The 63,502-nt window shown below is 38.2% G+C and overlaps 1 long non-coding RNA gene and 15 other non-coding genes across 16 annotated transcripts; all 16 read left to right on the top strand.

Moving 5' to 3' along the window:
* Nucleotides 1-2,903: 2,903 nt before the first annotated feature.
* LOC145657471 (uncharacterized) lies at nucleotides 2,904-5,145 on the top strand. The gene is made up of 3 exons (XR_014123148.1): nucleotides 2,904-2,961; nucleotides 3,706-3,783; nucleotides 4,882-5,145. It is a non-coding gene; the product is annotated as an uncharacterized LOC145657471 (long non-coding RNA).
* Nucleotides 5,146-7,453: 2,308 nt separating this feature from the next.
* LOC145659769 (5S ribosomal RNA) lies at nucleotides 7,454-7,572 on the top strand. Its single transcript, XR_014125906.1, has one exon. It is a non-coding gene; the product is annotated as a 5S ribosomal RNA (ribosomal RNA).
* A 3,019-nt stretch (nucleotides 7,573-10,591) lies between these two features.
* On the top strand, nucleotides 10,592-10,710 carry LOC145659697 (5S ribosomal RNA). Its single transcript, XR_014125801.1, has one exon. It is a non-coding gene; the product is annotated as a 5S ribosomal RNA (ribosomal RNA).
* A 3,015-nt stretch (nucleotides 10,711-13,725) lies between these two features.
* LOC145659696 (5S ribosomal RNA) lies at nucleotides 13,726-13,844 on the top strand. The gene has a single exon (XR_014125800.1). It is a non-coding gene; the product is annotated as a 5S ribosomal RNA (ribosomal RNA).
* Nucleotides 13,845-16,868: 3,024 nt separating this feature from the next.
* LOC145659695 (5S ribosomal RNA) lies at nucleotides 16,869-16,987 on the top strand. The gene has a single exon (XR_014125799.1). It is a non-coding gene; the product is annotated as a 5S ribosomal RNA (ribosomal RNA).
* A 3,015-nt stretch (nucleotides 16,988-20,002) lies between these two features.
* Nucleotides 20,003-20,121, top strand: LOC145659694 (5S ribosomal RNA). The gene has a single exon (XR_014125797.1). It is a non-coding gene; the product is annotated as a 5S ribosomal RNA (ribosomal RNA).
* Nucleotides 20,122-23,124: 3,003 nt separating this feature from the next.
* Nucleotides 23,125-23,243, top strand: LOC145659693 (5S ribosomal RNA). Its single transcript, XR_014125796.1, has one exon. It is a non-coding gene; the product is annotated as a 5S ribosomal RNA (ribosomal RNA).
* Nucleotides 23,244-26,229: 2,986 nt separating this feature from the next.
* LOC145659859 (5S ribosomal RNA) lies at nucleotides 26,230-26,348 on the top strand. The gene has a single exon (XR_014125995.1). It is a non-coding gene; the product is annotated as a 5S ribosomal RNA (ribosomal RNA).
* A 2,994-nt stretch (nucleotides 26,349-29,342) lies between these two features.
* LOC145659858 (5S ribosomal RNA) lies at nucleotides 29,343-29,461 on the top strand. Its single transcript, XR_014125992.1, has one exon. It is a non-coding gene; the product is annotated as a 5S ribosomal RNA (ribosomal RNA).
* Nucleotides 29,462-32,530: 3,069 nt separating this feature from the next.
* On the top strand, nucleotides 32,531-32,649 carry LOC145659857 (5S ribosomal RNA). The gene has a single exon (XR_014125991.1). It is a non-coding gene; the product is annotated as a 5S ribosomal RNA (ribosomal RNA).
* A 3,019-nt stretch (nucleotides 32,650-35,668) lies between these two features.
* On the top strand, nucleotides 35,669-35,787 carry LOC145659856 (5S ribosomal RNA). The gene has a single exon (XR_014125990.1). It is a non-coding gene; the product is annotated as a 5S ribosomal RNA (ribosomal RNA).
* A 3,019-nt stretch (nucleotides 35,788-38,806) lies between these two features.
* Nucleotides 38,807-38,925, top strand: LOC145659855 (5S ribosomal RNA). The gene has a single exon (XR_014125988.1). It is a non-coding gene; the product is annotated as a 5S ribosomal RNA (ribosomal RNA).
* Nucleotides 38,926-41,994: 3,069 nt separating this feature from the next.
* LOC145659852 (5S ribosomal RNA) lies at nucleotides 41,995-42,113 on the top strand. The gene has a single exon (XR_014125986.1). It is a non-coding gene; the product is annotated as a 5S ribosomal RNA (ribosomal RNA).
* Nucleotides 42,114-45,107: 2,994 nt separating this feature from the next.
* On the top strand, nucleotides 45,108-45,226 carry LOC145659851 (5S ribosomal RNA). Its single transcript, XR_014125985.1, has one exon. It is a non-coding gene; the product is annotated as a 5S ribosomal RNA (ribosomal RNA).
* A 2,993-nt stretch (nucleotides 45,227-48,219) lies between these two features.
* Nucleotides 48,220-48,338, top strand: LOC145659850 (5S ribosomal RNA). Its single transcript, XR_014125984.1, has one exon. It is a non-coding gene; the product is annotated as a 5S ribosomal RNA (ribosomal RNA).
* A 3,061-nt stretch (nucleotides 48,339-51,399) lies between these two features.
* LOC145659849 (5S ribosomal RNA) lies at nucleotides 51,400-51,518 on the top strand. The gene has a single exon (XR_014125983.1). It is a non-coding gene; the product is annotated as a 5S ribosomal RNA (ribosomal RNA).
* The last annotated feature ends 11,984 nt before the right edge of the window (nucleotides 51,519-63,502 follow it).

The raw sequence follows: 63,502 nt of genomic DNA, 5'->3' as shown, positions 1-63,502 counted from the left end.
GAGAGAGAGAGAGAGAGAGCCCTACAGGGTCCCAGATGGAGAAGGACAGAGAGAAATTTTCAGATTTCTCTATTATAACTTTATTAAACAATAAACAATATTAAACAATAAAGATCCACCTTTTGCTCACCTCTTGGCAATACAGTGGATTACATGATAACAGTACATTATCTCTCAGTACATTCACTGTAAAGCTACTAACCCCTCTGTCTGATCACAGCCAAATCACTGTTCATTAATAGGACAGAGACTAACAGTGCTGCACCCACACAGACCAGTCAGCTGTTTAATACCAGGAGACGATACAGATGGGCCCAAAACAGTAGAGAGGAGTTCCAGAAAGCTCTCAAGAAATTCAAACACTTTTAGACACATTTCTTGAACACTCTTAATAAATCTAAATAAGAAGAATTGGCTTTTCAAAACACATATTGGATAACACATATTAAGTCTCTTTACAATCAATTACTCAAAAATGCAAGACCTGAACAAAAGCATATAACTGAAAAAATTTAATATATTAGAACTACCAATAAAGGACTTCTAGAATCCCTTGGACTCACCCATCACTGAGCAGGAACTTAGAAATCAAATTTCTACTCTTAAAACCAAAAAAAACAAGTGGGTCTGATGGCATTTGAAATGAAATGATTAAACACCCAAGGAAAAAAATCCTGAAAAATACCAAAACCATCATTTTCCAAAAAGAGCCAGATCTCAGGCAAACACACCACACAAGTTTCACATTATGAACACAAACACTAGAAACCTGTACAAATTACAATTACTCAGGATTAAAGATTAGTTCAACTGGAAACTTCAATCCAGCAGTCAGTCAACTGAGAGAGAAAACACGCAGGGCATTCTGTGCAATCAAATGTCAAATTCACATTCAAATACCAATTCAAATTTGGCTCAAAATCTTCCAGTCTATCATACAACCAATTCTGCTGTATGGTTGTGAAGTGTGAGGGCTACTCATAATGGAACAAACACCCAGCTGAAATTATGCACTCTGAATTCTGTAAAAATATCTTGAAAGTGCACAGGAAAACAACAAATAATGCCTGTAGAGCTGAATTAGGCCAATTTACACTATTATTCCAAATTCAAAAAAGGATTATTAAATACTGGCTATACTTAAAAAACGGTGACTACCACTGGTACCACTATAAAACCCTGCAGTGCCAAGAGCTGAGCAGAGAAAAGAGTCCCTTCACACAGCTGGTTCCCTCACACAGCAGGTCCCCTCACACAGCTGGTCCCCTCACACAGCTGGTTCCCTCACACAGCAGGTCTTCCACACAGCTGGTACCCTCACACAGCTGGTCCCCTCACACAGCTGGTCCCCTCACACAGCAGGTCCCCTCACACAGCTGGTCCCCTCACACAGCAGGTCCCCTCACACAGCTGGCCCTGACACTGAGTTCATTAACAAACACTAACACTATAACACACGAGGACCAGTCTGAAATACAAACAATCAGACCAAACCAAATGATAACACTACAAAAGCTAAACTACATTAACTGTTGGAACACACAAACACAAGCTCAAAGCATAATCTGACCCTAAAATGTCACTACACTCTAGCAGACTTCCTGTACAAAGCAAAGTGAGTGACATTAAACACAGAAACATGTTGACAAAGTACAGACTCAGGGAACACAGCCTGCCCATCCAGACCAGCCAATATAAGTCATGCAGTCTGCAGAAGAGCAGAGACTCTGTCAGCAGTGTAAAAATGACACTGTAGAGACAGAGCTGCACTTTCTCACTGAATGTGAAACATTCAGTCAAACACAACAAATTTACTTTACAAAATTTGAGACGACCGACCCCAACTCTAAGTATCTATCGAACACTGACAAATTGTCCATCCTATTGGGTGAAAAGAAAGCAGCGCTTTAACTGGACAATATACAGCTCCAGAAAAAAATAAGAGACCGCTCCAATTTTTTCTTAAATCAGCATCTCCACATGTACAGCAGCCCTTCCATTCAAGTGTTTGTTGAAATCCTTCACAGACACACCTCATTCTACTTAATGAGATGCTGAATAGGTGATCACCTTAACAAAATCCTGTTCTAACGAGCAACAGAATAAAAACCACTGCTGCTGTCATCACTGTTCTCTTGTTATAGAACCAGCTGGATGGGAAAAGCAGTGCTAGGACTACCCAAAAATTAGTATAGTCAAAATACAGCTACAGACCATGCCAAAAGAGTTGAAAAGAAAGTTTCGTAATCAGGAAAGCTTTACTGGCAGAGGGATACAGTGAGCATCAGGTTGCTTCTATCTTGAAAATTTCAAAAACTGCGGTTTACAAGTACACGGTCCAGCAGCTCCAGACTGGCAGAGGTCAAAACGACTCTCTACCGACCATGATGATCGCCGCCTCATTCGAATGTCACTTAACACCCGTAAGATGACGTCAAGTGACTTACAAAATGAATGGCATGCAGCAGCTGCGTTGAATTGCACAGCGAGGACGGTTCGAAACAGGCTTCTGGAGGCAGAGCTGAATTCATGCAAAGCTAGAAAAAAGCTCTTTGTCAATGAGAAGCAAAGAAGAACCAGACTGAAGTTTGCAAAAGACCATAAGGATTGGACTGTAGAGGACTGGAGTAAGGAGTTTATGAACACACATAAAGTGCAATGGATCCATGCAAAATTTGCATGTTTGTGTTCTGTCAATTTGTCTGTGACATTGATGAGCTTGTTTTCATGGAACCTGCTAAAAGGAAAAGGGTTTCCCTTGTATGGAAACACTTTGAGCAGATCTCTCCAAATAAGGTATTGCACATAATATGCCTGTAAATAATGAAATGTGTTACTACTATAATATTCACAAGTCGTTTTTTTTCCCATTCCAAGCCACTGGGATACAACAACAACAACTCATCTATGTTATTGTACTTGTCATGTATAGTGAGGGGGATAGAGTTGGATCCAGCCAAGGTGGGTATGCATTTCCAATTTTCATATTTGTTAATCAACCATGATAATAATGACATTGACCACGATGCAACATTCATCACACACATCACAAAATAAAAACAAAACATGTGCACATGTTCATGTAATTACTTCTGACATGCAAATACTGTAATTAAACCATAACCTGATTTTATTTTATTCACTGTTAACATTAATATGCACATATATATATATATATATATATATATATATATATATATATATATATATATATATATATATATATATATATATATATATATATATATATATATATATATATACATATACATATATATATATATATATATAAATATATATATATATATATATATATATATATATATATATATATATACATATATATATACATATATATATATATATATATATACATATATATATATATATATATACATATACATATGCATATATATATATATATACATACTGTATTATTCTCTGCACCTTACATGTTATTTGCAGTTTGGATTGGATTACAAAGTGTAAAAATGACAAAGTGTAATCTAATCTTTACAAAGCAGTGACCAGAAAGGAAGAGCTGGATGAGGCTTTGGTCTTCATGATTGTTAGAGACACACAGCCATTTAGCACAGTTGAGGATAAAGGCTTCAGGGATTTTCCTAACTAGGAAAGTATGTGTGGTGACATGGATAAATTATGAGAGTAGTATTAAAAAAATAATATTTTCTTCCTTCCCTTTAGACCGCAAAGGCCATGGTTGAGGACAAATATCAACAAGAGAAAGAGAAGACCAAAGTTGAGGTCCAGAAAGTTCCTGCAGTGAGTGTGACAGCAGACACTCCTACTTGGCTGTGACCTGCCATTTTATAGATGACAACACATGTCTGAAGTCCACATTACTCGGTGTAGTGAAATTCCCACAGGCGCACATTTGGCCTGTGTGAAATCCTCTCTTATGGAAGAATGGGAAATAAAATCCAAAGTAACATGTCTAGTTACTGATGGCGCATCTGATGATTGCCTGTGGCAAAAAGCTGAAGCTGCATCATGCCTTCTGCATTGCTCACACCCTGAATATAGTTGTTAAAAAAGCTCTTGAACTAACCCCAGTGCTGTCTGCCATTCCTACAAAGGCAAGGAAGCTGGTGGGCTATTTTAGAAGCAGCACAACTGTCAAAGTTAGTAACATTATTTTCACATTTTTTTACACATTGTGTTATATTGCTACATATGTAACGTTTAGGTTTTTATTGTTAAAGGGGAAGCTGGACCTTGTTCAAGAGCATATGGGAAAACCAAAAAAGAAACTTATTCAGGAGGTTGAAACAAGGTGGTACAGCAGCTTTCAAATGCTGGAGCGATTGGTAGAACTCAGGGAGCCTGTATGCACTGGCAGGCTTACAAACTGGTATTCTTGCTCTGACCTCTGATGAGTACAATAATGTTTGTGAGCTCCTGTCTGTACTTTCTCCTTTTCACAAGGCCATTGTGGTGCTGTCAGAGGAGAAAAAGGTATCTGGCTCCAAAGTGGTGCTTTTATTGAAAATGGTGGAAAAGATGCTCCAGGAAGAGGCAGCAAAGGCAACGGTCCCAGTAGCTAGTGAACTGGGAGAGACCTCATCAGGCTCCTTAGGGAAAAGCTCCACACAGCATGAGCATTATATCGCTGGGAACGCTGCTAGACCCAAGATACAAATCACTTGGATCCTTTAGCCCAAAAAAGGCAGATAAAGGAATAAAACAACTCACCTTTGAATGTACCAATGTAATAGGGTCTAGACAGTCACATTCAATACCAGCTGCAGCTTCAACATCACAGGATGCTGTAGCTGAAAGACCTGGTTAGTATTTTTGCATTGGATTAAAGTCAATTTCAGAGTTATAACCTCATTCATATTATCTGGTTTTGCTTCTCAGGAAACAAACTGTGGTGTGATTTTGATGCCACATTCATGGAGGCCAGAAGAACTCACAATGTTACTGCTGATGCCACAGTTGAAGTGCAGACCTGGCAGAACTGAAGAAAAGCAGAACACAGGATCCCCTCCAGTACTGGCAAAGGCAGAGGTGCATATATCCAAATCTCTACAGGCTTGCTGTGGGATACTTGTGTACCCCTGCCTTCTCAGTACCATGGGAAAGTGTTTTCTTCAAAGCCGGGGAAGTTATTTTCAAAAAGAGAAACCAACTGAGTCCAAGCACAGTGGAAAAAAAATATTATTTCTTAATAAAAGTGAATAAAGTCACCACAGTATTCATAAGCATAACCATTTTTCCCATCTTTGAAAAACACTGCAACAGTCTTAAAAACATCTCAACATGAACATCTCATGTCCTATTTGGTTTATTTAAACATTGACTGAAATCAACCTGTTTTTTGACACTAGTAGACCTCCAAAACCATTACCTACACATCAAAAACAGATTAGATGAATGAATGAACCACACAAAATCATATTAAGGTGTTTTTATTTCTATTGTTGGCAGTGACTATTCCCATGCTGTCACTGGTGCAAAACAGCCAAGAGATCCATCACAAATAGTTGAAATGACAATAAAGGTTTAGCCAGCAGGGGGGTTTGTGTGAACATGAAGCCTCCAGATATGAACCTTTTTTTGAACCAATTGGATGGAAAGCTTCAAGGATTCATCTGGCAATCACTACAAAAACAAACAAAAATGTTTTAAAAAATAGAATTTAGCATTTACAAGTTACAAGTTCAATAAAAGAAAATCAGCAATCATAAATTCTCCAAAATAAGTCAACATCAAAACTCCACTCTTGAAATTTCCTTTGGAAACTAATACAAGGAAAAACAGGAAATTGGGTGATGTCACTTCCTGTCTTTAAGCAGGACAATTCCCCATAAAGCTCCCCTTCAAAGATAACATGGAAGACTCTCCACAAAAAAATCACAGGTAAGTTCATTTTTTCTTAATATACTTTTGTTTTACCTACTTTGTTAAAATATACAAACTTTTCTGTGTTAATCCTGTGTTTTAATTTACATACATATATAAATATATATACACACAGCATATGTGCATTTCAAACCCACAGTCCATGAACACACTGTGGTGGAGGGTAACTATCACAAGACGTTACACTCATACTGTGTGCATCTGCGCCTGTATCACTCCACCACACAGAAAACAGCATGAAAAACCTTTCCCAGTTTCCAAAGATTTCCAACTTTAATGTGTTGATTTGTACAGAGACTTCTACATGTGTAACTTGTAGAACAGCGTGTATCATATGTACAGAAATAAACTGCAGCTGAAGAGTCCTTTAGCATCATTTATTGTGCATGTGTTTTTTTGGGGGACTTCTCACTGGTGCTGACAATTTATTATTACATGGGTAGTACACACACACACACACACACACACACACGCACACACATACTAACAAGCAATTTTTACATGTTTATATGTCATCAAAGGTACAGAGATATTATTGTTTATTTAATGTTTCTTTTGAAAATGTTAGTTTGCTAATCGCAATGTCATGAAATCTTGTATCCTGTGTAAAAACCCCAGCTGCTGTGGTTGCTATGGTGACAGCGATGCTTGTTAATGTTAGCGCAGATCTTTTCGACATGTTATTATGTTGTTTTTTGTTGTTGTGATTTTCTATCTTTCATTGGTTAAATGGTAGAATATGGGTTTTCTGGTTAAGTTTCACTTTCTAAATGTTTACTCGATTTGTAATCAACTCGTTATTTTTAGTATTTTAACATTCTGTTTGTAGTGGTTGATCATTCCTGTTCATATTTGTTATTATGACATTAGGCTACTTACGTTATTTATGTGACCTACAGGACATTGTTGTGCTGCGCTTAACATTACACAGCACAATATAGCAACTTAGATTTCCAGATGAAATTTTTTTTTTACTAACGGACCTTGAGGGGAGGAGAGTCTGCCAGTCTCTCTCTCTCTCACATGCACACACACGCACGCAATTTCATTTTTCCATGTTTTTACAGTAAAGGTTCACAGACCCAGTACTGCCGCTTGCCTCGTGATGTTAACAGTGCCAGAACAAAACGCAGCATCACAGCGAGTAGACAGAATTGTCGGGGTACACAAGCTGGCTTGGTATTGTGAAACAGTGCGGTTGTGCACAGCTGGATCTCTTGAGTTGTCGCGTATTTGTTCACTGAACGTATGGATGGACAGGTAGCTAGCTCACGTTAGTTGTAGGAACTAAGCACAGCTTAGCTTGCTCTAGCTAGAAGTGTCCAATACAGCGATACGCTGTATAATGATCCCATAAACTAAACTTCATATCATTTTAAGCAACGGATCATCCAGCATATTGCAGAGAGGAAGAGCATGTTAAAGCAATGAAAAAAAGAAAGCAAAAACATGAAGGCATTGTGTAAGGCATTGTTTTATCGCTTCGACAAGAGCTTAATCGGGTGATTGTGTCTGTAGCCACGCTGTCGATGTATTGCATAAAGGCGCATTTTTCGCCGCTTTCATCGCTTACGGCCATACCACTCTGAACACGCCCGATCTCGTCCGATCTCGGAAGCTAAGCAGGGTCGGGCCTGGTTAGTACTTGGATGGCAGACCGCCTGGGAATACCAGGTGCTGTAAGCTTTTCTTCTTAGCTATGTTTCTTTTCATTTTTGCCTCTTTTCACGTACAACGTGGCTTCATTTCTTTAGGGTTTTATTTTATGCTTTCTTTCTTGCTTTTAGGTTTAGAACTGTAGCATTTTGGAGCTTAGTAAGTGCACCGGGTTCTCATAAACGTATGTATGTTTGTCTTATCAATTTCACCAAAACAACTCCATGTTTCTTTACTTTTACATCTTTCTCTTACCTTCATGTATTATGCCGTTTGTGTGTGCGAACACTTTCGGAGCAATTATCTAGGTGCGTTGGACCGCACGCCACTCAAAGCTTTTATTAACGGAACTGGAGGTTGGTTGCGTCGAGTTCAACTCCGTCCAATCATTTTGGGATTAGAACATGGTTTTACTCTTGAATCCCTTTCGACATTATATGTGCTATGTACATTTTAATGGGTGTTGTTTTGGGAAGGGATAGACTAATTTTAGTTACTGCAGCCTTTCTTTCGTTTGCTAACTATATTCATTCTGTTCCTTCTACCAGGGGAGCCAAGTCTGTCTCTCACTCATACATACACACACACACACACACACACACACACACACACACACACACACACACATTAACAAGCAATTGATTTTTTACATGTTTATATATCATCACAGGTACAGAGATATTATTTTTTATTTTATGTTTCTTTTGAAAATGTTAGTTTGCTAATCGCAATGTAATGAAATCTTGTATCCTGTGGAAAAGCACAGTGGAAAAAATATTATTTCTTAATAAAAGTGAATAAAGTCACCACAGTATTCATAAGCATAACCATTTTTCCCATCTTTGAAAAACACTGCAACAGTCTTAAAAACATCTCAACATAACCATCTCATGTCCTATTTGGTTTATTTAAACATTGACTGAAATCAACCTGTTTTTTGACACTAGTAGACCTCCAAAACCATTACCTACACATCAAAAACAGATTAGATGAATGAATGAACCACACAAAATCATATTAAGGTGTTTTTATTTCTATTGTTGGCAGTGACTATTCCCATGCTGTCACTGGTGCAAAACAGCCAAGAGATCCATCACAAATAGTTGAAATGACAATAAAGGTTTAGCCAGCAGGGGGGTTTGTGTGCACATGAAGCCTCCAGATATGAACCTTTTTTTGAACCAATTGGATGGAAAGCTTCAAGGATTCATCTGGCAATCACTACAAAAACAAACAAAAATGTTTTAAAAAATAGAATTTAGCATTTACAAGTTACAAGTTCAATAAAAGAAAATCAGCAATCATAAATTCTCCAAAATAAGTCAACATCAAAACTCCACTCTTGAAATTTCCTTTGGAAACTAATACAAGGAAAAACAGGAAATTGGGTGATGTCACTTCCTGTCTTTAAGCAGGACAATTCCCCATAAAGCTCCCCTTCAAAGACAACATGGAAGACTCTCCACAAAAAAATCACAGGTAAGTTCATTTTTTCTTAATATACTTTTGTTTTACCTACTTTGTTAAAATATACAAACTTTTCTGTGTTAATCCTGTGTTTTAATTTACATACATATATAAATATATATACACACAGCATATGTGCATTTCAAACCCACAGTCCATGAACACACTGTGGTGGAGGGTAACTATCACAAGACATTGCACTCATACTGTGTGCATCTGCGCCTGTATCACTCCACCACACAGAAAACAGCATGAAAAACCTTTCCCAGTTTCCAAAGATTTCCAACTTTAATGTGTTGATTTGTACAGAGACTTCTACATGTGTAACTTGTAGAACAGCGTGTATCATATGTACAGAAATAAACTGCAGCTGAAGAGTCCTTTAGCATCATTTATTGTGCATGTGTTTTTTTGGGGGACTTCTCACTGGTGCTGACAATTTATTATTACATGGGTAGTACACACACACACACACACACACACACACGCACACACATACTAACAAGCAATTTTTACATGTTTATATGTCATCAAAGGTACAGAGATATTATTGTTTATTTAATGTTTCTTTTGAAAATGTTAGTTTGCTAATCGCAATGTCATGAAATCTTGTATCCTGTGTAAAAACCCCAGCTGCTGTGGTTGCTATGGTGACAGCGATGCTTGTTAATGTTAGCGCAGATCTTTTCGACATGTTATTATGTTGTTTTTTGTTGTTGTGATTTTCTATCTTTCATTGGTTAAATGGTAGAATATGGGTTTTCTGGTTAAGTTTCACTTTCTAAATGTTTACTCGATTTGTAATCAACTCGTTATTTTTAGTATTTTAACATTCTGTTTGTAGTGGTTGATCATTCCTGTTCATATTTGTTATTATGACATTAGGCTACTTACGTTATTTATGTGACCTACAGGACATTGTTGTGCTGCGCTTAACATTACACAGCACAATATAGCAACTTAGATTTCCAGATGAAATTTTTTTTTTACTAACGGACCTTGAGGGGAGGAGAGTCTGCCAGTCTCTCTCTCTCTCACATGCACACACACGCACGCAATTTCATTTTTCCATGTTTTTACAGTAAAGGTTCACAGACCCAGTACTGCCGCTTGCCTCGTGATGTTAACAGTGCCAGAACAAAACGCAGCATCACAGCGAGTAGACAGAATTGTCGGGGTACACAAGCTGGCTTGGTATTGTGAAACAGTGCGGTTGTGCACAGCTGGATCTCTTGAGTTGTCGCGTATTTGTTCACTGAACGTATGGATGGACAGGTAGCTAGCTCACGTTAGTTGTAGGAACTAAGCACAGCTTAGCTTGCTCTAGCTAGAAGTGTCCAATACAGCGATACGCTGTATAATGATCCCATAAACTAAACTTCATATCATTTTAAGCAACGGATCATCCAGCATATTGCAGAGAGGAAGAGCATGTTAAAGCAATGAAAAAAAGAAAGCAAAAACATGAAGGCATTGTGTAAGGCATTGTTTTATCGCTTCGACAAGAGCTTAATCGGGTGATTGTGTCTGTAGCCACGCTGTCGATGTATTGCATAAAGGCGCATTTTTCGCCGCTTTCATCGCTTACGGCCATACCACTCTGAACACGCCCGATCTCGTCCGATCTCGGAAGCTAAGCAGGGTCGGGCCTGGTTAGTACTTGGATGGGAGACCGCCTGGGAATACCAGGTGCTGTAAGCTTTTCTTCTTAGCTATGTTTCTTTTCATTTTTGCCTCTTTTCACGTACAACGTGGCTTCATTTCTTTAGGGTTTTATTTTATGCTTTCTTTCTTGCTTTTAGGTTTAGAACTGTAGCATTTTGGAGCTTAGTAAGTGCACCGGGTTCTCATAAACGTATGTATGTTTGTCTTATCAATTTCACCAAAACAACTCCATGTTTCTTTACTTTTACATCTTTCTCTTACCTTCATGTATTATGCCGTTTGTGTGTGCGAACACTTTCGGAGCAATTATCTAGGTGCGTTGGACCGCACGCCACTCAAAGCTTTTATTAACGGAACTGGAGGTTGGTTGCGTCGAGTTCAACTCCGTCCAATCATTTTGGGATTAGAACATGGTTTTACTCTTGAATCCCTTTCGACATTATATGTGCTATGTACATTTTAATGGGTGTTGTTTTGGGAAGGGATAGACTAATTTTAGTTACTGCAGCCTTTCTTTCGTTTGCTAACTATATTCATTCTGTTCCTTCTACCAGGGGAGCCAAGTCTGTCTCTCACTCATACATACACACACACACACACACACACACACACACACACACACACACACATTAACAAGCAATTGATTTTTTACATGTTTATATATCATCACAGGTACAGAGATATTATTTTTTATTTTATGTTTCTTTTGAAAATGTTAGTTTGCTAATCGCAATGTAATGAAATCTTGTATCCTGTGGAAAAGCACAGTGGAAAAAATATTATTTCTTAATAAAAGTGAATAAAGTCACCACAGTATTCATAAGCATAACCATTTTTCCCATCTTTGAAAAACACTGCAACAGTCTTAAAAACATCTCAACATAACCATCTCATGTCCTATTTGGTTTATTTAAACATTGACTGAAATCAACCTGTTTTTTGACACTAGTAGACCTCCAAAACCATTACCTACACATCAAAAACAGATTAGATGAATGAATGAACCACACAAAATCATATTAAGGTGTTTTTATTTCTATTGTTGGCAGTGACTATTCCCATGCTGTCACTGGTGCAAAACAGCCAAGAGATCCATCACAAATAGTTGAAATGACAATAAAGGTTTAGCCAGCAGGGGGGTTTGTGTGCACATGAAGCCTCCAGATATGAACCTTTTTTTGAACCAATTGGATGGAAAGCTTCAAGGATTCATCTGGCAATCACTACAAAAACAAACAAAAATGTTTTAAAAAATAGAATTTAGCATTTACAAGTTACAAGTTCAATAAAAGAAAATCAGCAATCATAAATTCTCCAAAATAAGTCAACATCAAAACTCCACTCTTGAAATTTCCTTTGGAAACTAATACAAGGAAAAACAGGAAATTGGGTGATGTCACTTCCTGTCTTTAAGCAGGACAATTCCCCATAAAGCTCCCCTTCAAAGACAACATGGAAGACTCTCCACAAAAAAATCACAGGTAAGTTCATTTTTTCTTAATATACTTTTGTTTTACCTACTTTGTTAAAATATACAAACTTTTCTGTGTTAATCCTGTGTTTTAATTTACATACATATATAAATATATATACACACAGCATATGTGCATTTCAAACCCACAGTCCATGAACACACTGTGGTGGAGGGTAACTATCACAAGACATTGCACTCATACTGTGTGCATCTGCGCCTGTATCACTCCACCACACAGAAAACAGCATGAAAAACCTTTCCCAGTTTCCAAAGATTTCCAACTTTAATGTGTTGATTTGTACAGAGACTTCTACATGTGTAACTTGTAGAACAGCGTGTATCATATGTACAGAAATAAACTGCAGCTGAAGAGTCCTTTAGCATCATTTATTGTGCATGTGTTTTTTTGGGGGACTTCTCACTGGTGCTGACAATTTATTATTACATGGGTAGTACACACACACACACACACACACACACACGCACACACATACTAACAAGCAATTTTTACATGTTTATATGTCATCAAAGGTACAGAGATATTATTGTTTATTTAATGTTTCTTTTGAAAATGTTAGTTTGCTAATCGCAATGTCATGAAATCTTGTATCCTGTGTAAAAACCCCAGCTGCTGTGGTTGCTATGGTGACAGCGATGCTTGTTAATGTTAGCGCAGATCTTTTCGACATGTTATTATGTTGTTTTTTGTTGTTGTGATTTTCTATCTTTCATTGGTTAAATGGTAGAATATGGGTTTTCTGGTTAAGTTTCACTTTCTAAATGTTTACTCGATTTGTAATCAACTCGTTATTTTTAGTATTTTAACATTCTGTTTGTAGTGGTTGATCATTCCTGTTCATATTTGTTATTATGACATTAGGCTACTTACGTTATTTATGTGACCTACAGGACATTGTTGTGCTGCGCTTAACATTACACAGCACAATATAGCAACTTAGATTTCCAGATGAAATTTTTTTTTTACTAACGGACCTTGAGGGGAGGAGAGTCTGCCAGTCTCTCTCTCTCTCACATGCACACACACGCACGCAATTTCATTTTTCCATGTTTTTACAGTAAAGGTTCACAGACCCAGTACTGCCGCTTGCCTCGTGATGTTAACAGTGCCAGAACAAAACGCAGCATCACAGCGAGTAGACAGAATTGTCGGGGTACACAAGCTGGCTTGGTATTGTGAAACAGTGCGGTTGTGCACAGCTGGATCTCTTGAGTTGTCGCGTATTTGTTCACTGAACGTATGGATGGACAGGTAGCTAGCTCACGTTAGTTGTAGGAACTAAGCACAGCTTAGCTTGCTCTAGCTAGAAGTGTCCAATACAGCGATACGCTGTATAATGATCCCATAAACTAAACTTCATATCATTTTAAGCAACGGATCATCCAGCATATTGCAGAGAGGAAGAGCATGTTAAAGCAATGAAAAAAAGAAAGCAAAAACATGAAGGCATTGTGTAAGGCATTGTTTTATCGCTTCGACAAGAGCTTAATCGGGTGATTGTGTCTGTAGCCACGCTGTCGATGTATTGCATAAAGGCGCATTTTTCGCCGCTTTCATCGCTTACGGCCATACCACTCTGAACACGCCCGATCTCGTCCGATCTCGGAAGCTAAGCAGGGTCGGGCCTGGTTAGTACTTGGATGGGAGACCGCCTGGGAATACCAGGTGCTGTAAGCTTTTCTTCTTAGCTATGTTTCTTTTCATTTTTGCCTCTTTTCACGTACAACGTGGCTTCATTTCTTTAGGGTTTTATTTTATGCTTTCTTTCTTGCTTTTAGGTTTAGAACTGTAGCATTTTGGAGCTTAGTAAGTGCACCGGGTTCTCATAAACGTATGTATGTTTGTCTTATCAATTTCACCAAAACAACTCCATGTTTCTTTACTTTTACATCTTTCTCTTACCTTCATGTATTATGCCGTTTGTGTGTGCGAACACTTTCGGAGCAATTATCTAGGTGCGTTGGACCGCACGCCACTCAAAGCTTTTATTAACGGAACTGGAGGTTGGTTGCGTCGAGTTCAACTCCGTCCAATCATTTTGGGATTAGAACATGGTTTTACTCTTGAATCCCTTTCGACATTATATGTGCTATGTACATTTTAATGGGTGTTGTTTTGGGAAGGGATAGACTAATTTTAGTTACTGCAGCCTTTCTTTCGTTTGCTAACTATATTCATTCTGTTCCTTCTACCAGGGGAGCCAAGTCTGTCTCTCACTCATACATACACACACACACACACACACACACACACACACACACACACACATTAACAAGCAATTGATTTTTTACATGTTTATATATCATCACAGGTACAGAGATATTATTTTTTATTTTATGTTTCTTTTGAAAATGTTAGTTTGCTAATCGCAATGTAATGAAATCTTGTATCCTGTGGAAAAGCACAGTGGAAAAAATATTATTTCTTAATAAAAGTGAATAAAGTCACCACAGTATTCATAAGCATAACCATTTTTCCCATCTTTGAAAAACACTGCAACAGTCTTAAAAACATCTCAACATAACCATCTCATGTCCTATTTGGTTTATTTAAACATTGACTGAAATCAACCTGTTTTTTGACACTAGTAGACCTCCAAAACCATTACCTACACATCAAAAACAGATTAGATGAATGAATGAACCACACAAAATCATATTAAGGTGTTTTTATTTCTATTGTTGGCAGTGACTATTCCCATGCTGTCACTGGTGCAAAACAGCCAAGAGATCCATCACAAATAGTTGAAATGACAATAAAGGTTTAGCCAGCAGGGGGGTTTGTGTGCACATGAAGCCTCCAGATATGAACCTTTTTTTGAACCAATTGGATGGAAAGCTTCAAGGATTCATCTGGCAATCACTACAAAAACAAACAAAAATGTTTTAAAAAAATAGAATTTAGCATTTACAAGTTACAAGTTCAATAAAAGAAAATCAGCAATCATAAATTCTCCAAAATAAGTCAACATCAAAACTCCACTCTTGAAATTTCCTTTGGAAACTAATACAAGGAAAAACAGGAAATTGGGTGATGTCACTTCCTGTCTTTAAGCAGGACAATTCCCCATAAAGCTCCCCTTCAAAGACAACATGGAAGACTCTCCACAAAAAAGTCACAGGTAAGTTCATTTTTTCTTAATATACTTTTGTTTTACCTACTTTGTTAAAATAGACAAACTTTTCTGTGTTAATCCTGTGTTTTAATTTACATACATATATAAATATATATACACACAGCATATGTGCATTTCAAACACACAGTCCATGAACACACTGTGGTGGAGGGTAACTATGATAAGATATTACACTCATACTGTGTACATCTGCACCTGTATCACTCCACCACACAGAAAACAGTATGAAAAACCTTTCCCAGTTTCCAAAGATTTCCAATTTTAATGTGTAGATTTGTAGAGAGACTTCAACACTGTGAGTTATGATTCCAAAGCATGTGTAACTTGTAGAACAGCGTGTATCATACGTACAGAAATAAACTGCAGCTGAAGAGTCCTTTAGCATGATTTATTGTGCATGTGTTTTTTTTGGGGGACTTCTCACTGGTACTCACAATTTATTATTACATGGGTAGTACACACACACACACGCACACACATACTAACAAGCAATTTTTACATGTTTATATGTCATCAAAGGTACAGAGATATTATTGTTTATTTAATGTTTCTTTTGAAAATGTTAGTTTGCTAATCGCAATGTCATGAAATCTTGTATCCTGTGTAAAAACCCCAGCTGCTGTGGTTGCTATGGTGACAGCGATGCTTGTTAATGTTAGCGCAGATCTTTTCGACATGTTATTATGTTGTTTTTTGTTGTTGTGATTTTCTATCTTTCATTGGTTAAATGGTAGAATATGGGTTTTCTGGTTAAGTTTCACTTTCTAAATGTTTACTCGATTTGTAATCAACTCGTTATTTTTAGTATTTTAACATTCTGTTTGTAGTGGTTGATCATTCCTGTTCATATTTGTTATTATGACATTAGGCTACTTACGTTATTTATGTGACCTACAGGACATTGTTGTGCTGCGCTTAACATTACACAGCACAATATAGCAACTTAGATTTCCAGATGAAATTTTTTTTTTACTAACGGACCTTGAGGGGAGGAGAGTCTGCCAGTCTCTCTCTCTCTCACATGCACACACACGCACGCAATTTCATTTTTCCATGTTTTTACAGTAAAGGTTCACAGACCCAGTACTGCCGCTTGCCTCGTGATGTTAACAGTGCCAGAACAAAACGCAGCATCACAGCGAGTAGACAGAATTGTCGGGGTACACAAGCTGGCTTGGTATTGTGAAACAGTGCGGTTGTGCACAGCTGGATCTCTTGAGTTGTCGCGTATTTGTTCACTGAACGTATGGATGGACAGGTAGCTAGCTCACGTTAGTTGTAGGAACTAAGCACAGCTTAGCTTGCTCTAGCTAGAAGTGTCCAATACAGCGATACGCTGTATAATGATCCCATAAACTAAACTTCATATCATTTTAAGCAACGGATCATCCAGCATATTGCAGAGAGGAAGAGCATGTTAAAGCAATGAAAAAAAGAAAGCAAAAACATGAAGGCATTGTGTAAGGCATTGTTTTATCGCTTCGACAAGAGCTTAATCGGGTGATTGTGTCTGTAGCCACGCTGTCGATGTATTGCATAAAGGCGCATTTTTCGCCGCTTTCATCGCTTACGGCCATACCACTCTGAACACGCCCGATCTCGTCCGATCTCGGAAGCTAAGCAGGGTCGGGCCTGGTTAGTACTTGGATGGGAGACCGCCTGGGAATACCAGGTGCTGTAAGCTTTTCTTCTTAGCTATGTTTCTTTTCATTTTTGCCTCTTTTCACGTACAACGTGGCTTCATTTCTTTAGGGTTTTATTTTATGCTTTCTTTCTTGCTTTTAGGTTTAGAACTGTAGCATTTTGGAGCTTAGTAAGTGCACCGGGTTCTCATAAACGTATGTATGTTTGTCTTATCAATTTCACCAAAACAACTCCATGTTTCTTTACTTTTACATCTTTCTCTTACCTTCATGTATTATGCCGTTTGTGTGTGCGAACACTTTCGGAGCAATTATCTAGGTGCGTTGGACCGCACGCCACTCAAAGCTTTTATTAACGGAACTGGAGGTTGGTTGCGTCGAGTTCAACTCCGTCCAATCATTTTGGGATTAGAACATGGTTTTACTCTTGAATCCCTTTCGACATTATATGTGCTATGTACATTTTAATGGGTGTTGTTTTGGGAAGGGATAGACTAATTTTAGTTACTGCAGCCTTTCTTTCGTTTGCTAACTATATTCATTCTGTTCCTTCTACCAGGGGAGCCAAGTCTGTCTCTCACTCATACATACACACACACACACACACACACACACACACACACACACACACACATTAACAAGCAATTGATTTTTTACATGTTTATATATCATCACAGGTACAGAGATATTATTTTTTATTTTATGTTTCTTTTGAAAATGTTAGTTTGCTAATCGCAATGTAATGAAATCTTGTATCCTGTGGAAAAGCACAGTGGAAAAAATATTATTTCTTAATAAAAGTGAATAAAGTCACCACAGTATTCATAAGCATAACCATTTTTCCCATCTTTGAAAAACACTGCAACAGTCTTAAAAACATCTCAACATAAACATCTCATGTCCTATTTGGTTTATTTAAACATTGACTGAAATCAACCTGTTTTTTGACACTAGTAGACCTCCAAAACCATTACCTACACATCAAAAACAGATTAGATGAATGAATGAACCACACAAAATCATATTAAGGTGTTTTTATTTCTATTGTTGGCAGTGACTATTCCCATGCTGTCACTGGTGCAAAACAGCCAAGAGATCCATCACAAATAGTTGAAATGACAATAAAGGTTTAGCCAGCAGGGGGGTTTGTGTGCACATGAAGCCTCCAGATATGAACCTTTTTTTGAACCAATTGGATGGAAAGCTTCAAGGATTCATCTGGCAATCACTACAAAAACAAACAAAAATGTTTTAAAAAATAGAATTTAGCATTTACAAGTTACAAGTTCAATAAAAGAAAATCAGCAATCATAAATTCTCCAAAATAAGTCAACATCAAAACTCCACTCTTGAAATTTCCTTTGGAAACTAATAAAAGGAAAAACAGGAAATTGGGTGATGTCACTTCCTGTCTTTAAGCAGGACAATTCCCCATAAAGCTCCCCTTCAAAGACAACATGGAAGACTCTCCACAAAAAAATCACAGGTAAGTTCATTTTTTCTTAATATACTTTTGTTTTACCTACTTTGTTAAAATATACAAACTTTTCTGTGTTAATCCTGTGTTTTAATTTACATACATATATAAATATATATACACACAGCATATGTGCATTTCAAACCCACAGTCCATGAACACACTGTGGTGGAGGGTAACTATCCCAAGACATTACACTCATACTGTGTGCATCTGCGCCTGTGTCACTCCACCACACAGAAAACAGCATGAAAAACCTTTTCCAGTTTCCAAAGATTTCCAACTTTAATGTGTTGATTTGTACAGAGACTTCTACATGTGTAACTTGTAGAACAGCGTGTATCATATGTACAGAAATAAACTGCAGCTGAAGAGTCCTTTAGCATGATTTATTGTGCATGTGTTTTTTTTGGGGACTTCTCACTGGTGCTCAGAATTTATTATTACATGGGTAGTACACACACACACACACACACACACACACACACACACACATACTAACAAGCAATTTTTACATGTTTATATGTCATCAAAGGTACAGAGATATTATTGTTTATTTTATGTTTCTTTTGAAAATGTTACTTTGCTAATCGCAATGTCATGAAATCTTGTATCCTGTGTAAAAACCCCAGCTGCTGTGGTTGCTATGGTGACAGCGATGCTTGTTAATGTTAGCGCAGATCTTTTCGACATGTTATTATGTTGTTTTTTGTTGTTGTGATTTTCTATCTTTCATTGGTTAAATGATAGAATATGGGTTTTCTGGTTAAGTTTCACTTTCTAAATGTTTACTCGATTTGTAATCAACTCGTTATTTTTAGTATTTTAACATGCTGTTTGTAGTGGTTGATCATTCCTGTTCATATTTGTTATTATGACATTAGGCTACTTACGTTATTTATGTGACCTACAGGACATTGTTGTGCTGCGCTTAACATTACACAGCACAATATAGCAACTTAGATTTCCAGATGAAATTTTTTTTTTACTAACGGACCTTGAGGGGAGGAGAGTCTGCCAGTCTCTCTCTCTCACATGCACACACACGCACGCAATTTCATTTTTCCATGTTTTTACAGTAAAGGTTCACAGACCCAGTACTGCCGCTTGCCTCGTGATGTTAACAGTGCCAGAACAAAACGCAGCATCACAGCGAGTAGACAGAATTGTCGGGGTACACAAGCTGGCTTGGTATTGTGAAACAGTGCGGTTGTGCACAGCTGGAGCTCTTGAGTTGTCGCGTATTTGTTCACTGAACGTATGGATGGACAGGTAGCTAGCTCACGTTAGTTGTAGGAACTAACCACAGCTTAGCTTGCTCTAGCTAGAAGTGTCCAATACAGCGATACGCTGTATAATGATCCCATAAACTAAACTTCATATCATTTTAAGCAACGGATCATCCAGCATATTGCAGAGAGGAAGAGCATGTTAAAGCAATGAAAAAAAGAAAGCAAAAACATGAAGGCATTGTGTAAGGCATTGTTTTATCGCTTCGACAAGAGCTTAATCGGGTGATTGTGTCTGTAGCCACGCTGTCGATGTATTGCATAAAGGCGCATTTTTCGCCGCTTTTATCGCTTACGGCCATACCACTCTGAACACGCCCGATCTCGTCCGATCTCGGAAGCTAAGCAGGGTCGGGCCTGGTTAGTACTTGGATGGGAGACCGCCTGGGAATACCAGGTGCTGTAAGCTTTTCTTCTTAGCTATGTTTCTTTTCATTTTTGCCTCTTTTCACGTACAACGTGGCTTCATTTCTTTAGGGTTTTATTTTATGCTTTCTTTCTTGCTTTTAGGTTTAGAACTGTAGCATTTTGGAACTTAGTAAGTGCACCGGGTTCTCATAAACGTATGTATGTTTGTCTTATCAATTTCACCAAAACAACTCCATGTTTCTTTACTTTTACATCTTTCTCTTACCTTCATGTATTATGCCGTTTGTGTGTGCGAACACTTTCGGAGCAATTATCTAGGTGCGTTGGACCGCACGCCACTCAAAGCTTTTATTAACGGAACTGGAGGTTGGTTGCGTCGAGTTCAACTCCGTCCAATCATTTTGGGATTAGAACATGGTTTTACTCTTGAATCCCTTTCGACATTATATGTGCTATGTACATTTTAATGGGTGTTGTTTTGGGAAGGGATAGACTAATTTTAGTTACTGCAGCCTTTCTTTCGTTTGCTAACTATATTCATTCTGTTCCTTCTACCAGGGGAGCCAAGTCTGTCTCTCACTCATACATACACACACATACACACACACACACACACACATTAACAAGCAATTGAATTTTTACATGTTTATATATCATCACAGGTACAGAGATATTATTTTTTATTTTATGTTTCTTTTGAAAATGTTAGTTTGCTAATCGCAATGTAATGAAATCTTGTATCCTGTGGAAAAGCACAGTGGAAAAAATATTATTTCTTAATAAAAGTGAATAAAGTCACCACAATATTCATAAGCATAACCATTTTTCCCATCTTTGAAAAACACTGCAACAGTCTTAAAAACATCTCAACATAAACATCTCATGTCCTATTTGGTTTATTTAAACATTGACTGAAATCAACCTGTTTTTTGACACTAGTAGACCTCCAAAACCATTACCTACACATCAAAAACAGATTAGATGAATGAATGAACCACACAAAATCATATTAAGGTGTTTTTATTTCTATTGTTGGCAGTGACTATTCCCATGCTGTCACTGGTGCAAAACAGCCAAGAGATCCATCACAAATAGTTGAAATGACAATAAAGGTTTAGCCAGCAGGGGGGTTTGTGTGCACATGAAGCCTCCAGATATGAACCTTTTTTTGAACCAATTGGATGGAAAGCTTCAAGGATTCATCTGGCAATCACTACAAAAACAAACAAAAATGTTTTAGAAAATAGAATTTAGCATTTACAAGTTACAAGTTCAATAAAAGAAAATCAGCAATCATAAATTCTCCAAAATAAGTCAACATCAAAACTCCACTCTTGAAATTTCCTTTGGAAACTAATACAAGGAAAAACAGGAAATTGGGTGATGTCACTTCCTGTCTTTAAGCAGGACAATTCCCCATAAAGCTCCCCTTCAAAGACAACATGGAAGACTCTCCACAAAAAAATCACAGGTAAGTTCATTTTTTCTTAATATACTTTTGTTTTACCTACTTTGTTAAAATATACAAACTTTTCTGTGTTAATCCTGTGTTTTAATTTACATACATATATAAATATATATACACACAGCATATGTGCATTTCAAACCCACAGTCCATGAACACACTGTGGTGGAGGGTCACTATCACAAGACATTACACTCATACTGTGTGCATCTGCGCCTGTGTCACTCCACCACACAGAAAACAGCATGAAAAACCTTTCCCAGTTTCCAAAGATTTCCAACTTTAATGTGTTGATTTGTACAGAGACTTCTACATGTGTAACTTGTAGAACAGCGTGTATCATATGTACAGAAATAAACTGCAGCTGAAGAGTCCTTTAGCATCATTTATTGTGCATGTGTTTTTTTGGGGGACTTCTCACTGGTGCTCACAATTTATTATTACATGGGTAGTACACACACACACACACACACACACACACACACGCACACACATACTAACAAGCAATTTTTACATGTTTATATGTCATCAAAGGTACAGAGATATTATTGTTTATTTTATGTTTCTTTTGAAAATGTTACTTTGCTAATCGCAATGTCATGAAATCTTGTATCCTGTGTAAAAACCCCAGCTGCTGTGGTTGCTATGGTGACAGCGATGCTTGTTAATGTTAGCGCAGATCTTTTCGACATGTTATTATGTTGTTTTTTGTTGTTGTGATTTTCTATCTTTCATTGGTTAAATGATAGAATATGGGTTTTCTGGTTAAGTTTCACTTTCTAAATGTTTACTCGATTTGTAATCAACTCGTTATTTTTAGTATTTTAACATGCTGTTTGTAGTGGTTGATCATTCCTGTTCATATTTGTTATTATGACATTAGGCTACTTACGTTATTTATGTGACCTACAGGACATTGTTGTGCTGCGCTTAACATTACACAGCACAATATAGCAACTTAGATTTCCAGATGAATTTTTTTTTTTACTAACGGACCTTGAGGGGAGGAGAGTCTGCCAGTCTCTCTCTCTCACATGCACACACACGCACGCAATTTCATTTTTCCATGTTTTTACAGTAAAGGTTCACAGACCCAGTACTGCCGCTTGCCTCGTGATGTTAACAGTGCCAGAACAAAACGCAGCATCACAGCGAGTAGACAGAATTGTCGGGGTACACAAGCTGGCTTGGTATTGTGAAACAGTGCGGTTGTGCACAGCTGGAGCTCTTGAGTTGTCGCGTATTTGTTCACTGAACGTATGGATGGACAGGTAGCTAGCTCACGTTAGTTGTAGGAACTAAGCACAGCTTAGCTTGCTCTAGCTAGAAGTGTCCAATACAGCGATACGCTGTATAATGATCCCATAAACTAAACTTCATATCATTTTAAGCAACGGATCATCCAGCATATTGCAGAGAGGAAGAGCATGTTAAAGCAATGAAAAAAAGAAAGCAAAAACATGAAGGCATTGTGTAAGGCATTGTTTTATCGCTTCGACAAGAGCTTAATCGGGTGATTGTGTCTGTAGCCACGCTGTCGATGTATTGCATAAAGTCGCATTTTTCGCCGCTTTTATCGCTTACGGCCATACCACTCTGAACACGCCCGATCTCGTCCGATCTCGGAAGCTAAGCAGGGTCGGGCCTGGTTAGTACTTGGATGGGAGACCGCCTGGGAATACCAGGTGCTGTAAGCTTTTCTTCTTAGCTATGTTTCTTTTCATTTTTGCCTCTTTTCACGTACAACGTGGCTTCATTTCTTTAGGGTTTTATTTTATGCTTTCTTTCTTGCTTTTAGGTTTAGAACTGTAGCATTTTGGAACTTAGTAAGTGCACCGGGTTCTCATAAACGTATGTATGTTTGTCTTATCAATTTCACCAAAACAACTCCATGTTTCTTTACTTTTACATCTTTCTCTTACCTTCATGTATTATGCCGTTTGTGTGTGCGAACACTTTCGGAGCAATTATCTAGGTGCGTTGGACCGCACGCCACTCAAAGCTTTTATTAACGGAACTGGAGGTTGGTTGCGTCGAGTTCAACTCCGTCCAATCATTTTGGGATTAGAACATGGTTTTACTCTTGAATCCCTTTCGACATTATATGTGCTATGTACATTTTAATGGGTGTTGTTTTGGGAAGGGATAGACTAATTTTAGTTACTGCAGCCTTTCTTTCGTTTGCTAACTATATTCATTCTGTTCCTTCTACCAGGGGAGCCAAGTCTGTCTCTCACTCATACATACACACACATACACACACACACACACACACATTAACAAGCAATTGAATTTTTACATGTTTATATATCATCACAGGTACAGAGATATTATTTTTTATTTTATGTTTCTTTTGAAAATGTTAGTTTGCTAATCGCAATGTAATGAAATCTTGTATCCTGTGGAAAAGCACAGTGGAAAAAATATTATTTCTTAATAAAAGTGAATAAAGTCACCACAATATTCATAAGCATAACCATTTTTCCCATCTTTGAAAAACACTGCAACAGTCTTAAAAACATCTCAACATAAACATCTCATGTCCTATTTGGTTTATTTAAACATTGACTGAAATCAACCTGTTTTTTGACACTAGTAGACCTCCAAAACCATTACCTACACATCAAAAACAGATTAGATGAATGAATGAACCACACAAAATCATATTAAGGTGTTTTTATTTCTATTGTTGGCAGTGACTATTCCCATGCTGTCACTGGTGCAAAACAGCCAAGAGATCCATCACAAATAGTTGAAATGACAATAAAGGTTTAGCCAGCAGGGGGGTTTGTGTGCACATGAAGCCTCCAGATATGAACCTTTTTTTGAACCAATTGGATGGAAAGCTTCAAGGATTCATCTGGCAATCACTACAAAAACAAACAAAAATGTTTTAGAAAATAGAATTTAGCATTTACAAGTTACAAGTTCAATAAAAGAAAATCAGCAATCATAAATTCTCCAAAATAAGTCAACATCAAAACTCCACTCTTGAAATTTCCTTTGGAAACTAATACAAGGAAAAACAGGAAATTGGGTGATGTCACTTCCTGTCTTTAAGCAGGACAATTCCCCATAAAGCTCCCCTTCAAAGACAACATGGAAGACTCTCCACAAAAAAAATCACAGGTAAGTTCATTTTTTCTTAATATACTTTTGTTTTACCTACTTTGTTAAAATATACAAACTTTTCTGTGTTAATCCTGTGTTTTAATTTACATACATATATAAATATATATACACACAGCATATGTGCATTTCAAACCCACAGTCCATGAACACACTGTGGTGGAGGGTCACTATCCCAAGACATTACACTCATACTGTGTGCATCTGCGCCTGTGTCACTCCACCACACAGAAAACAGCATGAAAAACCTTTCCCAGTTTCCAAAGATTTCCAACTTTAATGTGTTGATTTGTACAGAGACTTCTACATGTGTAACTTGTAGAACAGCGTGTATCATATGTACAGAAATAAACTGCAGCTGAAGAGTCCTTTAGCATCATTTATTGTGCATGTGTTTTTTTGGGGGACTTCTCACTGGTGCTCAGAATTTATTATTACATGGGTAGTACACACACACACACACACACATACTAACAAGCAATTTTTACATGTTTATATGTCATCAAAGGTACAGAGATATTATTGTTTATTTTATGTTTCTTTTGAAAATGTTACTTTGCTAATCGCAATGTCATGAAATCTTGTATCCTGTGTAAAAACCCCAGCTGCTGTGGTTGCTATGGTGACAGCGATGCTTGTTAATGTTAGCGCAGATCTTTTCGACATGTTATTATGTTGTTTTTTGTTGTTGTGATTTTCTATCTTTCATTGGTTAAATGATAGAATATGGGTTTTCTGGTTAAGTTTCACTTTCTAAATGTTTACTCGATTTGTAATCAACTCGTTATTTTTAGTATTTTAACATGCTGTTTGTAGTGGTTGATCATTCCTGTTCATATTTGTTATTATGACATTAGGCTACTTACGTTATTTATGTGACCTACAGGACATTGTTGTGCTGCGCTTAACATTACACAGCACAATATAGCAACTTAGATTTCCAGATGAAATTTTTTTTTTACTAACGGACCTTGAGGGGAGGAGAGTCTGCCAGTCTCTCTCTCTCTCACATGCACACACACGCACGCAATTTCATTTTTCCATGTTTTTACAGTAAAGGTTCACAGACCCAGTACTGCCGCTTGCCTCGTGATGTTAACAGTGCCAGAACAAAACGCAGCATCACAGCGAGTAGACAGAATTGTCGGGGTACACAAGCTGGCTTGGTATTGTGAAACAGTGCGGTTGTGCACAGCTGGATCTCTTGAGTTGTCGCGTATTTGTTCACTGAACGTATGGATGGACAGGTAGCTAGCTCACGTTAGTTGTAGGAACTAAGCACAGCTTAGCTTGCTCTAGCTAGAAGTGTCCAATACAGCGATACGCTGTATAATGATCCCATAAACTAAACTTCATATCATTTTAAGCAACGGATCATCCAGCATATTGCAGAGAGGAAGAGCATGTTAAAGCAATGAAAAAAAGAAAGCAAAAACATGAAGGCATTGTGTAAGGCATTGTTTTATCGCTTCGACAAGAGCTTAATCGGGTGATTGTGTCTGTAGCCACGCTGTCGATGTATTGCATAAAGGCGCATTTTTCGCCGCTTTCATCGCTTACGGCCATACCACTCTGAACACGCCCGATCTCGTCCGATCTCGGAAGCTAAGCAGGGTCGGGCCTGGTTAGTACTTGGATGGGAGACCGCCTGGGAATACCAGGTGCTGTAAGCTTTTCTTCTTAGCTATGTTTCTTTTCATTTTTGCCTCTTTTCACGTACAACGTGGCTTCATTTCTTTAGGGTTTTATTTTATGCTTTCTTTCTTGCTTTTAGGTTTAGAACTGTAGCATTTTGGAACTTAGTAAGTGCACCGGGTTCTCATAAACGTATGTATGTTTGTCTTATCAATTTCACCAAAACAACTCCATGTTTCTTTACTTTTACATCTTTCTCTTACCTTCATGTATTATGCCGTTTGTGTGTGCGAACACTTTCGGAGCAATTATCTAGGTGCGTTGGACCGCACGCCACTCAAAGCTTTTATTAACGGAACTGGAGGTTGGTTGCGTCGAGTTCAACTCCGTCCAATCATTTTGGGATTAGAACATGGTTTTACTCTTGAATCCCTTTCGACATTATATGTGCTATGTACATTTTAATGGGTGTTGTTTTGGGAAGGGATAGACTAATTTTAGTTACTGCAGCCTTTCTTTCGTTTGCTAACTATATTCATTCTGTTCCTTCTACCAGGGGAGCCAAGTCTGTCTCTCACTCATACATACACACACATACACACACACACACACACACACATTAACAAGCAATTGAATTTTTACATGTTTATATATCATCACAGGTACAGAGATATTATTTTTTATTTTATGTTTCTTTTGAAAATGTTAGTTTGCTAATCGCAATGTAATGAAATCTTGTATCCTGTGGAAAAGCACAGTGGAAAAAATATTATTTCTTAATAAAAGTGAATAAAGTCACCACAATATTCATAAGCATAACCATTTTTCCCATCTTTGAAAAACACTGCAACAGTCTTAAAAACATCTCAACATAAACATCTCATGTCCTATTTGGTTTATTTAAACATTGACTGAAATCAACCTGTTTTTTGACACTAGTAGACCTCCAAAACCATTACCTACACATCAAAAACAGATTAGATGAATGAATGAACCACACAAAATCATATTAAGGTGTTTTTATTTCTATTGTTGGCAGTGACTATTCCCATGCTGTCACTGGTGCAAAACAGCCAAGAGATCCATCACAAATAGTTGAAATGACAATAAAGGTTTAGCCAGCAGGGGGGTTTGTGTGCACATGAAGCCTCCAGATATGAACCTTTTTTTGAACCAATTGGATGGAAAGCTTCAAGGATTCATCTGGCAATCACTACAAAAACAAACAAAAATGTTTTAGAAAATAGAATTTAGCATTTACAAGTTACAAGTTCAATAAAAGAAAATCAGCAATCATAAATTCTCCAAAATAAGTCAACATCAAAACTCCACTCTTGAAATTTCCTTTGGAAACTAATACAAGGAAAAACAGGAAATTGGGTGATGTCACTTCCTGTCTTTAAGCAGGACAATTCCCCATAAAGCTCCCCTTCAAAGACAACATGGAAGACTCTCCACAAAAAAAATCACAGGTAAGTTCATTTTTTCTTAATATACTTTTGTTTTACCTACTTTGTTAAAATATACAAACTTTTCTGTGTTAATCCTGTGTTTTAATTTACATACATATATAAATATATATACACACAGCATATGTGCATTTCAAACCCACAGTCCATGAACACACTGTGGTGGAGGGTCACTATCCCAAGACATTACACTCATACTGTGTGCATCTGCGCCTGTGTCACTCCACCACACAGAAAACAGCATGAAAAACCTTTCCCAGTTTCCAAAGATTTCCAACTTTAATGTGTTGATTTGTACAGAGACTTCTACATGTGTAACTTGTAGAACAGCGTGTATCATATGTACAGAAATAAACTGCAGCTGAAGAGTCCTTTAGCATCATTTATTGTGCATGTGTTTTTTTGGGGGACTTCTCACTGGTGCTCAGAATTTATTATTACATGGGTAGTACACACACACACACACACACACACACACATACTAACAAGCAATTTTTACATGTTTATATGTCATCAAAGGTACAGAGATATTATTGTTTATTTTATGTTTCTTTTGAAAATGTTACTTTGCTAATCGCAATGTCATGAAATCTTGTATCCTGTGTAAAAACCCCAGCTGCTGTGGTTGCTATGGTGACAGCGATGCTTGTTAATGTTAGCGCAGATCTTTTCGACATGTTATTATGTTGTTTTTTGTTGTTGTGATTTTCTATCTTTCATTGGTTAAATGATAGAATATGGGTTTTCTGGTTAAGTTTCACTTTCTAAATGTTTACTCGATTTGTAATCAACTCGTTATTTTTAGTATTTTAACATGCTGTTTGTAGTGGTTGATCATTCCTGTTCATATTTGTTATTATGACATTAGGCTACTTACGTTATTTATGTGACCTACAGGACATTGTTGTGCTGCGCTTAACATTACACAGCACAATATAGCAACTTAGATTTCCAGATGAAATTTTTTTTTTACTAACGGACCTTGAGGGGAGGAGAGTCTGCCAGTCTCTCTCTCTCACATGCACACACACGCACGCAATTTCATTTTTCCATGTTTTTACAGTAAAGGTTCACAGACCCAGTACTGCCGCTTGCCTCGTGATGTTAACAGTGCCAGAACAAAACGCAGCATCACAGCGAGTAGACAGAATTGTCGGGGTACACAAGCTGGCTTGGTATTGTGAAACAGTGCGGTTGTGCACAGCTGGAGCTCTTGAGTTGTCGCGTATTTGTTCACTGAACGTATGGATGGTCAGGTAGCTAGCTCACGTTAGTTGTAGGAACTAACCACAGCTTAGCTTGCTCTAGCTAGAAGTGTCCAATACAGCGATACGCTGTATAATGATCCCATAAACTAAACTTCATATCATTTTAAGCAACGGATCATCCAGCATATTGCAGAGAGGAAGAGCATGTTAAAGCAATGAAAAAAAGAAAGCAAAAACATGAAGGCATTGTGTAAGGCATTGTTTTATCGCTTCGACAAGAGCTTAATCGGGTGATTGTGTCTGTAGCCACGCTGTCGATGTATTGCATAAAGGCGCATTTTTCGCCGCTTTCATCGCTTACGGCCATACCACTCTGAACACGCCCGATCTCGTCCGATCTCGGAAGCTAAGCAGGGTCGGGCCTGGTTAGTACTTGGATGGGAGACCGCCTGGGAATACCAGGTGCTGTAAGCTTTTCTTCTTAGCTATGTTTCTTTTCATTTTTGCCTCTTTTCACGTACAACGTGGCTTCATTTCTTTAGGGTTTTATTTTATGCTTTCTTTCTTGCTTTTAGGTTTAGAACTGTAGCATTTTGGAACTTAGTAAGTGCACCGGGTTCTCATAAACGTATGTATGTTTGTCTTATCAATTTCACCAAAACAACTCCATGTTTCTTTACTTTTACATCTTTCTCTTACCTTCATGTATTATGCCGTTTGTGTGTGCGAACACTTTCGGAGCAATTATCTAGGTGCGTTGGACCGCACGCCACTCAAAGCTTTTATTAACGGAACTGGAGGTTGGTTGCGTCGAGTTCAACTCCGTCCAATCATTTTGGGATTAGAACATGGTTTTACTCTTGAATCCCTTTCGACATTATATGTGCTATGTACATTTTAATGGGTGTTGTTTTGGGAAGGGATAGACTAATTTTAGTTACTGCAGCCTTTCTTTCGTTTGCTAACTATATTCATTCTGTTCCTTCTACCAGGGGAGCCAAGTCTGTCTCTCACTCATACATACACATACATACACACACATACACACATACACACACACAGACACACACACACACACACACACACACACACACACACACACACACACACACACACACACACACACACACACACACACATTAACAAGCAATTGAATTTTTACATGTTTATATATCATCACAGGTACAGAGATATTATTTTTTATTTTATGTTTCTTTTGAAAATGTTAGTTTGCTAATCGCAATGTAATGAAATCTTGTATCCTGTGGAAAAGCACAGTGGAAAAAATATTATTTCTTAATAAAAGTGAATAAAGTCACCACAGTATTCATAAGCATAACCATTTTTCCCATCTTTGAAAAACACTGCAACAGTCTTAAAAACATTTCAACATAAACATCTCATGTCCTATTTGGTTTATTTAAACATTGACTGAAATCAACCTGTTTTTTGACACTAGTAGACCTCCAAAACCATTACCTACACATCAAAAACAGATTAGATGAATGAATGAACCACACAAAATCATATTAAGGTGTTTTTATTTCTATTGTTGGCAGTGACTATTCCCATGCTGTCACTGGTGCAAAACAGCCAAGAGATCCATCACAAATAGTTGAAATGACAATAAAGGTTTAGCCAGCAGGGGGGTTTGTGTGCACATGAAGCCTCCAGATATGAACCTTTTTTTGAACCAATTGGATGGAAAGCTTCAAGGATTCATCTGGCAATCACTACAAAAACAAACAAAAATGTTTTAGAAAATAGAATTTAGCATTTACAAGTTACAAGTTCAATAAAAGAAAATCAGCAATCATAAATTCTCCAAAATAAGTCAACATCAAAACTCCACTCTTGAAATTTCCTTTGGAAACTAATACAAGGAAAAACAGGAAATTGGGTGATGTCACTTCCTGTCTTTAAGCAGGACAATTCCCCATAAAGCTCCCCTTCAAAGACAACATGGAAGACTCTCCACAAAAAAATCACAGGTAAGTTCATTTTTTCTTAATATACTTTTGTTTTACCTACTTTGTTAAAATATACAAACTTTTCTGTGTTAATCCTGTGTTTTAATTTACATACATATATAAATATATATACACACAGCATATGTGCATTTCAAACCCACAGTCCATGAACACACTGTGGTGGAGGGTAACTATCACAAGACATTACACTCATACTGTGTGCATCTGCGCCTGTATCACTCCACCACACAGAAAACAGCATGAAAAACCTTTCCCAGTTTCCAAAGATTTCCAACTTTAATGTGTTGATTTGTACAGAGACTTCTACATGTGTAACTTGTAGAACAGCGTGTATCATATGTACAGAAATAAACTGCAGCTGAAGAGTCCTTTAGCATCATTTATTGTGCATGTGTTTTTTTGGGGGACTTCTCACTGGTGCTCACAATTTATTATTACATGGGTAGTACACACACACACACACACACATACTAACAAGCAATTTTTACATGTTTATATGTCATCAAAGGTACAGAGATATTATTGTTTATTTTATGTTTCTTTTGAAAATGTTACTTTGCTAATCGCAATGTCATGAAATCTTGTATCCTGTGTAAAAACCCCAGCTGCTGTGGTTGCTATGGTGACAGCGATGCTTGTTAATGTTAGCGCAGATCTTTTCGACATGTTATTATGTTGTTTTTTGTTGTTGTGATTTTCTATCTTTCATTGGTTAAATGATAGAATATGGGTTTTCTGGTTAAGTTTCACTTTCTAAATGTTTACTCGATTTGTAATCAACTCGTTATTTTTAGTATTTTAACATGCTGTTTGTAGTGGTTGATCATTCCTGTTCATATTTGTTATTATGACATTAGGCTACTTACGTTATTTATGTGACCTACAGGACATTGTTGTGCTGCGCTTAACATTACACAGCACAATATAGCAACTTAGATTTCCAGATGAAATTTTTTTTTTACTAACGGACCTTGAGGGGAGGAGAGTCTGCCAGTCTCTCTCTCTCACATGCACACACACGCACGCAATTTCATTTTTCCATGTTTTTACAGTAAAGGTTCACAGACCCAGTACTGCCGCTTGCCTCGTGATGTTAACAGTGCCAGAACAAAACGCAGCATCACAGCGAGTAGACAGAATTGTCGGGGTACACAAGCTGGCTTGGTATTGTGAAACAGTGCGGTTGTGCACAGCTGGAGCTCTTGAGTTGTCGCGTATTTGTTCACTGAACGTATGGATGGACAGGTAGCTAGCTCACGTTAGTTGTAGGAACTAACCACAGCTTAGCTTGCTCTAGCTAGAAGTGTCCAATACAGCGATACGCTGTATAATGATCCCATAAACTAAACTTCATATCATTTTAAGCAACGGATCATCCAGCATATTGCAGAGAGGAAGAGCATGTTAAAGCAATGAAAAAAAGAAAGCAAAAACATGAAGGCATTGTGTAAGGCATTGTTTTATCGCTTCGACAAGAGCTTAATCGGGTGATTGTGTCTGTAGCCACGCTGTCGATGTATTGCATAAAGGCGCATTTTTCGCCGCTTTCATCGCTTACGGCCATACCACTCTGAACACGCCCGATCTCGTCCGATCTCGGAAGCTAAGCAGGGTCGGGCCTGGTTAGTACTTGGATGGGAGACCGCCTGGGAATACCAGGTGCTGTAAGCTTTTCTTCTTAGCTATGTTTCTTTTCATTTTTGCCTCTTTTCACGTACAACGTGGCTTCATTTCTTTAGGGTTTTATTTTATGCTTTCTTTCTTGCTTTTAGGTTTAGAACTGTAGCATTTTGGAACTTAGTAAGTGCACCGGGTTCTCATAAACGTATGTATGTTTGTCTTATCAATTTCACCAAAACAACTCCATGTTTCTTTACTTTTACATCTTTCTCTTACCTTCATGTATTATGCCGTTTGTGTGTGCGAACACTTTCGGAGCAATTATCTAGGTGCGTTGGACCGCACGCCACTCAAAGCTTTTATTAACGGAACTGGAGGTTGGTTGCGTCGAGTTCAACTCCGTCCAATCATTTTGGGATTAGAACATGGTTTTACTCTTGAATCCCTTTCGACATTATATGTGCTATGTACATTTTAATGGGTGTTGTTTTGGGAAGGGATAGACTAATTTTAGTTACTGCAGCCTTTCTTTCGTTTGCTAACTATATTCATTCTGTTCCTTCTACCAGGGGAGCCAAGTCTGTCTCTCACTCATACATACACACACATACACACACACACACACACACACATTAACAAGCAATTGAATTTTTACATGTTTATATATCATCACAGGTACAGAGATATTATTTTTTATTTTATGTTTCTTTTGAAAATGTTAGTTTGCTAATCGCAATGTAATGAAATCTTGTATCCTGTGGAAAAGCACAGTGGAAAAAATATTATTTCTTAATAAAAGTGAATAAAGTCACCACAATATTCATAAGCATAACCATTTTTCCCATCTTTGAAAAACACTGCAACAGTCTTAAAAACATCTCAACATAAACATCTCATGTCCTATTTGGTTTATTTAAACATTGACTGAAATCAACCTGTTTTTTGACACTAGTAGACCTCCAAAACCATTACCTACACATCAAAAACAGATTAGATGAATGAATGAACCACACAAAATCATATTAAGGTGTTTTTATTTCTATTGTTGGCAGTGACTATTCCCATGCTGTCACTGGTGCAAAACAGCCAAGAGATCCATCACAAATAGTTGAAATGACAATAAAGGTTTAGCCAGCAGGGGGGTTTGTGTGCACATGAAGCCTCCAGATATGAACCTTTTTTTGAACCAATTGGATGGAAAGCTTCAAGGATTCATCTGGCAATCACTACAAAAACAAACAAAAATGTTTTAGAAAATAGAATTTAGCATTTACAAGTTACAAGTTCAATAAAAGAAAATCAGCAATCATAAATTCTCCAAAATAAGTCAACATCAAAACTCCACTCTTGAAATTTCCTTTGGAAACTAATACAAGGAAAAACAGGAAATTGGGTGATGTCACTTCCTGTCTTTAAGCAGGACAATTCCCCATAAAGCTCCCCTTCAAAGACAACATGGAAGACTCTCCACAAAAAAATCACAGGTAAGTTCATTTTTTCTTAATATACTTTTGTTTTACCTACTTTGTTAAAATATACAAACTTTTCTGTGTTAATCCTGTGTTTTAATTTACATACATATATAAATATATATACACACAGCATATGTGCATTTCAAACCCACAGTCCATGAACACACTGTGGTGGAGGGTCACTATCACAAGACATTACACTCATACTGTGTGCATCTGCGCCTGTGTCACTCCACCACACAGAAAACAGCATGAAAAACCTTTCCCAGTTTCCAAAGATTTCCAACTTTAATGTGTTGATTTGTACAGAGACTTCTACATGTGTAACTTGTAGAACAGCGTGTATCATATGTACAGAAATAAACTGCAGCTGAAGAGTCCTTTAGCATCATTTATTGTGCATGTGTTTTTTTGGGGGACTTCTCACTGGTGCTCACAATTTATTATTACATGGGTAGTACACACACACACACACACACACACACACACACACACACACACACACGCACACACATACTAACAAGCAATTTTTACATGTTTATATGTCATCAAAGGTACAGAGATATTATTGTTTATTTTATGTTTCTTTTGAAAATGTTACTTTGCTAATCGCAATGTCATGAAATCTTGTATCCTGTGTAAAAACCCCAGCTGCTGTGGTTGCTATGGTGACAGCGATGCTTGTTAATGTTAGCGCAGATCTTTTCGACATGTTATTATGTTGTTTTTTGTTGTTGTGATTTTCTATCTTTCATTGGTTAAATGATAGAATATGGGTTTTCTGGTTAAGTTTCACTTTCTAAATGTTTACTCGATTTGTAATCAACTCGTTATTTTTAGTATTTTAACATGCTGTTTGTAGTGGTTGATCATTCCTGTTCATATTTGTTATTATGACATTAGGCTACTTACGTTATTTATGTGACCTACAGGACATTGTTGTGCTGCGCTTAACATTACACAGCACAATATAGCAACTTAGATTTCCAGATGAAATTTTTTTTTTACTAACGGACCTTGAGGGGAGGAGAGTCTGCCAGTCTCTCTCTCTCACATGCACACACACGCACGCAATTTCATTTTTCCATGTTTTTACAGTAAAGGTTCACAGACCCAGTACTGCCGCTTGCCTCGTGATGTTAACAGTGCCAGAACAAAACGCAGCATCACAGCGAGTAGACAGAATTGTCGGGGTACACAAGCTGGCTTGGTATTGTGAAACAGTGCGGTTGTGCACAGCTGGAGCTCTTGAGTTGTCGCGTATTTGTTCACTGAACGTATGGATGGACAGGTAGCTAGCTCACGTTAGTTGTAGGAACTAAGCACAGCTTAGCTTGCTCTAGCTAGAAGTGTCCAATACAGCGATACGCTGTATAATGATCCCATAAACTAAACTTCATATCATTTTAAGCAACGGATCATCCAGCATATTGCAGAGAGGAATAGCATGTTAAAGCAATGAAAAAAAGAAAGCAAAAACATGAAGGCATTGTGTAAGGCATTGTTTTATCGCTTCGACAAGAGCTTAATCGGGTGATTGTGTCTGTAGCCACGCTGTCGATGTATTGCATAAAGGCGCATTTTTCGCCGCTTTTATCGCTTACGGCCATACCACTCTGAACACGCCCGATCTCGTCCGATCTCGGAAGCTAAGCAGGGTCGGGCCTGGTTAGTACTTGGATGGGAGACCGCCTGGGAATACCAGGTGCTGTAAGCTTTTCTTCTTAGCTATGTTTCTTTTCATTTTTGCCTCTTTTCACGTACAACGTGGCTTCATTTCTTTAGGGTTTTATTTTATGCTTTCTTTCTTGCTTTTAGGTTTAGAACTGTAGCATTTTGGAACTTAGTAAGTGCACCGGGTTCTCATAAACGTATGTATGTTTGTCTTATCAATTTCACCAAAACAACTCCATGTTTCTTTACTTTTACATCTTTCTCTTACCTTCATGTATTATGCCGTTTGTGTGTGCGAACACTTTCGGAGCAATTATCTAGGTGCGTTGGACCGCACGCCACTCAAAGCTTTTATTAACGGAACTGGAGGTTGGTTGCGTCGAGTTCAACTCCGTCCAATCATTTTGGGATTAGAACATGGTTTTACTCTTGAATCCCTTTCGACATTATATGTGCTATGTACATTTTAATGGGTGTTGTTTTGGGAAGGGATAGACTAATTTTAGTTACTGCAGCCTTTCTTTCGTTTGCTAACTATATTCATTCTGTTCCTTCTACCAGGGGAGCCAAGTCTGTCTCTCACTCATACATACACACACATACACACACACACACACACACACATTAACAAGCAATTGAATTTTTACATGTTTATATATCATCACAGGTACAGAGATATTATTTTTTATTTTATGTTTCTTTTGAAAATGTTAGTTTGCTAATCGCAATGTAATGAAATCTTGTATCCTGTGGAAAAGCACAGTGGAAAAAATATTATTTCTTAATAAAAGTGAATAAAGTCACCACAATATTCATAAGCATAACCATTTTTCCCATCTTTGAAAAACACTGCAACAGTCTTAAAAACATCTCAACATAAACATCTCATGTCCTATTTGGTTTATTTAAACATTGACTGAAATCAACCTGTTTTTTGACACTAGTAGACCTCCAAAACCATTACCTACACATCAAAAACAGATTAGATGAATGAATGAACCACACAAAATCATATTAAGGTGTTTTTATTTCTATTGTTGGCAGTGACTATTCCCATGCTGTCACTGGTGCAAAACAGCCAAGAGATCCATCACAAATAGTTGAAATGACAATAAAGGTTTAGCCAGCAGGGGGGTTTGTGTGCACATGAAGCCTCCAGATATGAACCTTTTTTTGAACCAATTGGATGGAAAGCTTCAAGGATTCATCTGGCAATCACTACAAAAACAAACAAAAATGTTTTAGAAAATAGAATTTAGCATTTACAAGTTACAAGTTCAATAAAAGAAAATCAGCAATCATAAATTCTCCAAAATAAGTCAACATCAAAACTCCACTCTTGAAATTTCCTTTGGAAACTAATACAAGGAAAAACAGGAAATTGGGTGATGTCACTTCCTGTCTTTAAGCAGGACAATTCCCCATAAAGCTCCCCTTCAAAGACAACATGGAAGACTCTCCACAAAAAAATCACAGGTAAGTTCATTTTTTCTTAATATACTTTTGTTTTACCTACTTTGTTAAAATATACAAACTTTTCTGTGTTAATCCTGTGTTTTAATTTACATACATATATAAATATATATACACACAGCATATGTGCATTTCAAACCCACAGTCCATGAACACACTGTGGTGGAGGGTCACTATCACAAGACATTACACTCATACTGTGTGCATCTGCGCCTGTGTCACTCCACCACACAGAAAACAGCATGAAAAACCTTTCCCAGTTTCCAAAGATTTCCAACTTTAATGTGTTGATTTGTACAGAGACTTCTACATGTGTAACTTGTAGAACAGCGTGTATCATATGTACAGAAATAAACTGCAGCTGAAGAGTCCTTTAGCATCATTTATTGTGCATGTGTTTTTTTGGGGGACTTCTCACTGGTGCTCACAATTTATTATTACATGGGTAGTACACACACACACACACACACACACACACACACACACACACACACGCACACACATACTAACAAGCAATTTTTACATGTTTATATGTCATCAAAGGTACAGAGATATTATTGTTTATTTTATGTTTCTTTTGAAAATGTTACTTTGCTAATCGCAATGTCATGAAATCTTGTATCCTGTGTAAAAACCCCAGCTGCTGTGGTTGCTATGGTGACAGCGATGCTTGTTAATGTTAGCGCAGATCTTTTCGACATGTTATTATGTTGTTTTTTGTTGTTGTGATTTTCTATCTTTCATTGGTTAAATGATAGAATATGGGTTTTCTGGTTAAGTTTCACTTTCTAAATGTTTACTCGATTTGTAATCAACTCGTTATTTTTAGTATTTTAACATGCTGTTTGTAGTGGTTGATCATTCCTGTTCATATTTGTTATTATGACATTAGGCTACTTACGTTATTTATGTGACCTACAGGACATTGTTGTGCTGCGCTTAACATTACACAGCACAATATAGCAACTTAGATTTCCAGATGAAATTTTTTTTTTACTAACGGACCTTGAGGGGAGGAGAGTCTGCCAGTCTCTCTCTCTCTCACATGCACACACACGCACGCAATTTCATTTTTCCATGTTTTTACAGTAAAGGTTCACAGACCCAGTACTGCCGCTTGCCTCGTGATGTTAACAGTGCCAGAACAAAACGCAGCATCACAGCGAGTAGACAGAATTGTCGGGGTACACAAGCTGGCTTGGTATTGTGAAACAGTGCGGTTGTGCACAGCTGGAGCTCTTGAGTTGTCGCGTATTTGTTCACTGAACGTATGGATGGACAGGTAGCTAGCTCACGTTAGTTGTAGGAACTAACCACAGCTTAGCTTGCTCTAGCTAGAAGTGTCCAATACAGCGATACGCTGTATAATGATCCCATAAACTAAACTTCATATCATTTTAAGCAACGGATCATCCAGCATATTGCAGAGAGGAATAGCATGTTAAAGCAATGAAAAAAAGAAAGCAAAAACATGAAGGCATTGTGTAAGGCATTGTTTTATCGCTTCGACAAGAGCTTAATCGGGTGATTGTGTCTGTAGCCACGCTGTCGATGTATTGCATAAAGGCGCATTTTTCGCCGCTTTTATCGCTTACGGCCATACCACTCTGAACACGCCCGATCTCGTCCGATCTCGGAAGCTAAGCAGGGTCGGGCCTGGTTAGTACTTGGATGGGAGACCGCCTGGGAATACCAGGTGCTGTAAGCTTTTCTTCTTAGCTATGTTTCTTTTCATTTTTGCCTCTTTTCACGTACAACGTGGCTTCATTTCTTTAGGGTTTTATTTTATGCTTTCTTTCTTGCTTTTAGGTTTAGAACTGTAGCATTTTGGAACTTAGTAAGTGCACCGGGTTCTCATAAACGTATGTATGTTTGTCTTATCAATTTCACCAAAACAACTCCATGTTTCTTTACTTTTACATCTTTCTCTTACCTTCATGTATTATGCCGTTTGTGTGTGCGAACACTTTCGGAGCAATTATCTAGGTGCGTTGGACCGCACGCCACTCAAAGCTTTTATTAACGGAACTGGAGGTTGGTTGCGTCGAGTTCAACTCCGTCCAATCATTTTGGGATTAGAACATGGTTTTACTCTTGAATCCCTTTCGACATTATATGTGCTATGTACATTTTAATGGGTGTTGTTTTGGGAAGGGATAGACTAATTTTAGTTACTGCAGCCTTTCTTTCGTTTGCTAACTATATTCATTCTGTTCCTTCTACCAGGGGAGCCAAGTCTGTCTCTCACTCATACATACACATACATACACACACATACACACATACACACACACACAGACACACACACACACACACACACACACACACACACACACACACACACACACACACACACACACACACACACACACATTAACAAGCAATTGAATTTTTACATGTTTATATATCATCACAGGTACAGAGATATTATTTTTTATTTTATGTTTCTTTTGAAAATGTTAGTTTGCTAATCGCAATGTAATGAAATCTTGTATCCTGTGGAAAAGCACAGTGGAAAAAATATTATTTCTTAATAAAAGTGAATAAAGTCACCACAGTATTCATAAGCATAACCATTTTTCCCATCTTTGAAAAACACTGCAACAGTCTTAAAAACATTTCAACATAAACATCTCATGTCCTATTTGGTTTATTTAAACATTGACTGAAATCAACCTGTTTTTTGACACTAGTAGACCTCCAAAACCATTACCTACACATCAAAAACAGATTAGATGAATGAATGAACCACACAAAATCATATTAAGGTGTTTTTATTTCTATTGTTGGCAGTGACTATTCCCATGCTGTCACTGGTGCAAAACAGCCAAGAGATCCATCACAAATAGTTGAAATGACAATAAAGGTTTAGCCAGCAGGGGGGTTTGTGTGCACATGAAGCCTCCAGATATGAACCTTTTTTTGAACCAATTGGATGGAAAGCTTCAAGGATTCATCTGGCAATCACTACAAAAACAAACAAAAATGTTTTAGAAAATAGAATTTAGCATTTACAAGTTACAAGTTCAATAAAAGAAAATCAGCAATCATAAATTCTCCAAAATAAGTCAACATCAAAACTCCACTCTTGAAATTTCCTTTGGAAACTAATACAAGGAAAAACAGGAAATTGGGTGATGTCACTTCCTGTCTTTAAGCAGGACAATTCCCCATAAAGCTCCCCTTCAAAGACAACATGGAAGACTCTCCACAAAAAAATCACAGGTAAGTTCATTTTTTCTTAATATACTTTTGTTTTACCTACTTTGTTAAAATATACAAACTTTTCTGTGTTAATCCTGTGTTTTAATTTACATACATATATAAATATATATACACACAGCATATGTGCATTTCAAACCCACAGTCCATGAACACACTGTGGTGGAGGGTAACTATCACAAGACATTACACTCATACTGTGTGCATCTGCGCCTGTATCACTCCACCACACAGAAAACAGCATGAAAAACCTTTCCCAGTTTCCAAAGATTTCCAACTTTAATGTGTTGATTTGTACAGAGACTTCTACATGTGTAACTTGTAGAACAGCGTGTATCATATGTACAGAAATAAACTGCAGCTGAAGAGTCCTTTAGCATCATTTATTGTGCATGTGTTTTTTTGGGGGACTTCTCACTGGTGCTCACAATTTATTATTACATGGGTAGTACACACACACACACACACACATACTAACAAGCAATTTTTACATGTTTATATGTCATCAAAGGTACAGAGATATTATTGTTTATTTTATGTTTCTTTTGAAAATGTTACTTTGCTAATCGCAATGTCATGAAATCTTGTATCCTGTGTAAAAACCCCAGCTGCTGTGGTTGCTATGGTGACAGCGATGCTTGTTAATGTTAGCGCAGATCTTTTCGACATGTTATTATGTTGTTTTTTGTTGTTGTGATTTTCTATCTTTCATTGGTTAAATGATAGAATATGGGTTTTCTGGTTAAGTTTCACTTTCTAAATGTTTACTCGATTTGTAATCAACTCGTTATTTTTAGTATTTTAACATGCTGTTTGTAGTGGTTGATCATTCCTGTTCATATTTGTTATTATGACATTAGGCTACTTACGTTATTTATGTGACCTACAGGACATTGTTGTGCTGCGCTTAACATTACACAGCACAATATAGCAACTTAGATTTCCAGATGAAATTTTTTTTTTACTAACGGACCTTGAGGGGAGGAGAGTCTGCCAGTCTCTCTCTCTCACATGCACACACACGCACGCAATTTCATTTTTCCATGTTTTTACAGTAAAGGTTCACAGACCCAGTACTGCCGCTTGCCTCGTGATGTTAACAGTGCCAGAACAAAACGCAGCATCACAGCGAGTAGACAGAATTGTCGGGGTACACAAGCTGGCTTGGTATTGTGAAACAGTGCGGTTGTGCACAGCTGGAGCTCTTGAGTTGTCGCGTATTTGTTCACTGAACGTATGGATGGACAGGTAGCTAGCTCACGTTAGTTGTAGGAACTAACCACAGCTTAGCTTGCTCTAGCTAGAAGTGTCCAATACAGCGATACGCTGTATAATGATCCCATAAACTAAACTTCATATCATTTTAAGCAACGGATCATCCAGCATATTGCAGAGAGGAAGAGCATGTTAAAGCAATGAAAAAAAGAAAGCAAAAACATGAAGGCATTGTGTAAGGCATTGTTTTATCGCTTCGACAAGAGCTTAATCGGGTGATTGTGTCTGTAGCCACGCTGTCGATGTATTGCATAAAGGCGCATTTTTCGCCGCTTTCATCGCTTACGGCCATACCACTCTGAACACGCCCGATCTCGTCCGATCTCGGAAGCTAAGCAGGGTCGGGCCTGGTTAGTACTTGGATGGGAGACCGCCTGGGAATACCAGGTGCTGTAAGCTTTTCTTCTTAGCTATGTTTCTTTTCATTTTTGCCTCTTTTCACGTACAACGTGGCTTCATTTCTTTAGGGTTTTATTTTATGCTTTCTTTCTTGCTTTTAGGTTTAGAACTGTAGCATTTTGGAACTTAGTAAGTGCACCGGGTTCTCATAAACGTATGTATGTTTGTCTTATCAATTTCACCAAAACAACTCCATGTTTCTTTACTTTTACATCTTTCTCTTACCTTCATGTATTATGCCGTTTGTGTGTGCGAACACTTTCGGAGCAATTATCTAGGTGCGTTGGACCGCACGCCACTCAAAGCTTTTATTAACGGAACTGGAGGTTGGTTGCGTCGAGTTCAACTCCGTCCAATCATTTTGGGATTAGAACATGGTTTTACTCTTGAATCCCTTTCGACATTATATGTGCTATGTACATTTTAATGGGTGTTGTTTTGGGAAGGGATAGACTAATTTTAGTTACTGCAGCCTTTCTTTCGTTTGCTAACTATATTCATTCTGTTCCTTCTACCAGGGGAGCCAAGTCTGTCTCTCACTCATACATACACACACATACACACACACACACACACACACATTAACAAGCAATTGAATTTTTACATGTTTATATATCATCACAGGTACAGAGATATTATTTTTTATTTTATGTTTCTTTTGAAAATGTTAGTTTGCTAATCGCAATGTAATGAAATCTTGTATCCTGTGGAAAAGCACAGTGGAAAAAATATTATTTCTTAATAAAAGTGAATAAAGTCACCACAATATTCATAAGCATAACCATTTTTCCCATCTTTGAAAAACACTGCAACAGTCTTAAAAACATCTCAACATAAACATCTCATGTCCTATTTGGTTTATTTAAACATTGACTGAAATCAACCTGTTTTTTGACACTAGTAGACCTCCAAAACCATTACCTACACATCAAAAACAGATTAGATGAATGAATGAACCACACAAAATCATATTAAGGTGTTTTTATTTCTATTGTTGGCAGTGACTATTCCCATGCTGTCACTGGTGCAAAACAGCCAAGAGATCCATCACAAATAGTTGAAATGACAATAAAGGTTTAGCCAGCAGGGGGGTTTGTGTGCACATGAAGCCTCCAGATATGAACCTTTTTTTGAACCAATTGGATGGAAAGCTTCAAGGATTCATCTGGCAATCACTACAAAAACAAACAAAAATGTTTTAGAAAATAGAATTTAGCATTTACAAGTTACAAGTTCAATAAAAGAAAATCAGCAATCATAAATTCTCCAAAATAAGTCAACATCAAAACTCCACTCTTGAAATTTCCTTTGGAAACTAATACAAGGAAAAACAGGAAATTGGGTGATGTCACTTCCTGTCTTTAAGCAGGACAATTCCCCATAAAGCTCCCCTTCAAAGACAACATGGAAGACTCTCCACAAAAAAAATCACAGGTAAGTTCATTTTTTCTTAATATACTTTTGTTTTACCTACTTTGTTAAAATATACAAACTTTTCTGTGTTAATCCTGTGTTTTAATTTACATACATATATAAATATATATACACACAGCATATGTGCATTTCAAACCCACAGTCCATGAACACACTGTGGTGGAGGGTCACTATCCCAAGACATTACACTCATACTGTGTGCATCTGCGCCTGTGTCACTCCACCACACAGAAAACAGCATGAAAAACCTTTCCCAGTTTCCAAAGATTTCCAACTTTAATGTGTTGATTTGTACAGAGACTTCTACATGTGTAACTTGTAGAACAGCGTGTATCATATGTACAGAAATAAACTGCAGCTGAAGAGTCCTTTAGCATCATTTATTGTGCATGTGTTTTTTTGGGGGACTTCTCACTGGTGCTCAGAATTTATTATTACATGGGTAGTACACACACACACACACACACACACACACATACTAACAAGCAATTTTTACATGTTTATATGTCATCAAAGGTACAGAGATATTATTGTTTATTTTATGTTTCTTTTGAAAATGTTACTTTGCTAATCGCAATGTCATGAAATCTTGTATCCTGTGTAAAAACCCCAGCTGCTGTGGTTGCTATGGTGACAGCGATGCTTGTTAATGTTAGCGCAGATCTTTTCGACATGTTATTATGTTGTTTTTTGTTGTTGTGATTTTCTATCTTTCATTGGTTAAATGATAGAATATGGGTTTTCTGGTTAAGTTTCACTTTCTAAATGTTTACTCGATTTGTAATCAACTCGTTATTTTTAGTATTTTAACATGCTGTTTGTAGTGGTTGATCATTCCTGTTCATATTTGTTATTATGACATTAGGCTACTTACGTTATTTATGTGACCTACAGGACATTGTTGTGCTGCGCTTAACATTACACAGCACAATATAGCAACTTAGATTTCCAGATGAAATTTTTTTTTTACTAACGGACCTTGAGGGGAGGAGAGTCTGCCAGTCTCTCTCTCTCACATGCACACACACGCACGCAATTTCATTTTTCCATGTTTTTACAGTAAAGGTTCACAGACCCAGTACTGCCGCTTGCCTCGTGATGTTAACAGTGCCAGAACAAAACGCAGCATCACAGCGAGTAGACAGAATTGTCGGGGTACACAAGCTGGCTTGGTATTGTGAAACAGTGCGGTTGTGCACAGCTGGAGCTCTTGAGTTGTCGCGTATTTGTTCACTGAACGTATGGATGGACAGGTAGCTAGCTCACGTTAGTTGTAGGAACTAACCACAGCTTAGCTTGCTCTAGCTAGAAGTGTCCAATACAGCGATACGCTGTATAATGATCCCATAAACTAAACTTCATATCATTTTAAGCAACGGATCATCCAGCATATTGCAGAGAGGAAGAGCATGTTAAAGCAATGAAAAAAAGAAAGCAAAAACATGAAGGCATTGTGTAAGGCATTGTTTTATCGCTTCGACAAGAGCTTAATCGGGTGATTGTGTCTGTAGCCACGCTGTCGATGTATTGCATAAAGGCGCATTTTTCGCCGCTTTCATCGCTTACGGCCATACCACTCTGAACACGCCCGATCTCGTCCGATCTCGGAAGCTAAGCAGGGTCGGGCCTGGTTAGTACTTGGATGGGAGACCGCCTGGGAATACCAGGTGCTGTAAGCTTTTCTTCTTAGCTATGTTTCTTTTCATTTTTGCCTCTTTTCACGTACAACGTGGCTTCATTTCTTTAGGGTTTTATTTTATGCTTTCTTTCTTGCTTTTAGGTTTAGAACTGTAGCATTTTGGAACTTAGTAAGTGCACCGGGTTCTCATAAACGTATGTATGTTTGTCTTATCAATTTCACCAAAACAACTCCATGTTTCTTTACTTTTACATCTTTCTCTTACCTTCATGTATTATGCCGTTTGTGTGTGCGAACACTTTCGGAGCAATTATCTAGGTGCGTTGGACCGCACGCCACTCAAAGCTTTTATTAACGGAACTGGAGGTTGGTTGCGTCGAGTTCAACTCCGTCCAATCATTTTGGGATTAGAACATGGTTTTACTCTTGAATCCCTTTCGACATTATATGTGCTATGTACATTTTAATGGGTGTTGTTTTGGGAAGGGATAGACTAATTTTAGTTACTGCAGCCTTTCTTTCGTTTGCTAACTATATTCATTCTGTTCCTTCTACCAGGGGAGCCAAGTCTGTCTCTCACTCATACATACACACACATACACACACACACACACACACATTAACAAGCAATTGAATTTTTACATGTTTATATATCATCACAGGTACAGAGATATTATTTTTTATTTTATGTTTCTTTTGAAAATGTTAGTTTGCTAATCGCAATGTAATGAAATCTTGTATCCTGTGGAAAAGCACAGTGGAAAAAATATTATTTCTTAATAAAAGTGAATAAAGTCACCACAATATTCATAAGCATAACCATTTTTCCCATCTTTGAAAAACACTGCAACAGTCTTAAAAACATCTCAACATAAACATCTCATGTCCTATTTGGTTTATTTAAACATTGACTGAAATCAACCTGTTTTTTGACACTAGTAGACCTCCAAAACCATTACCTACACATCAAAAACAGATTAGATGAATGAATGAACCACACAAAATCATATTAAGGTGTTTTTATTTCTATTGTTGGCAGTGACTATTCCCATGCTGTCACTGGTGCAAAACAGCCAAGAGATCCATCACAAATAGTTGAAATGACAATAAAGGTTTAGCCAGCAGGGGGGTTTGTGTGCACATGAAGCCTCCAGATATGAACCTTTTTTTGAACCAATTGGATGGAAAGCTTCAAGGATTCATCTGGCAATCACTACAAAAACAAACAAAAATGTTTTAGAAAATAGAATTTAGCATTTACAAGTTACAAGTTCAATAAAAGAAAATCAGCAATCATAAATTCTCCAAAATAAGTCAACATCAAAACTCCACTCTTGAAATTTCCTTTGGAAACTAATACAAGGAAAAACAGGAAATTGGGTGATGTCACTTCCTGTCTTTAAGCAGGACAATTCCCCATAAAGCTCCCCTTCAAAGACAACATGGAAGACTCTCCACAAAAAAAAATCACAGGTAAGTTCATTTTTTCTTAATATACTTTTGTTTTACCTACTTTGTTAAAATATACAAACTTTTCTGTGTTAATCCTGTGTTTTAATTTACATACATATATAAATATATATACACACAGCATATGTGCATTTCAAACCCACAGTCCATGAACACACTGTGGTGGAGGGTCACTATCCCAAGACATTACACTCATACTGTGTGCATCTGCGCCTGTGTCACTCCACCACACAGAAAACAGCATGAAAAACCTTTCCCAGTTTCCAAAGATTTCCAACTTTAATGTGTTGATTTGTACAGAGACTTCTACATGTGTAACTTGTAGAACAGCGTGTATCATATGTACAGAAATAAACTGCAGCTGAAGAGTCCTTTAGCATCATTTATTGTGCATGTGTTTTTTTGGGGGACTTCTCACTGGTGCTCAGAATTTATTATTACATGGGTAGTACACACACACACACACACACACACACACATACTAACAAGCAATTTTTACATGTTTATATGTCATCAAAGGTACAGAGATATTATTGTTTATTTTATGTTTCTTTTGAAAATGTTACTTTGCTAATCGCAATGTCATGAAATCTTGTATCCTGTGTAAAAACCCCAGCTGCTGTGGTTGCTATGGTGACAGCGATGCTTGTTAATGTTAGCGCAGATCTTTTCGACATGTTATTATGTTGTTTTTTGTTGTTGTGATTTTCTATCTTTCATTGGTTAAATGATAGAATATGGGTTTTCTGGTTAAGTTTCACTTTCTAAATGTTTACTCGATTTGTAATCAACTCGTTATTTTTAGTATTTTAACATGCTGTTTGTAGTGGTTGATCATTCCTGTTCATATTTGTTATTATGACATTAGGCTACTTACGTTATTTATGTGACCTACAGGACATTGTTGTGCTGCGCTTAACATTACACAGCACAATATAGCAACTTAGATTTCCAGATGAAATTTTTTTTTTACTAACGGACCTTGAGGGGAGGAGAGTCTGCCAGTCTCTCTCTCTCACATGCACACACACGCACGCAATTTCATTTTTCCATGTTTTTACAGTAAAGGTTCACAGACCCAGTACTGCCGCTTGCCTCGTGATGTTAACAGTGCCAGAACAAAACGCAGCATCACAGCGAGTAGACAGAATTGTCGGGGTACACAAGCTGGCTTGGTATTGTGAAACAGTGCGGTTGTGCACAGCTGGAGCTCTTGAGTTGTCGCGTATTTGTTCACTGAACGTATGGATGGACAGGTAGCTAGCTCACGTTAGTTGTAGGAACTAACCACAGCTTAGCTTGCTCTAGCTAGAAGTGTCCAATACAGCGATACGCTGTATAATGATCCCATAAACTAAACTTCATATCATTTTAAGCAACGGATCATCCAGCATATTGCAGAGAGGAAGAGCATGTTAAAGCAATGAAAAAAAGAAAGCAAAAACATGAAGGCATTGTGTAAGGCATTGTTTTATCGCTTCGACAAGAGCTTAATCGGGTGATTGTGTCTGTAGCCACGCTGTCGATGTATTGCATAAAGGCGCATTTTTCGCCGCTTTCATCGCTTACGGCCATACCACTCTGAACACGCCCGATCTCGTCCGATCTCGGAAGCTAAGCAGGGTCGGGCCTGGTTAGTACTTGGATGGGAGACCGCCTGGGAATACCAGGTGCTGTAAGCTTTTCTTCTTAGCTATGTTTCTTTTCATTTTTGCCTCTTTTCACGTACAACGTGGCTTCATTTCTTTAGGGTTTTATTTTATGCTTTCTTTCTTGCTTTTAGGTTTAGAACTGTAGCATTTTGGAACTTAGTAAGTGCACCGGGTTCTCATAAACGTATGTATGTTTGTCTTATCAATTTCACCAAAACAACTCCATGTTTCTTTACTTTTACATCTTTCTCTTACCTTCATGTATTATGCCGTTTGTGTGTGCGAACACTTTCGGAGCAATTATCTAGGTGCGTTGGACCGCACGCCACTCAAAGCTTTTATTAACGGAACTGGAGGTTGGTTGCGTCGAGTTCAACTCCGTCCAATCATTTTGGGATTAGAACATGGTTTTACTCTTGAATCCCTTTCGACATTATATGTGCTATGTACATTTTAATGGGTGTTGTTTTGGGAAGGGATAGACTAATTTTAGTTACTGCAGCCTTTCTTTCGTTTGCTAACTATATTCATTCTGTTCCTTCTACCAGGGGAGCCAAGTCTGTCTCTCACTCATACATACACATACATACACACACATACACACATACACACACACAGACACACACACACACACACACACACACACACACACACACACACACACACACACACACACACACACACACATTAACAAGCAATTGAATTTTTACATGTTTATATATCATCACAGGTACAGAGATATTATTTTTTATTTTATGTTTCTTTTGAAAATGTTAGTTTGCTAATCGCAATGTAATGAAATCTTGTATCCTGTGGAAAAGCACAGTGGAAAAAATATTATTTCTTAATAAAAGTGAATAAAGTCACCACAGTATTCATAAGCATAACCATTTTTCCCATCTTTGAAAAACACTGCAACAGTCTTAAAAACATTTCAACATAAACATCTCATGTCCTATTTGGTTTATTTAAACATTGACTGAAATCAACCTGTTTTTTGACACTAGTAGACCTCCAAAACCATTACCTACACATCAAAAACAGATTAGATGAATGAATGAACCACACAAAATCATATTAAGGTGTTTTTATTTCTATTGTTGGCAGTGACTATTCCCATGCTGTCACTGGTGCAAAACAGCCAAGAGATCCATCACAAATAGTTGAAATGACAATAAAGGTTTAGCCAGCAGGGGGGTTTGTGTGCACATGAAGCCTCCAGATATGAACCTTTTTTTGAACCAATTGGATGGAAAGCTTCAAGGATTCATCTGGCAATCACTACAAAAACAAACAAAAATGTTTTAGAAAATAGAATTTAGCATTTACAAGTTACAAGTTCAATAAAAGAAAATCAGCAATCATAAATTCTCCAAAATAAGTCAACATCAAAACTCCACTCTTGAAATTTCCTTTGGAAACTAATACAAGGAAAAACAGGAAATTGGGTGATGTCACTTCCTGTCTTTAAGCAGGACAATTCCCCATAAAGCTCCCCTTCAAAGACAACATGGAAGACTCTCCACAAAAAAATCACAGGTAAGTTCATTTTTTCTTAATATACTTTTGTTTTACCTACTTTGTTAAAATATACAAACTTTTCTGTGTTAATCCTGTGTTTTAATTTACATACATATATAAATATATATACACACAGCATATGTGCATTTCAAACCCACAGTCCATGAACACACTGTGGTGGAGGGTAACTATCACAAGACATTACACTCATACTGTGTGCATCTGCGCCTGTATCACTCCACCACACAGAAAACAGCATGAAAAACCTTTCCCAGTTTCCAAAGATTTCCAACTTTAATGTGTTGATTTGTACAGAGACTTCTACATGTGTAACTTGTAGAACAGCGTGTATCATATGTACAGAAATAAACTGCAGCTGAAGAGTCCTTTAGCATCATTTATTGTGCATGTGTTTTTTTGGGGGACTTCTCACTGGTGCTCACAATTTATTATTACATGGGTAGTACACACACACACACACACACATACTAACAAGCAATTTTTACATGTTTATATGTCATCAAAGGTACAGAGATATTATTGTTTATTTAATGTTTCTTTTGAAAATGTTACTTTGCTAATCGCAATGTCATGAAATCTTGTATCCTGTGTAAAAACCCCAGCTGCTGTGGTTGCTATGGTGACAGCGATGCTTGTTAATGTTAGCGCAGATCTTTTCGACATGTTATTATGTTGTTTTTTATTGTTGTGATTTTCTATCTTTCATTGGTTAAATGATAGAATATGGGTTTTCTGGTTAAGTTTCACTTTCTAAATGTTTACTCGATTTGTAATCAACTCGTTATTTTTAGTATTTTAACATGCTGTTTGTAGTGGTTGATCATTCCTGTTCATATTTGTTATTATGACATTAGGCTACTTACGTTATTTATGTGACCTACAGGACATTGTTGTGCTGCACTTAACATTACACAGCACAATATAGCAACTTAGATTTCCAGATGAAATTTTTTTTTTACTAACGGACCTTGAGGGGAGGAGATTCTGCCAGTCTCTCTCTCTCACATGCACACACACGCACGCAATTTCATTTTTCCATGTTTTTACAGTAAAGGTTCACAGACCCAGTACTGCCGCTTGCCTCGTGATGTTAACAGTGCCAGAACAAAACGCAGCATCACAGCGAGTAGACAGAATTGTCGGGGTACACAAGCTGGCTTGGTATTGTGAAACAGTGCGGTTGTGCACAGCTGGAGCTCTTGAGTTGTCGCGTATTTGTTCACTGAACGTATGGATGGACAGGTAGCTAGCTCACGTTAGTTGTAGGAACTAACCACAGCTTAGCTTGCTCTAGCTAGAAGTGTCCAATACAGCGATACGCTGTATAATGATCCCATAAACTAAACTTCATATCATTTTAAGCAACGGATCATCCAGCATATTGCAGAGAGGAAGAGCATGTTAAAGCAATGAAAAAAAGAAAGCAAAAACATGAAGGCATTGTGTAAGGCATTGTTTTATCGCTTCGACAAGAGCTTAATCGGGTGATTGTGTCTGTAGCCACGCTGTCGATGTATTGCATAAAGGCGCATTTTTCGCCGCTTTCATCGCTTACGGCCATACCACTCTGAACACGCCCGATCTCGTCCGATCTCGGAAGCTAAGCAGGGTCGGGCCTGGTTAGTACTTGGATGGGAGACCGCCTGGGAATACCAGGTGCTGTAAGCTTTTCTTCTTAGCTATGTTTCTTTTCATTTTTGCCTCTTTTCACGTACAACGTGGCTTCATTTCTTTAGGGTTTTATTTTATGCTTTCTTTCTTGCTTTTAGGTTTAGAACTGTAGCATTTTGGAACTTAGTAAGTGCACCGGGTTCTCATAAACGTATGTATGTTTGTCTTATCAATTTCACCAAAACAACTCCATGTTTCTTTACTTTTACATCTTTCTCTTACCTTCATGTATTATGCCGTTTGTGTGTGCGAACACTTTCGGAGCAATTATCTAGGTGCGTTGGACCGCACGCCACTCAAAGCTTTTATTAACGGAACTGGAGGTTGGTTGCGTCGAGTTCAACTCCGTCCAATCATTTTGGGATTAGAACATGGTTTTACTCTTGAATCCCTTTCGACATTATATGTGCTATGTACATTTTAATGGGTGTTGTTTTGGGAAGGGATAGACTAATTTTAGTTACTGCAGCCTTTCTTTCGTTTGCTAACTATATTCATTCTGTTCCTTCTACCAGGGGAGCCAAGTCTGTCTCTCACTCATACATACACATACATACACACACATACACACATACACACACACAGACACACACACACACACACACACACACACACACACACACACACACACACACACACACACACACACACACATTAACAAGCAATTGAATTTTTACATGTTTATATATCATCACAGGTACAGAGATATTATTTTTTATTTTATGTTTCTTTTGAAAATGTTAGTTTGCTAATCGCAATGTAATGAAATCTTGTATCCTGTGGAAAAGCACAGTGGAAAAAATATTATTTCTTAATAAAAGTGAATAAAGTCACCACAGTATTCATAAGCATAACCATTTTTCCCATCTTTGAAAAACACTGCAACAGTCTTAAAAACATTTCAACATAAACATCTCATGTCCTATTTGGTTTATTTAAACATTGACTGAAATCAACCTGTTTTTTGACACTAGTAGACCTCCAAAACCATTACCTACACATCAAAAACAGATTAGATGAATGAATGAACCACACAAAATCATATTAAGGTGTTTTTATTTCTATTGTTGGCAGTGACTATTCCCATGCTGTCACTGGTGCAAAACAGCCAAGAGATCCATCACAAATAGTTGAAATGACAATAAAGGTTTAGCCAGCAGGGGGGTTTGTGTGCACATGAAGCCTCCAGATATGAACCTTTTTTTGAACCAATTGGATGGAAAGCTTCAAGGATTCATCTGGCAATCACTACAAAAACAAACAAAAATGTTTTAGAAAATAGAATTTAGCATTTACAAGTTACAAGTTCAATAAAAGAAAATCAGCAATCATAAATTCTCCAAAATAAGTCAACATCAAAACTCCACTCTTGAAATTTCCTTTGGAAACTAATACAAGGAAAAACAGGAAATTGGGTGATGTCACTTCCTGTCTTTAAGCAGGACAATTCCCCATAAAGCTCCCCTTCAAAGACAACATGGAAGACTCTCCACAAAAAAATCACAGGTAAGTTCATTTTTTCTTAATATACTTTTGTTTTACCTACTTTGTTAAAATATACAAACTTTTCTGTGTTAATCCTGTGTTTTAATTTACATACATATATAAATATATATACACACAGCATATGTGCATTTCAAACCCACAGTCCATGAACACACTGTGGTGGAGGGTAACTATCACAAGACATTACACTCATACTGTGTGCATCTGCGCCTGTATCACTCCACCACACAGAAAACAGCATGAAAAACCTTTCCCAGTTTCCAAAGATTTCCAACTTTAATGTGTTGATTTGTACAGAGACTTCTACATGTGTAACTTGTAGAACAGCGTGTATCATATGTACAGAAATAAACTGCAGCTGAAGAGTCCTTTAGCATCATTTATTGTGCATGTGTTTTTTTGGGGGACTTCTCACTGGTGCTCACAATTTATTATTACATGGGTAGTACACACACACACACACACACATACTAACAAGCAATTTTTACATGTTTATATGTCATCAAAGGTACAGAGATATTATTGTTTATTTAATGTTTCTTTTGAAAATGTTACTTTGCTAATCGCAATGTCATGAAATCTTGTATCCTGTGTAAAAACCCCAGCTGCTGTGGTTGCTATGGTGACAGCGATGCTTGTTAATGTTAGCGCAGATCTTTTCGACATGTTATTATGTTGTTTTTTATTGTTGTGATTTTCTATCTTTCATTGGTTAAATGATAGAATATGGGTTTTCTGGTTAAGTTTCACTTTCTAAATGTTTACTCGATTTGTAATCAACTCGTTATTTTTAGTATTTTAACATGCTGTTTGTAGTGGTTGATCATTCCTGTTCATATTTGTTATTATGACATTAGGCTACTTACGTTATTTATGTGACCTACAGGACATTGTTGTGCTGCACTTAACATTACACAGCACAATATAGCAACTTAGATTTCCAGATGAAATTTTTTTTTTACTAACGGACCTTGAGGGGAGGAGATTCTGCCAGTCTCTCTCTCTCACATGCACACACACGCACGCAATTTCATTTTTCCATGTTTTTACAGTAAAGGTTCACAGACCCAGTACTGCCGCTTGCCTCGTGATGTTAACAGTGCCAGAACAAAACGCAGCATCACAGCGAGTAGACAGAATTGTCGGGGTACACAAGCTGGCTTGGTATTGTGAAACAGTGCGGTTGTGCACAGCTGGAGCTCTTGAGTTGTCGCGTATTTGTTCACTGAACGTATGGATGGACATGTAGCTAGCTCACATTAGTTGTAGGAACTAAGCACAGCTTAGCTTGCTCTAGCTAGAAGTGTCCAATACAGCGATACGCTGTATAATGATCCCATAAACTAAACTTCATATCATTTTAAGCAACGGATCATCCAGCATATTGCAGAGAGGAAGAGCATGTTAAAGCCATGAAAAAAAGATAAGCAAAAACACCAAAGGAATTGTGTAAGGCATTGCTTTATCACTTCGAGAAGGGCTTAATCAGGTGTCTGTGTCTGTACCGACATATTCTGGAGGAGGAGCGGACTGAATGCCACACCTGCCCTCTATACTAACTTCAACTCTCTATTGCAGCGTGAAACTTTTGAGCATGGCTCCATCCCCCCATGAATATTTCTGCTCCATTCATGATGCTGGGTATGAAACTGTGTAGGGTTATGCCTCCTAACATGACTGATATCAAAAATGGGCAGCTATCACATTTTTCTAGATGGCCCATGTTTTAAACCGTCTGACCGTTTCAATCGGTTATTCTGTCTGCTCTCTGCCTAACCTCATTTGGGAGGCTTACTTTCTCCCTTACAGGTCTGCTCAAGAATCTGAGCTGATGCTGTTGACCAGGGTCTGCCATCTACTCCGGGATCAGGTTGTCACCATCTACACTGATTCTCGTTATGCATTTGGGGTTGCTCATGACTTCAATAAGACTCGTCGCTCCGGGGGTTTTGTATCTTGGAAGGTAAGCCAATTTCTAATCCAGGACTAGTGTCTGCAATTTTGTCTGCATGTACACTACCAGCTTGGCTGGCTATCGTAATGGTCAAGGGTCATGACACAACCTCTGAGTCTGACACGGCCACTGGCAATGCTTTAGCAGATGAGATTCCACGTTGGGCAGCTGTTAATGCCCCCTCATGCCCGTACACTATATCCTCGATGTGTGAAGCTGTCGCCACGTTTTCTCATTGCTTTGTGCCGAATAATATCAATCTGCGTTTCTTACAAACTCAGAGTACACAACAGGACTGCTCTCACTGGGCTGATTAGGGCTGTAGTCCTGATTAAAATGGTCTAATCCGTGACCCGGAGGGGCATGTGACCCAGAGGGGCGTATCACCCTTCCTAAATCTATTTTGCCATTTCTTGTGCGCCATTTTCATGGGATTTCACATATTGCACAAAGGGGGAATGACGGCTAACATTCAAAAACAGTTTTGTATTCCTGCAAAACGTATAACTGTAAAACTCCTCCTAGTTAACCTGTGCCAGAAGCAACCAACACAAGCCAAATATGATGCCTTACTGGCTCAAGAATATTCCTTTCAGTGTCTACAGATAGACTTTATGCACATTCCACCTTGTGGTCAGTTGAAGTACTTGCTAGTGATTGTAGACAGGTTTTCCAAGTGCACTGAGGCGTTTCCTTGTTCTAAGGAAGACTTTTATCAGGCCTGTCATCCTACTGGAACTTACGCTAACTTAATTTAGATTTAAAAAACTGATCAAAATGTTTCCTCTTTCATTTAAATCATCACATCCGTGTTCAGGGAATTCTTGCATCTTTATGGGACTCCCAGGAAGTTCAAGAAACACGTGTAAGAGCCCTGCTGTTCATACTGCCTTGTGTAACCCTAGTCAGATGTTTCTATCAACAAGAATACAAAACAAAAAACAACAAAACTCCCCAAAACTGTGCAAACCATCATAAAACAATAAAACTGTTCTAGGTACAGCTGCAATTTAGCAATTCCTGAAAAATGTATTTTCATCTCGATCAGTTCCACTCCTTGGTCCTCTGTGTTTCTTTGCACCTATAAGGCTTGTCTTGTACATATTGTTTGTTGGTGGAGTTGTTTGTGTTTACACTGCTTGTTTACACTCACCTGCTGTCAGAGGGTATATGTATTTTTTCTGTCATTTAGGCATCTGATAAAGTGACAAAGGAATTAATCTACAAAACCAGAGTCGATCTACTAACAGGTGGTAGTGTTGTAACACTGACAGTGGTAGAAAAGAGCAATTTTTTAAAACCAGAATTTATTTTTCACGTTACATTCTATATTAAATAAAAATAAATTTACTTCAGATCTCAGGGCAGAGCTGTGTACTGTATGGCAAATAGTAAATTGTTAATACATAGATTTAATTAAGTATTTAATGCAGATCATTCGTATTGGCTGAATGAACCTTTCACTCTTCTGTCATGTCTATCTGCCTAACTATCGTGTGTGTGTGTGTGTGTGTGTGTGTGTGTGTGTGTGTGTGTGTGTGTGTGTGTGTGTGTGTGTGTGTGTGTGTGTGTGTGTGTGTGTGTGTGTGTGTGTGTGTGTGTGTTTGTGTTTCTCACTCTCTCACACACACACTCTCTCTCTCTCTGTCTCTCTCAATGTCACATTCTCTCACTCTCACTCTTGCATGCTGGCCTTTGGTAACATTGCCCTCCACCACCTGCACCTCCCGTTCTCCACCTGTACCTTGTGGCCTCTGCCCCCTGCCTTGCCCTGCACTGCCCTTCCACCCCACCTGGCTGACTGAGTGAGTACTTGGCCATTCCAGCCAATCCGAGCATCAGGGTCAGCTGTTACAGAGGACAGACGAGTGTCACACAGTACACTGTTCTAAGCCCTCTATTCACCCCTACACTGTTCTAAGCCCTCTATTCACGCCTACACTGATTTAAGCCCTCTATTCACCCCTACACTGATTTAAACCCTCTATTCACCAGTACACTGTAATGATACATTGCAAACTGCCCTGACTGCCTCTGTCTCAAATGCAGAGCTCCAGTGTAAGATCTGTCATCAACTCCACTAGTCAGCAGTCTGGCAGGAATGATCCACAAAGCATCAGCTATTATGGATCTCTGTATGGACCTCCATTCTCAGATGAGGACCATGGCAAGACTTTAAGGCCCATGCAGTCAAGAGTTTGCCAGTCTAAGACCACATCCTGTTTTATTAATGGACTAAACAAGGTACAGTTTGTTTGAGTCGAAACATCTGGTTTATGAAGCTCATGTGATACACCCATCATCTTTAACCCAAACTGGATCAACTGCACCAGTCGTTGAAGCTATGGTGGCATTCACGACAAATAAACAAAGAAGGATATATGACTGGAGGAGAGCGGCTCAAAGTGGTGTGTGTTCTACTGCTTGCGGTGAGCTAGGAGAGTGGTGGATGTTGTATAAAGGCTTCGTCCTAGAGGGCCTTTATGGTGTTTTTTTGCTAGCCATTCATACCATTCTATTACCATCCAGTGATCCTTTAACAGCTCCTCTGTGCAGTTGCTTCTAAACTTCCAAACAGTTTCCTTGTATGTTCTCCAGGCCCTCTCTATATGCTGGGTGTGAGCCCCTGTAGGAGCATCCATGTATGATATACTGTGGTTAACTGTGTAATGTCTATAGCCAAGCTGAGACAGAGCCTGCTGATAGACATGTCACTCACCACTGAGGATTGTGGATCCCCTCTTTACATGCTGAATGATAAGTGGCACTAGTTCCCTTCTGGACCTTCTCTGAACTAGGTGAAGAACTGGCTCTCTTTGTTTAGTGTGGACAGCATTTTCACCCAGCATCCCAGAGACCCACTGCCTCCTCCACAACGCCCCAGCCATCCGCCCTCTTCCATACTGTGTAACATAAAACGTAAAGCTTTATTACATTAATTAAGAACTATTAACAAGATGAAAGAATTAAAGGTATGAAGCATGAAGACTTGTATGTCCATTATACATTATTAAGACTATACAAAATTCTATACCCACATAAAAGATGCACCTGCATTTCTTCTATGCCTGAAGTTACTCTCATCTATGACAGTGAACTGTCTGCATCCTCCTTTCCTTCTTCTGAGTTCTTCCATCGCCACCACACAAGCCTCTCTCACTTTCTTAGACATTTTTGACAAGAAACTTGAGAAAATCTGAAGGGACATAATAGTGCTAAATTTATTAAATAATTTAATAACTGTATTTAACACTTCCTTACTTAGATATTGAATGTACTCAGTAAACTTGTGAAGTTTATTCGTTAATTAAGTTAATTTGTTCATGTGAACTGTTCTGGTTATTTTGCTTCTTTTAATCAAACAATTGACTTGATTTGAATAAAACCAATTAACCTGCTTGTTACACATGGATGTTTGAGATTGCAACATTAAAATATTTTTACACTACAGAAAGTGTCTAGATGTGCTAACAAAAATCTGTTTGATTACAGTTCAAATGGCCACTCAGTTCACACTTGTATAAAGTAAGACACATAAGCCTGTGTGTGTTAGCTGCTCCCACCTGAACACAGATGTCATCCCTTTGAAGAGACACTTCAGAACACTAAACACAGAGTTGTGTCTGATTGATCTCCTCGTCTGCCTTCCCCTGAGCACAGCACGTTGACACCTCCTGTATGAAAACAATAATATGTACCAGGATAGCGATCTGTACAGAGAGTCTAACAATCTAGACCCAACGTTACATATGTTCTGCCTATTTAACACTGTTAAATTACTATTTGATGTTAGAATGTGCGAAAATCACAATGAAAAATGCTTGTAATTAATCTCTGCATTCTTTAAGGGACAACGTTATTTGATAAAGTCTACGTTAGCTAGAAAGTTTAATTTAAGATAAAGTTACAGTAAAACATCTAAGTAAACTCGTTAGCCTACCATTCATAGCAGTCCCAGCAGTCGCTGTTGTGTAGTTTCATTTTGTGGTGACAAAGATCGCGTTTCATCTTTCTTTGTAGTACTATTTTGCAGCCACTTTATTAATTTCAAATGTTTTCTTTTTGATTTCTTGCCCTCCATCAGCTTCCTCAATTTCTTCGGCATTTTGGCTCAATTAAAACCGGATGCCTCCCCTTTACATTTGTTATACTGGAATTTATGGCATTCCAGATTATCATCAAGCTTTTAAACTTAACAATACAATGAATAATACATATAAATGTTTTTTATATTGTACATGTTTATATTCAGCAGACCCATTAATATTTTCTGGACAAACAGCTCTTTGTGAATTTCATATAAACCATGAACAGTAAAGGTGGAGCGTTCGTGGACGTTGGAGTTCATTCAGGTCTGCGCCTCTAATGAGACGCCGGTACAGGTGTGTTTGGAGTCGGATGACAGTGGAGATCAGCACAGCACCTGACACTCCTCCACACAATACACAAAGAAGAAGAGAGTTCACAGTTCAGAGAGAAAACCAGGGCAAAAATCATCAAAAAACAAAACAAAACAGCCAAGACACTGGAGAGAAATAAAGATGGAGAGGCTGGAACAGGTCAATGCTGTACTGTACTGTAGCTACAGTGCAGCTAAACTAGCGTTAGCTAGAAATCAACATTAGCAGATGTGTTTTCAGTAGTTTTCTTGAATACTAACATTAGTGGGTTATGCTTGAACAACGCCATGGTAGTTCACCGTCTTTATGACCTTTAGTACATTTTATTCAGTATGAGTGGAATCTGAACACATCCGCTTTGTTAGATTACTCTGAAAGAAAGCTGTCGTACGTTAGCCAACTAGCTAGTAAACTAGCGCGACTGGAAAAGGTGCCGAACACCAGCTGACTGTCTCCGGATTACAGTGGAGATCAGCACAGCCGGTTTCTCCTGTTGTCTGAAGTTTAGCCCTTCGATCCGTTTTCGGTAGGTTTTACGGTCTGGTTCTTTACCTGGCTTTTATTCCCCGTCTACGTACGTCAAGAATGTAAAAATGAGATTTAATGGGCGAAATTAGCAGGCACAACCGACCGACCGAGCTAGCTCGCTAAATCGGTCGCTCGTCTCGGTCATTTCTGTGTAAAATTCAGAGTGTCTGACTATTTGGCTAGATGACATTAAAATGGATGATTAAATGCACCCAGTTAGCTTGCATGCGCGTCCGAAGTGGTGCTTCACAACTCGAGATCGACCGTATTGCGGTATTGTCTGTATTGTCTGTATTGCAGACGTGCAGCGGTGTACCGCGTTCATTGTACGTGTTCACTAAGCAAATCGCGACCGTATCGGTACTATTCTATATGTGGCACTGATGTGTGTGTTCTTCTTTCTACAGTTTGGGTATCGACTAGGGATTCAAGTAAGTAGCCTGTCAAAGATTTATGCGTGCGCATGTCGTATTTTGTCTCCACTTATATATCAGCCCTTATTTATCTCTGACCATCTTTCAGACTGGGTCACAATCATACTTCCTTTTGTTGAGTTTTAGCCAATTGAGCCACAAAAAGTGAAGCTAAACAAAACAGAAAAAAGACCAGTTTGTTTCATACTGTTGAAAAGTTCACAGATCAGGTGCAATGTCTACAACCAGCTTAAAACGTTTGACAACTGCAGAAAAACCTATGTTGTCAAGCTCAGTGAGGCCCACAACCGAAATGCATATAGAGATATGTGTGACGTGAATAACAGTACACAAAGGCTGATTTTTGTGAATTTTCATTGGAAGATACTGTACATAACATATGTGACTGACAGATTCCCTAAAGAATGATTAGAACATTATTTGATGCCAGTTCTGTCGCCCCTTGTCTGGTATTCTCTGCCTTACTTCATTGTTCTCACATGTTTTTCTCATTTGTAATTGTGTATATATACCTTGTGTTTGTGTATATGCATATATATACTGTGTTCATATTGTGTATATACACAACCTATGTATATACTGAGGTAATAAAAAGAGTGTTTACAGGGAAAAGAGGTTTAACATTGAATTAGGCATATTAATAACATAAAACATAAGGGAGTATAGAGATTCTGTGTCCTCTCAGTGTAACGCGAGTGCCGAAGGGTGTGGAGCAGGATCCACAGACTCTCTCGACGTAGACAAACATTTATTTACATAAAATATAAAGACTATAGTGGCACTCCCATATAACACAAACAGTGAACATAGAGACACTTAACACTAACAATTTTTAACATTAATACAAGCTAGACAAACACGGTTATGAATGTTACATTTAGACATTAACTCACGAACAACACGCTACATCAACAATGACCAACAACACTGCACACACTGACGCAGGTTTAAATACACAAAGACAAACAAGGTGCAGGTGTGTGCAGGCATGGATACAAACAAAGATCCTCTCACTGCACGTGGCGGGCCAAACCACGTGACTCGCGAGAGGCGAGCATTCTGCTACAGAACCCCCTCCTAAGAGGCGCGGCTCCCAACACATCCTTCCAGTGAACGCGAGTCTCAGGACGCCGTGAACATGTACACACAAGCAGCCGCCTGGGAGAAAGGCAGCTTCTCTGTCTCTCTCAGGGCAGTCCGGTACGCCCCCAACAACGTTACGCCTGTAGATGTACAAAAGTTGTAAACACAAACAAACAATAGCACCCACACACAAACATATAAGGTGCTGTGACATGGTGCCCGATGTCTGCGCAGGCACCTTGTACGTGTCCGTGGCCTCAATGGACATGCAGGGGTGCACGTCCGCCCCGGTTCCAGACGTGCTACCTCCCCCAGCGGTCCTCCACTCGCCTGCCACTCTAGGAGTATCCCAGCGACGGTTTGCTTCTGGGGCTTTGGGCAGACCCCTCCAGTCTCGCTGGTGAGCCTGCTGAAGGGAAGGGACACGGGCTTCAGCTCTGCCCCACTGGAGATCCCGATGGGTCCACCCAACCGCCCTCTTTCTGGTTGTTGTGGTGCACTTCGGTCTTCCTCGGCCCAGGCTCAAGGCCCGCACCCCCAAGAAATTCTTGGGGGTGTTCCCCTCCACTTCCGGGGTGGACACAGACACCAGTCACGGTCCTCTCCCCAATCTCCTGGGATCCAGGCAGCAGGGCGGGGGTGCCTACGCATCTCCCGCTAGGAAGTCTGTCTTTAGCTGAGGTGGTTGGTCATTCTGTAACGTGTTGGCCCGAGTGCTGAAGTACGTAGAGCAGGATGCACAGACTCTCTCGACGTGGACAAACATTTATTTACATAAAACATAAAGACTATAGTGGCACTCCCGTGTAACACAAACAGTGAACATAGAGACACTTAGCACTAACGATTTTTAACATTAACACAAGGTAGACAAAAATGGTTACGAATGTTACATTTAGACATTAACTCACACACCTCCTGCTAGGAAGTCCATCATTTGCCGAGGGAGCAAGTGTCCTGTGGTGGTTGGTCATTCTGTAATGTTGCTGCTGGCCTGAGCGCCATAAGGCGTGGGCCAGGACACACAGACTCCCTTGACTTTGTGAAACATTTATTAACATTAAACACAGAAAACACAGGTGGCAATCACATACAACTATAACAGTGAACATTATTAAACATTTAACACTAACGATCTACACATAATACAAAAACAGTGAAAACAAACACAGATGTTACTTGCTATGGGTTTTTTTTTACACAAGAGACTCAAGAGACTAAGCTAGAGACAATGACCAACAACGGTGCACACACTGACAGGGGTTTAAGTAGACAGACAGTAAACCCTGTGCAGGTGTGTGCAATCCTGGAAGCGTGGCTACAAAACAAACATACAAGATCCCCCCACTGCACGCGGTAAGCCAAACCACTTGACTTGTGACAGGCGAGCATTCTGTGACGTTCGGCTTGTGTTGGCCCATAAATTAATCTATGAGCCCAACCCCCTTCCATCTTATAAATTAAAGAAGATCTCCATTTTTGAGATTTTTTGCTTCAGCATTACAGAGTATAAAATAAAAACATTTTAACTCTTCATCAAAGTAACATGCTGTTTTACAAGATTGAATATTTGTCCTGGAGATTCCTGAACCTTTCTCATGTTGATTATCCTGCTGCTGGACATTGCTTCCCTCTGGTTGTTTGCACAGACCTGAAGGTTGCTCAATGGAATGAGTATCTAAATAAAGCAGGAAGTCTGTCTGCATTCAAGATGTCAGGGGAAAAAGTGAAAGAAGTAAATGGATGAAATAAAGCCCCACCAGAGAGAGTGTCTGGACTTGCCACAAGTGAGCTGCTGGACTTTGTTGTTTCTGTTCAACAGATGGGTTGTGGGGTAAAAGGAAACGAGCAGCAGCTTTAGAGAAATTGTTCAGCTATTTTGTAATTCAACAAAACAACAATAAAGAATCTTGAAAACCTCTAAGCCTCATCCTACTCTTTGAACAGCTGCCCAGATTCACAACACAACAGCAACTGCAAAGCAAAAATTATGAAATTAGAGAAGACATCATTAAGTGACAACACACATTAGTGTTAAGCCACAACAAAAATGTGGCACATTGACAATGTTTAATT

The sequence above is a fragment of the Electrophorus electricus genome, chromosome 1 (assembly GCF_041902795.1).
Source record: "Electrophorus electricus isolate QZ-2024a chromosome 1, ASM4190279v1, whole genome shotgun sequence".
NCBI classification, from domain to species: Eukaryota; Metazoa; Chordata; class Actinopteri; order Gymnotiformes; family Gymnotidae; genus Electrophorus; species Electrophorus electricus.
This window is presented reverse-complemented; position numbering and strand designations above follow the sequence as displayed.